This window comes from Chanodichthys erythropterus, chromosome 12 (genome assembly GCF_024489055.1).
Source record: "Chanodichthys erythropterus isolate Z2021 chromosome 12, ASM2448905v1, whole genome shotgun sequence".
In the NCBI taxonomy this organism is placed as follows: Eukaryota; Metazoa; Chordata; class Actinopteri; order Cypriniformes; family Xenocyprididae; genus Chanodichthys; species Chanodichthys erythropterus.
Genome location: NC_090232.1, coordinates 44,338,963 through 44,411,051, shown reverse-complemented (window position 1 = coordinate 44,411,051; position 72,089 = coordinate 44,338,963). Strand labels below are relative to the sequence as shown.

General features: G+C 38.9%; 1 protein-coding gene across 1 annotated transcript; it reads right to left on the bottom strand.

The window, feature by feature from the left end:
• Positions 1-38,993: 38,993 nt before the first annotated feature.
• On the bottom strand, positions 38,994-62,778 carry LOC137032851 (CD209 antigen-like protein C). The gene is made up of 6 exons (XM_067404825.1): positions 62,688-62,778; positions 44,348-44,619; positions 42,992-43,324; positions 42,776-42,876; positions 42,602-42,705; positions 38,994-39,519 (listed from the first exon to the last, which is right to left on the bottom strand). The coding sequence occupies exons 2-6, from the start codon at positions 44,454-44,456 to the stop codon at positions 39,381-39,383; spliced, it is 786 nt and encodes a 261-aa protein (XP_067260926.1). The 5' UTR covers positions 44,457-44,619; positions 62,688-62,778; the 3' UTR covers positions 38,994-39,380.
• Between the last annotated feature and the right edge of the window lie 9,311 nt (positions 62,779-72,089).

Sequence of the window (72,089 nt, the reverse complement as noted above, 5' to 3'; positions counted from 1 at the left end):
ATTAACATATGAATCTGAACAATGGTGACAATCAACAAAATGTTTTTGTGACTTTAGAAACTTGTTTTGTGATATTCTGAGGTGATCTGAATTTAATTATTTTTTGTCACCGTTGTTGAGATTCATACACTGATTCTTGATATCTGTGTGAGTCTGCATGACCTTGACAAAACATTTTCTGCATAATGATTTGATAAAATTGTTTATAGTATCACAGCACTGTAATAAAGTTGGTGTATGAAATTAAAACAAATGTTAAAAAATTTAGTCAGCGACCAGAGTGAATCTGACCACTTTATGAAGGCTAAATCAGCATCTGATCAGAGTTTTACTTGATTATTGCTATAACAAGCGTTTACCAGAAACACACAGTTAAAGCAGTCAGAGAAACACTAATGTTAAAGAGTCAAGGGTCAAGAGCTCAACTAAAGCAAACACTGACCACCAGAATGGCGACTTAAACATCTAAACCTCTGTTAATTATAAAAATGTATTAAGATATCTTTAATATTTCTTGAGTTGCGTGCATGTAAACTTGAGGCACAAAACAGGAGAAATACTTTTTACCATTTTTGAACTGTTGTCGCTGGCATATAATGAAACAAAGATTGCTAAAGTCAACAGAATATGCTAATAAACCTATGAATCTCTGTGTAAAAATAAAATAATGATTCTGCCATCTTTCTAAAGTTATTTTTACACCCCTGTAAATTAGCTCCAAATCTCAGATGAAAAATGTCATTTTTACCCCCCTCTACAAAATAGTGGATTACTTAGTAAATATACAAGTGTGACATTTAATATTTTGGCTTTCATCACTATTTATGTTTGTCTTTCAACAGAAAAAATATTAACAAAATCAAACATTTGAGCCGGGGACCTCTGGTTGATTTGACACGGAACGACCCTTCTGTATATTTGGTTTACATGATCTGACTACACTTAAAATCAATCTAAGTGTTAGTACAATTTCTTAGTGTTAGTATAATATAAATTGTTAGTGCATTTATATTAAGTGTACTTAAGTAATATATTTTAAGTAATATTAATGTTAATATTAAAATTAATATTAATTAAGTAATATATTTTTAATAAAATCAATTTAATTTAATTTTAAGATTACTATATAAAACTCTAGATTGAACAAATTTTTAAAGCACACTTTTAAGAAATGCACTAATAAATCTTTAACAACACCATCTGCAACTGCATCTTTGATTTAGAGTAATTTTCCACTTACTGCGCTTTTCATCTTTTCCTTCATCCTGCCTGTGATTCAGTGTTCGAGGTTCAAAAGCGTCTAATTCCATATTTGGCTCTTATGTTGGACAGTACGTCTTCACGGATGAGCTGTGAACTTCAGAATGAGTGTTTTTACAATTAGTGCTAAACTTAAACAGGAAGTGATTTAATTTCACACCTGCCTTCAACAAGAATAAAAACTTGCAACCTAAAAACTCTCAGCAGACTCATACTATTACGTTTGTTTATTGAACATTCAAACATGCTATCAACTTCAAAAGCCAACAAGAGGAATCTGTGACCATCAAATGGACTCAAACACCCTTAAACAGCCCAAACTAGACCTTTGTGTTGATGATGCAGGAAACAGCAGCACCTGAAATCAGTACGAACAAATGCTGATTTTCTTTTATTAGGGATAATTTAATTATTGCACTTTGGTCTACATTAATATCCTGCAGATCGGCTCCTGTGCTGCAGCTGATCCTGTAATGGGTCGAGACAGAAGCCACCTGTGGGAATTAGGTGGGCAGATGGCGACTGGTTTTTCCCTCTCAGGATCTCTTGAGCTCAACCTCCACCTGCTGCAGAAATCATGCAGGAATAACATCAGTACAACAGGCCTTGAGAGCTGCTGAAATCCACCGCAGTGGACGAGGATGACAATGACACACTGAAAATAGTCTGAGTGTTTCCGATTATTCACTTATTAGCTGGTGGTGATGTTGCATATTTTTGTTTCTAAAAGCCATAATTGGGAACAATGTTTTCTTCTTAACATATTTAATACACTTTTATTGTCAGAAGTGTTGAATCTAAGGCTTTAATTGTCTCTGTAAATGTGCTGGAGCTGTTCTGGTTTCATGTGCTCCTGAAGCAGATCTGAGTATGTATGGAGCTCCACCTGTAGAGGACGCTGTTGAGTTACATCCTGAAAATCATGTAAAGCCAAGAGGTCAAAGTCATCCAGCCTGAAGCATCTTCTGTGTGTGTGGTGCTGGAATGACATTGATGGTTTCACCGCATGTGCTCATTGATAGTGGATGACCTCAGTTCTCATCATGATTTCTGTCCGGTCAAGAAAGTTCTGCGGCTCATATGATGTCATATGTCACGTGACAGCTGTGACTGACGTGTGCTGATGAGCTCTGGTTGCAGACAGGTGCAGCAGCACTAATACACGCGGCTCCATTCAGACGGGACGGGTGAAGGCTGCAGTGGTTCAAATCTGGACAGACAGAGGAGGACACATGTTCATCACATGTGGAATAATCCTACAGGACACACTGACAGACAGGGATAAATTGGGCCGGGGCTGAGCTCCAGCACCTAGGTTTGGTAACTCATCTTTCCTCGTACATTTTCAACATAGGCTATTGATGAAATGAGGAGATCCAGATGATTAAATAGATTTTTATTGCTTAATAAAATATGATCAAATAATAATTGATAAACATATTGATTTTAAATGATGAAAATGCAAATTTAATAAAAAAAAGGATCATAACAGAATAACACAAACATTTAGAAACCAACTTCAATATCTCTGAAATTATAGTTATACTCTGAAAGTATTATCTAAGAAAAAATGTTAGTAAAATTCAATCAAAAGTTTTGTAAGATCTTAAAATCTAGGCAAATATTCTTGCCTAAAGAAAAATAAAGTTTGTTGAGATCTTGTTGAATCAGAATACCAAAGAGCAAAACTGAATATGCAGAAAAATGGACCTTCTTATATACTATGGAAACTAGACACAGTTGACACAAGTTCCTCTTTTTCATGTCATATTATGCTAGACATCACGTGATGGAAATTAAAGTTCTAGTTCCTCAATTCTCAGAAATACAGCGTACCCGTGAAATTAAAGTTGCTGTGACACTCAAAATATCATGTACTTTAACACCCTGTCTCGGCTGGATTTTTCTACATATGAATGGTGTAAAAGCCTCAGAATTGATGCGTCACCATAACGACAAGTGCTTTCGTTGCAATAACGTATCTCATATTCTCACACCTCTGGCTAGAGATGTCACAAAGACCCAGTGCTGTGAAACTCATACGCCCCTTAGACATAACTTTGCTCTACTCAACACTTCCCTGGCCAATAAAGCTACACTTCTGAATGACATGATTATCAAAAGAAAGAAGAAAGTTGTAGTTTGTGTTCTTATTTCTCTTTCTTTCAGTGTTTGTTCACAGCAGGTGTTTGAATGATTGAAAGAATGTTTCAGGAACATCATACTAACCTTTAAATAACATTCTACTAACATTAAGGAAACTGAACATTTTCATGTTCTTGGAATGTTACAAATCAACGTTCCTACAATGTTGAATTTTAAATCAAAATTAAGTTGAAAGAATGTTTGAGGAACATCATAACTTATAAAAACCTTCCTCTAATGTCAAGAAAACTGGACGTTTTTTACGTTCCCAGAACCAACACTGAATATTTAGAGATATTTTTATAACAAAATTCTGTTAGCTGGGTAGTGATGAAACGTGCTCTGTAGAGCAGTTTGTCCATTTAGGGCTGCTGTAGTAAGGTCTTTATACTCCGCTGAAAACATAGTTATGTATATTATATTGCATTTCTGTCAATATATCCTCCTAAATTTTACACATTGCACCTTTAAAGGGATAGTTCACCCAAAAATGACTACCATAGCATTTTTTTCCTTGCTAAAGAAGCTGAGGGTAAAGGTGATGGACTGGCCAAGCATGTCTCCAGACCTAAACCCCATTGAGCATCTGTGGGTCATCCTCAAACGGAAGGTGGAGGAGCGCAAGGTCTCTAACATCCACCAGCTCTGTGATTTTGTCATGGAGGAGTGGAAGAGGATCCAGTGGAAACCTGTGAAGCTCTGGAGAACTCCATGACCAAGAGAGTTACGGCAGTGCTGGAGAATAATGGTGGCCACACAAAATATTGACACTTTGGGCCCAATTTGGACATTTTCACTTAGGTGTGTACTTACTTTTAGTGCTTTTTACCGTCATCATTCTCGTCATCAGAGCACATTTCCCCAGAATATTCAGCATCTGTGTTTATGTGTTAGATATTAGTTTTATGTGATAGAAGAATCAATAAAGTCTTGCTTGTATTTAAAGAGAAGTATCTTTTGTTATGTGATTACAAATTTATAGGTCTTAGCGGTGGAGAATGACATGAGGTTGAGTAATAAATTACATTATTTTCATTTTTGGGTGAACTAACCCTTTAATGTCTAAAAATTCTGATCTTGTTACTGTTCTAATAGTGTTTTCACTATAGTTAGGGTTAGATGTAAAAAAGTGATTTTGAATCTGATGTTTCTGTTCCTCTCTGATGACTCCAGTCTGCTAAACCTGCTCCCTGCTGCTCCCTGCTGGACTGGAGGAAATCTTAGCCTGAGTAGAGATGCATGATAACAGAATAAGATCATATTATCATAGAGCTGCTTGAGATGGAGCAAGTCATGAACACATCAGAGGTTTGGTGTCCCAGATCACCCTAATTCACATTGTGAGAAACTGAATGTTGTGAGTTTATTATAGCGGAGACAATAATGACAATTTTACATTTTCCTTCTAACAAATTCATATGCACATCAGCTGGCATAAATTATACATTCACAATAAAATTATTCAATAAAATAATAGAAGTAAAAACACAAGACTAGATAAAAGCTAGTTCTACCAGAAAGACTTGGGAATCAAAGAAATGTTTGAATACGATTTATTCAACAGTTCGAATGTAAATATCAAAGATAAATGATAAAGTTCTTTGGCGTAGGCCCCATCCATAGTACAATCCGAAGGATAGCAGACGTTTGCAGATCCTGCCTTAAGATGAAGGCAGGGGCGGAGCCTACCCCCGATGTATGGACAGGGACCGACCTGGTGGTGGTACATCTGCGAACACAATAGTGGGTGGGAACAGAACTTATATACTCAGGTGATGTGTAATGATTGGTTAGATAATGAGCAATGACGTGCATTAGAGTCTTCCGGATAGAACTTCCGCTAAAGCTCCCATTTCTTCTCACAAATCCCTTTCCTCTTCTCAGAGCATGGCAGATCATTCCAGTTGTTCACAGGGTCTTTTGTAGGGTTCAGTTCAACACAGTCCTCATCTACCTCATAGTTATTCGGCTCACCTCTGAACCAAAACCTGAATAAAACGTGTCAGATTTTCAGTTACTCTGAACCTCAAATGTTCAATGAAAGTTTTTATCCATTCAGCAAACGAGGATCTTAACAAGCTATTCGTCATAAAAGAGCAAACAATATTCACAGCACCACAACAGCAGAGTAGTGCAGAAGTTAAAGTGCAGAAGTTAAAGCAAAAGTGAGAAGACTTTATCCAGAGAAGTTTTATTTTTTTATTTTTATCGTGGATGTTGTCATAATTGTGTTTGTGGAAGAGCTGTATCTGATTTATGAAGGTTATCATTATCTAAATTTTAAATGAGAATTAAAAGGACTTAAATCCACAGTGGTTTTCTGAGTGTTTCGTTACTTACCCTCGATTCAGTGTTGAATTATCCACCCATTTCATTCTGCCTTCAGTCTCAATGTCAGACAAACCAATCCACACTCTCTCCTTGATGAATGAAGATATGTCTCTGTGTGTGAATGAAAACAGGAATGTGTGATTCCTCTCATTCATGAACAGACTACACTTAAAAAAATATTTCAGTCTAAACTTAAGTTTTATGTAATTGAATTACATTCAAATTTTCCATCCATTTGGATCACATAGTTTTTACATAAACTAATAAACTTAATGTGATTCATATTTGTAAGTCATATGTAAATGAAATAGTTAAGATTTATGTAATAGTATGCAGAAAAATGCCCAGGTTATATAACACTGTTTAGTGTTCATGCATATGTGCCCTACTGAGTTAAAGAACCATTGAAGCGGTGTCAGAGTTAATGAGATAATTAAGTGATGATTGAACATTAATGATGAACACCTGCTGTTAACAAACAGCATAATTGAAGGAAAGAGAAACAGCTGACTTCATTCACAGCCTTCAATTAAATCAATTGAAGATAAAAGACATTAAATCTTTCACAATCTGATTAAACTACTCCACAATCTCTACAAAACATTACCAGCTTCACTCATTACTAACTAGATTGACTTTATTTCTGTTATACATCTACATAAGTTCCTATGAGAATTAACAGAGGTTTAGAAGTTGATGATTTATTGATATTCATTTTAAGTTACCATCTTTGAGGTTAGTGTTGGCTTTAATTAGGCTCTTGATTTTATTACATCAGTGGTTTTTTGGAATCAGCTGTTTTTTAGAGTGTTTATTAAACATTTCTTATGACATAAATGTCAAGAGAATGTGTGATCAGTTGCTGATGGTGAAATTTGTTATTTGTTGACCTTATTTACTGATATTTTTCAGAGTTTGGTCTCTGTGTTGTATTATAAGCTTCACTATAGCAGAAATGTGATTGTGTTGTGATGAGCAGATACACTCAAAAAAATGATTCTAGCTGCTTGTTCAGTTTATTTAAATAAAATAAGCTGAACCAACACAAATCTTTAGTTTTTTACTTAATTGGCATTCGCACTCAATTGTATTATGTTAAATGAAATTAAATTTGCAAAATGTTAGGTCAACCTAAACCATTTGTGTTGGGACTACATGAATCATTTATGTTGCATTGATTGAACCTGGGCAGTGGATTTCTAGTTCCCAGCATGCTTTGCATAGGGAAAGATTGGGACAGTAAATGTTGAACTTAAGTGCTGTTTAATGTGTTTTTTAGTAAAGGGAAATACCTTTTAAAGTTTGAAGTTCAGTTATATTTGACATTTAAAAGAGTTTATGTTATGTCGATTTTTTGAGGTTACCATTATGCTGAAGTGTAGACCTTGTGGTTAGGCTCTAGGTGGCTATGTAAAACAAATTTATATTGTTCTCAATGCGCATTAACTGTGCTCAAGCCAGTAATGAGAAGTTCTTTATCTGATCATTACTTGCATGCTATAAATGTTACTTAGCATATGAATAAGTGTTATTTTAGTTTAGTTTTTATAGAAATATAAATAAATTACTTGGAGGGCCACCACAAATTTTACACAGTCTACATATGGTCATCAGCTTTTCCCCTCTCAATGGTAATGAAACATGTATGTCTGTGTACAACAGCTACTCAAAACCTAAGCACAAGCGCACATCTTCACCATGATGGTAACAAAAAAAAAAAAAAAAAAAAGCACTGGTTGGATCAACAAGAATGAATTATGTTCAGGAAACATACACAGAATACGTCAAATGAAACTGGTGTGATCTCATTCAATTAGGATGAATTTCACTCATTAGTACAATTAACCTAGCTTAAGTTCAAATAAATCAGTTCAACTGTGTGGAAATAGGTGTCACAATTGAATTAAGTTAGACCAACAAGTTATTTTTTTGAGTGTAACATGAAGAATTTCAAAAACAGTTTGTGCACAAAATTTGGTCTACTGTATTCTGAAACATACAGACATCAAGAATCAACGTATGAATCACAACAATGGTAAACGTTAAAAAAAAAGCTTCTTGCTGCAATGCATGCTGGGTACAAACTTAGTACAAACTTCATCCATGGCACCCAGCATGCATTGCAGCATGAAGCATATTATTTTTTTTAAACTGTCACCATTGTTGTGATTCATACATTTCAGACATTTTTGATGTCTGTATGAGTCTAAATGATGAGGAACAATTCAGATTACTGATATAACGATTGTCACAACACTGCTGGATCTCATGTCTTAGAATCACAGTTCTAATATAATAAATGGCACAAAACTTATGATACATCATGCATTTCATCATAGATTAAACTCTGAATAAGATCAGTACATCAGGTCACTAAATGACAACTCGCATCTTCAACACCTAACATCAGCACCAATCACACATTCTCTTGACATTTATGCCATAACAAAGGTGTTTCATAAACACTCGGTTACAGCAGCTAGAAAACTCTTGATGCAATAAAATCAAGAACCCAATTAAAGCTAACACTGACCTTAAAGATGGTAACGTCAAATGAATCTCAATAAATCATCAACATCTACACCTCTGTTAATTCTCATAAGAACTTCTATGACAGAAATAAAGTCAGTCTAGTTAGTAATGAGTGAAGCTGGTAACATTTTGTAGAGTTTGCAGAGTTGTTTAATCAGATCTTCTGAGATTAAATGTCTTTTACCTTTAGTTGATTTAATTGAAGGCTGTGACTGAAGTCAGCTGTTTCTCTTTCCTTCAATGATTCTGCTTGTTAACAGCAGGTGTTCATCATTAATGTTCAGTCATCACTTAATTATCTCATTAACTCTGACACTGCTTCAATGGTACTTTAACTCAGTAGTGCACAAACACATGAACACTAAACAGTGTTATATAACCTGGGCATTTTTCTGTATACTATTACATAAATCTAACTTACAAATATGAATCACAAAACTTTATTAGTTTGTTTATGTAAAAACTATGTAAATCCAAATGGATGGTAAATTTGAATGTGTACATAAAACTTAAGTTTAGACTGAAATATTTTTTTGTGTACACAAACTCACCTGCTTCTCTTCAGTGTTGATAATGACCAGATCACCACCATGATCCATGCAGTACTTCCTGCTCTCAGACCAGCTCTTCAACTCACAGGATATAAAAAAAAACCCTGGAACACACAGATTTTCATACATAACCACTTTTTAAAATTGTGTACATATACAGTAAAGATAAAGAAAAATATTAATTACTTAGAAAAAACAGTTGTGTACTAACCTCGTTTAGATGCTTCTCTTGTCAGTTCAGTGACTTTGCTTTCTAAATCCATTTTCTTCTGACTCAGAAAGTTGAAGCTGTTCTCTAACTCCAGTTTCTTCTGTGTTAGATCAGTGTAATTGTCCTGTAAGTTGTTGATGGTCTGATTGAACTCTTCAACTGTGTTCTTGTAACTCTTGAACAGAGATTCTCTCTCTGCTGTGATGAAGATGATGATGACCAGCAGAAGAACACAAATGAGCCCGAGACACACTGTCATCAACACCAAACATCTTCCTCCTGACAGAGAAAAAGCACACAGATATCAGTTAATGTCCTATTACAAAAAAATGATTCAAATGAACCTTTTAATCTACCTTTGTCTTTAGATAATGCTGTAATAAGAGCTTTTACACACTGTTAGACCTTGGTGTAGAAAAGTGGCCAAATTCTGACAGTAACAAACCATTTTCCATTAAAACAGTAATATACTGTAGAAAACAATGCATTCCGGGTAATATTTGTCATTTTTGAGAAAATAGCCTACAGGAATATACTGTGAGTTAACATCGCTCAAAGTCGACACTCAGAGGCTGTGTTCTAAATCACACTCTATACCCTCATTCACTATTCCCTACATTAGTTCACTAATATAGTCCACTTGACAGAGTGAATTAAAAGAAGAGAGTGAATTCAGACACTGATGAACACCTGATTAGCAGAATCACTGAAGGACAGAGAAACAAGACCAGAAGAAAGAGACGAGCAGAAACACAAGAACTACAACTGACTTCAGCCACACTGAGTGTCAAACCAGTTTGACATTATTTCTTTCATACATGTACAGAAGTTCTTGTTGAGAATTAACAGATATGGATGTTGATGTTTTATTGAAAATAAAAATGTATTGAAGTTTGTAGTCACCATCTTGGTGACTAGAGTTTGCTTTAGTTGGGCTCTTGACTCTTTTACATTAGCTTTCTCTGGATGCTGTAACTGAGTGTTTATAAAACACATTTGATATGGCAGGAAAAAGACAACATGAAGTTGATCAGGTGTTTTGGCTTTTGTGATGAGTCTGTAATCATCTTAAACTTGTTTAATTCATTGATCTCTGTCAGTGTTTAGTCTTTGATTTAAAGGGTATTTTATATTTATTGACTATTATATCTGTGCATAACAGCATAAGAACCAGCAACATGTCAGTGATCAGTTATTTAGAAGAATATATAAGTTTTATAATGCATAAAATAATTTGAGCTCCTGCAAAACTTGGACAGCAGAGACATCAACAATCAGAATATGAATCTCAGCAATGGTGACATCCAAAAGTTTAATGTTGCAATGCATGCTGGGTGCCAGCATTGTACAAAACTCCCAGCATGCACTGCAGCATGAATACATTATGCAGCTGAATGGCCCTTTTTTTATTGCCACCATAGTTCAGATTGATCTGCTGATTTTTGATATCTGTGTGTGTCTGGGTAATGCTGTAGCTGATTTTTGTTCATGGTGTTTAAAAAAAAACTCTTTTTAGCTGATTGTTGTTGGAACTCTTACTGTAGTTTCACAGTGGCAATAACGTAAAATATTAGTCTGTTGGAAAAAACATGGAATGAATTCAGTTAATAAAGAGACTATATGATGGTTATGTCTTCACCAACACGTAACTCTTAGCATTCAATGATTTTTTTTTTTACTCCACATTTATTTCTGCCATAATAAATGTGACTTGCAAAAATAGTTTAAGCAGCGAGAGAAAAAGCAATTAAAAAAAGTCATGGGTCAAGAGTTCAACTAAAGCAAACGCTGATCTCCTCAATGGTGACATCAAACCAAACATTTTCAGCAAAACACAAACATCTAAACTTCTGTTAATTCTCAATAAGATCTTCTGTAGAAATAAAGTTAATCTGGTCAGTAATAAGTGTAATAATGGGTAATGGCTGGAAGACAGTTGTAGTTTCTGCTCTTTTCAGTGATTCTGCTTGTTAACAGCAGGTTTTCATCATTAAAGCTCAATCATCACTTAAATATTAACTTAATTATCTCATTGCCACACATTGTCAATGTTACTTTTACTCTGTAGTGTGGACACTACATGATGTTCCTGTGGGGTTGAAAGGGTTAAAGGTGTAAGACAAAATGTATTTTAACAGTAACAAACTGCAAGTTAAAAAACAGTTATATACTGGCAACACTGTTGCCAGTAGTTTACTGTAAAATTGAGTTTTGTGGGTCACCACAAAGAGTAGAGTGCTGAAGAGTAGAGTCTGTGCTTAAGCTCAGGAGAAGTTCAAAAGACGTTGATGATATGATGCTTGTTTTATTTAACAGATGGTGACTGTGTAGTTGTTGGTGCAGTGGAAATCTTTTTATTTAAAATGTTTTTAGTGAACTGTAAAAAAATAAGTTCATAGTAATAATATGCTCATATTATTAACATATAATAAAAATTTGTAAATTTAAATGGCAGTCTGTCAATTTGAGGCAGTTGGTTTCTGCAAATGAAATGAGGTAACACAAGTTTTAATTTAGTGCATGGTATCTTTACAGTAACATACTGTAGATTACAGTACATAGCTATACAATCAAAAGTAAATTACTGGCAACAGTGTTGCCAGTATTATACCGTAAAAAAGCCTGACAAGGTCTAACAGTGCAGTATTTTTTTTTTTACGAGACAAACATTGCTGTACTGTAAAAGATCTAAAGTTGAACATACTGAAAAGGTATTTGTGTTAATAGTGTGTGTTAATACATTAAATATAAAGGCAGAAACACTGACAAATTGTTCTTAGAAAAATTATTTGAAATTGTATGGCACTTCCACAGACATTAGTGACATCTTTAACACAATCTGCGACTGCATCTCTGCTTTAAAGTAATTTTCCACTTACTGCGCATTTCATCTTTTCCTTCATCCTGCCTGTGATTCAGTGTTTGAGGTCCAGATGAATCCTCAATATTTCTGCATCCAACATTTTGATAAATAGACTCTAATTCCATATTTGGCTCTTATGTTGGACAGTACATCTTCACGGATGAGCTGTGATCTTCAGAATGAGTGGTGTTTTTACAATTAGTGCTAAACCTAAACAGGAAGTGATTTCATTTCACACCTGCCTTCAACAAGAATAAAGTCTTGCAGTCCAACTTAAAAACTCCCTGCAGACTCATGCTACTATTGCTTATTGTACATTCAAACATTCAGCTTCAAAAGCCAACAAGAGGAATCTGTGACCATCAAATGGACTCAAACACTCTGAAACAACCCAAACTAGACCTTTGTGTTCACTATTAGACCTTGCCAGGCTTTTTTACAGTAAAATACTGGCAACACTGTTGCAATGTTAACTCACAGAATATTCCTGTAGGCTACTTTCTCGAAAATTACAAATATTACCCAGAATGCATTGTTTTCTACAGTATATTACTGTTTTAATGGAAAATAGTTTGTTACTGTCAGAATTTGTTCGTTTATTTTTCCTGCATCATCAGGTTGATGATGCAGGGAACAGTAGCACCTAAAAACAGTACAAAAAAAAAAAAACAATGTTAGTTTGTTTTGTGTTGTGTTTTATTCAGCCCATCCTCTGCTTTTGTTCAGATCAATGTGAAAATTAGACAATTTTTTTACGTAGCAAACACACAATGTTTTCAAATGTAACTTTTCAGTGTAAAAGAAGCTAATATGCGTTCTAATAAATCTGAAACAATAAATATAAAACATTTGAATAAAAAGATATCTAGAATAATTCACATAATTGAAGTGCCCATGATAACACTGCACAACACTGTTGTTACATTGACACAGCGTCTTCAAAGCGCTCATGAAATGGCGAATTAAACTGGTAAGACAAATACAGCAACTGCCATTTCAACATTATCATTTAAAATTCATAATTTAAGGCCTGGGTTGTGGCCACATAGGCCCTATGCAACTGCTTATGTCGCTACTAGGGCCGGCACTGGCTGTAATTCTGCATAATAGTTTAATTTTCCCCAAATCATGCTTTCTAACAGTTATCACAGCTAATGTCTGCTTACGACGATTATCCAAATGGTCAAACAGCAAAAGCAACTTGTTAACAACATACACAGTAACATCCCTGGAGTTAAATCAACACTGTTCAGAGTACATTTGGTCTCTAAATTCTCTAAATAGTGTTAAAGTAACACTAAAGCAGAGTTAAAGTTAATGAGATAATTAAGCAATTCATTAAGTAATGATTGAACATTAATGATTGTCTATGCACTTACAAGGAGGCTTTAATCATCTTTGTGATTTATTGAAGAGCCATAGAACAACACTATGTTTTCGTCAGGAACACCCTTATTCACTTCTATGTGTAACTTATCCATACAGTACTCATTGAGTCCCCCTAGTGGGCTGGATAGTGTAGCGCATAATACAATGAAGTGCATTTCATGTAATACAATGATGAACACCTGCTGTTAACAAGCAGAATCACTGAAGAAAAGAGAAACACAAGAACTACAGCTGACTTCAGCCACAGCCTTAGATGAAATCAACTGAAGATGAAAGACATTAAATCTCTCAAGATCTGATTAATAGATCTGATTCACTTATTACTACCCAGATTGACTTTATTTCTGTCACATGTCTAAATAAGTTCTTATTGAGAATTAACAGAGTGGTGGTGTTTTATTGGTCAAAAAATTATGCCATCCTCATGGTGGTCAGGGTTTGTTTGAGTTATGCTCTTGACCCTTTTATGTCTTCAAAATATTTTGTTTTTATAGTGTTTCACAAAAAACACTTGTACATTGCTGAATCAAAAGATTGAAGGAGCAGATTGGCTTTAAGTTTATTGAAAGCCATTTCAAATGAATATCACAAACAATCTGTCATGGGTAAACTCATGACTTTGACAAGAAAAACTGACATGTGTGAGGATTCTGTCCTTTTTAGGGCCTCGTCTTCCTGTTTTTGGTTCATTTAGATGTCTTTGGTCTGTGTTGCGGACCACTGTTAATGATGAACCGCACTAACTGAGCGATCGCACCAGGGTTCGTTTTAATGGAACCAAACATGACAAGTGTGAATGCACCCTTAATGACAGCTGAGGATCATGTTCGTACAGTTTGACAAGTAACCATCGTAAAGGACTATTATAAATCGCACAGTGTGAACCAGCCTTAAGGCTTGACTGAAGTCAGTTGTAGTTCTTGTTTCTCTTTTCTTCAGTGATTCTGCTTGTTAACAGCAGGTGTTCATCACTAATGCTCAATCATCACTTAATTAATTGCTTAATTATCTCATTAACTTTAACTCTGCTTCAGTGATATTTTAACACTATTTTGGAGACTGTCCTTCAAAAAAAAATGACCCTATAGGTCGTTTATAAGCACCATATTACGACCTATATTTACATTTTGAAGTCATGCGCCCACTAGTGGGCGTAAAAATAATGACAGTGTCGTGTTACATCTGTCGTCATGAAATGACGTATGACTGTCATCAAAATGCGTGTTCATTTAAATGCTATGTGTGGACTTTTTACACCATTTCTCCTATTTCCATTTACCAAAACTATTTTTTATTAATGACTACACCCACCCCCATCCCTAGTGATTTATAGTGCATTTACACTTTATGAGCACGTGTTCCCCGGGATCGAACCCACGATCGCACGATCACATGATTGTATATTTTTATTGCAATGCTCTACCAGTTGAGCTACGTGAAACCCGAAATATGACACAGATAAAAGGGAACAATGCATTAAAATGAAAGTGTCCTGTTGTCAATAGTGGCGCCAATGTAGCAAACGCCCCTATGGGTCTTATTTCATGAATTAAAATGAAAGTGTTTTGTTGTCGATAGGGGCGCCACTTTAGTAAACGCTCCTATGAGTCGTATTTCAGGGAGGTTACAAACGACCTATATAATCGTATTGGATGGAGGAAATGTTGCTATTTAGAGAGGGACCAAATGTACTCTGAACAGAGTTGATTTAACTGGATTTTGCTGTGTAGGCCTACTTATTTTATGCCTTTTATAAAATTATATTTGAGTTAAATACTGCTGTTTATCACTGTGCTTTTAAAGTTATATAAATTGAGTTTTTTCAACTTTATTAGTTTTATCTAGATTAAATGTGCTGACTTTGTGCTGTCTTTTAAAATGTGCTGACTGCTCTTATAAAAGATGGTTATCAAATGTTTCCAGACATCTTGGAGACGTACATGTGCTATCTACCTTAATAATTCGCACTGTATAAAGTTCCCTGTCCAGTGGTCAAGAGAAGTTTGTGTTGGTGAAGATCAATGTGGACAGGTGTGATATGAAACAGCTGCTCTTCCGCTTAATGGTTTTCATCAGCGTCACCCAGGATCTGCTGAGTAATGGGTAGGAGATGAAGGAGGTTGGCGAGTGTAATACAAGTGTCTAAACTTTCAAACCGCTGCATGTTAGAGCCTTTAGCAAGCTCAGTTGGCACAGAAAAACCTAGCTTCTGAATGAAAAAAAACAACATATGTTTGTTTAGACACATTATACCAGTGAACCACAACTCTTCACGGGTGACACATACTTTCTAGCACATCTCTCACACATTAGTTTTCTGTCCACTGTGTCTCACAGACATGCAGCTGTCAGTGAGATTAGATTTTTAGCAGGTGTCTATATATAGTGCAGTTAAACAGATCACAAAGACACGTCAGCACTTCTGATCACACTGTTTAACAACCTATTAAAAACAAAGATGTACATTAAATCAGGACATGATTTAGACCGAGCTGTCTTCTGTCCGTCAGCTGGTCTCAGAGGTGGCGAGAGGGTTTGGACTGTGCTGTGAATGCCTGACAGTTTATGGCATATGTGCACAAGTAGCTGGTTGGGTGAAGAAACTCTTATTAGAAAACCAGTTGAGGTGTTGACATTAACCTCACACATGTGAGGTCCAGAAGAGCACACTGGGAATCAGTAATTATGTCCACTTGAAAATAAACTTCTAGAATGTTGAAAATGTTTAAAACAATGTTATGATGTTAAATGGAAACATTAAGATAATGCATTATTTTTAAGAGATTGATCATGTGATCTTTTGCTTCCATTTAAGCTCGAGATATTCAGCATGTCAAATTATACTGGAGAAGATGATCATCAGGTTTTGTTCATGCATCTCCTATACTAGTCTTAATTAAATTTCTGATACTAGAGCATTGATGTCCAAAAGTGATGTCCGGAGAGGATATTTGTTTTTAATGACCCTACAAGTTTGATTAAACCATCAAAATGAGGTAAATATTTTTATTTAAATTAAAAATTATGAAAATAACTGTATACACTCTCAGAAGAAATGTGTAGAAAAATGACATATTATGTGTAACACTCTGTTGTTTGTCCGATAAATCTACAGAGACAGCCACGGGTGAACGTGATGATCTTTTTATTAACAGAGCTCCTGTCACACATATGACATCACTCATAAAGATAGCTCTGGGGGGGTGCGAGGACGTTCTTAAAGAACCCAACACACGTTTGCGTTGCAGCACATTAGAATGTACAAATCACATCGTATTTCTGAACAGATCTTTTATCACAATGATCTCCATCCCCTTCCTTTAGCTGAAACTACCTATCAAAGGGAAGAAAACATATTTAACAATGAACAGTACTGGCATGACACTGACTAGATAAATGACCAAGAATATGAGTGACTTCCACTATCACATTGTATCCATTACAGTGAATAAATGAACGATAACAGATACAAATAACAAGATTCTCTGTATGCATGAAGAAAACACATCAACAAAGCATGACACCAGCAATATAGAAACAGACATAATAAACACATTTAAACAGGCACTCAAGACAATAACCAGAGTGTCGCTAAATATACCATTACTAGAACTCACTGTTCGTATCTTGGATTAGGCTTGCAGATACGACCTGAACGTGTTTTGTAAGGTGCATTACTGACCTTAGTAGGAGACTGTACAATGTGCTTTGGCAGATCAGTAGGAGTGGATTCTGGTTGTGGAAGGTGTATTTGTGGTGAGTGTGGTGTAGGGGGAGCAAAGTCCTGTGTATGTTTAGTGGTGTTCTGAGAGTCAATGTCCTCTGGGTTGAGCCATGATGGAGGGGGCTCTGCAACAGGAAGGATGTGGCGTCGGTTCCTCCTGTATGTTCTCCCATTGCATTGGATAGTGTATGACTGAGGCTCCTTATTCACCTCCTTTACTGTGCCAAGGTGGTCGTATCCTTTCGGGGTTTGCATTCTGACAACTTGTCCTTCTGCCAATGGTTGCAGTGGACGACTTGAGGCATCATAGTACCGCTTTTGGGTCATCCTCCTATGACGGAGCTGTGCGGTGACTTGCTGTGCATGTCTGTAATAGCCTAGAATTAACAGGAATGGCTGACCGTGTCTGTCTTGACAACAGGCGTTGTGCAGGAGAACCCAATGTTGGGTCTCGGGGAATGTTTCTCAGATTTAGGAGATTGAGAAATACATCCGTTCCATCCCTATGGGATTTCTCCATCAGCTGTTTGGCACTGCGGACCGCTCTTTCTGCCAGGCCATTTGACTGTGGGAACTCTGGACTACTGGTGACATGGATAAAGTCCCACTGTTTGGCAAAGTCTCTGAACCGCTGACTTGTGTACTGTCCTGCATTATCAGAAATGAGTGTGTGAGGTGTGCCATGCACAGAGAAGTGTCTCTTCAATTTCTTTATTACAGCTGGCGATGTTATGTCACGGAGGAGGTCTATCTCATACCAACCACAAGCACCAGGTAGTTTTGGCCACGCCACTCAAACATATCTGTTGCCACAGTAGACCAAGGCAAGTCTGGAAATGGGTATGGCTTTAATGGTTCTTTCGGTTGATGTGGCTTTGTGCTGTTGCAGACTGAGCATGTTAGGAGTTCTGCTGTGATATCAGCCGTCATCGTTGGCCAGAAAATTATACCTCTAACCTCTGTGCTTGGTAGCATCCAGACCAGGATGACCTCTGTGGACTATACAGATGTATTCTCTCTGTAATGAGCGAGGAATGACTGTTTTGTGGCCTTTCATCACTATTCCATCTTCCACAGCAAGCTCATCTCTGTAAGGAAAGTATGGACGCAGAGCAGGGCACAAGCTATGTTCTTTAGTTGGCCAACCACGTTGAATCACAGTGCTGAGATCTTGTAGCACCTCATCCTCTGCTATATGCTTTCTGAGTTCCTCCAGTCGGGCAGTCGAGATGTAATTGACAGACATGACCTCAAATGTGTCGTTATCAATGTCTGGAGGGACTTCTGTGTTAGGAGCTTGAGATAGGGTGTCGGCGAGATACATGTGCTTACCCTTCTTGTACACCAGAGTTATGTCATAGCACTGCAACCTGAGCAGCATTCTTTGTAGTCTTGCAGGGGCTGTGTGGATGGGTTTCTTTAGAATGGTCAGCAGGGGCTGGTGGTCCGTTTCAACCAGTGTGGGTTTTCCGTACACATAGTCTCTGAACTTAGTACAGGCGAACACGACAGCTAGCAGCTCCTTTTCTATCTGAGCATACCGCGTCTCTGTGTCTGTGAGTGTGCGAGATGCATACGCAACTGGTCTGCCCTCCTGCATGCAAGCAGCACCGAGCCCGAAACATGAGGCATCACAGGTTAGTGTCACCGGCTTCTTTACATCATAGTATGCTAAGACTCGCAGAGGTGGGTAATCCAGGGGTCAAAGAGTAAAAGTCCTGCCATATTTTTATTCCATCCACTGAAGCATTAATGAGATAATTAAGTGATTAATTGAGTGATGATTGACCATTATTGAAGACACCTGATGATAACAAGCAGAATCACCAAAGGAGAAAATCACAATTTTTAAGTTACCATCATCGAGGTCAGGGTTTGTTTTAGTTTAGCTCTTGACCCTTGAATTTTAAAATTAGATTTTGTTTGGACAGTTTTAACTGCATTAAAACCAACCAGAAAAGCAAAATTAAAAGATGATCTGGGCAGCATTTCCCAAAAGCATCGTAAGCTTAAGTTGATCGTAGCTCCATTGAAACCAATGGAGCTACAATCAACTAAAGCTTGCGATGCTTTTGGGAAATGCAGCCCAGGTGTTGTTTTCACATAATCATTATTTGATCTGAACTCATTTAGAGCCCAATCTCTGAGTTAGATTTACATTATTGATTACAGCACAAGATCAACTTTATCAATGCAATTTTTTTTTTTTTTTTTTAAGAGTTCTGATTAAAAAAAAAAAACAGACATCAAGAATCAGCCTGTGAATCTCAGCAGTGGTAAGGATAATAAAGCATGTTGCAGTGCATTCTGGGAGCCACCAGTCAAAATTCATCCATGGCTCCCATCATGCATTGCTGCATGAATAAATTATGAGCTGAATTGTCTTAGTAATTTTCTTTATTTTCACTATTAAAATTTTGCTGTTTTTTTGTGTCTTTTTAGAAGCTTGTTTTCAAATGTTCAGAGTTGATCAGAATATGTTGCTGATCATCTTTTATCTTTGCTTTTCTGGTTAGTTTTAATGCAGTTAAAATTGCCCAAACCAAATCTAATATTAAAAAGTCAAGAGTCAAGAGCTCAACTAAAGCAAACACTCATCTCCATGATGGTGGCTTAAAAATTGTGATTTTCTCCTTTGGTGATTCTGCTTGTTATCATCAGGTGTCTTCAATAATGCTCAATCATCACTCAATTAATCACTTAATTATCTCATTAATGCTTCAGTGGGTGGAATGAAAATATGGCAGGACTTTTACTCTTTGACCCCTGGATTACCCACCTCTGAAGACTCGTGGGGTGGACAAACATGACTTGAGGGTTTCAAATGCATTTTGGTGTTGCTGATACCTGCACCATGCAGTCTCTTTGTGTGTCAGCTTTCTGAGAGGTGCGGCAATGTCGCTGAAGTTTGGAATAAATTTCCCCAGATAATTTACCATTCCAAGAAAGCGCTGTAGTGCAGGAACATCCTTGGGGGCTGGCATCTCAGAGATTGCCTTTGTCTTGGAAGGATCAGCTTTCAGGCCTTCACTTGTAAAGATGTGTCCCACATAGCTGACTTGATCCAGGCGAAATTTGCATTTAGCAGGGTTTAGCTTGAGTTTGACCTCACATGCTCTGTTCAACACTCTTTGCAAATTAATGTCGTGTTCAGCAGTATTGCGACCTCCGACAATGATGTCGTCAACAATAATCCCACAGGGATATCCTGAAAATAACTGCTCCATTGAGCGCTGGAACACTTCGCTTGTAGAGTTTATGCCAAAAGGCATACGAAGAAATCTATAGCGCCCAAAGGGGGTGCTGAAAGTGGTCATCATGGAGGACTTGCGGTCTTAGCGAATCTGCCAGAAAGAGTTCTTCGCGTCTAGCACTGAAAATACAGTTGCTCCCGACATCTGGGATGCCACTTCCTCTACGCTGCGCATTGGGTGATGTGGTCTTTTCAAGGCAGTGTTGAGATCTTTTGGGTTGATACACAGCCTGATTTCTTGTCTGTCTTTTTTATGCGTAACCACCATGGAGGAGACCCAATCTGTTGGCTCTGAGATCGTTGTTATGATGCCAAGTCTCTCCATGCGGTCCAGCTCCGCTTTGACATGGCTTTGCATTGCCAGAGGAATGCGATGAGCAGGACGAACTACAGGCTGTATGCTGGGGTCCACCGTCATAGAATATGTTATCGGGAGTTCACCAAGCTCGTCTGTGAACAAGTCTTTGTATCCAGTGAGAATGTCTTCAGTGCTGCCCTCCATACTGACATGATGCACGTCTGGGCTGATTGTAACGATACCCATGTCGAGGCATGCACGAAATCCTAGCAGCGGTTGGACATTTTGATTCACTAAGAAGAATGGAAGTGAATGATTTTGCCCATTTAGGCCACACTGCAATGTGACTAAGCCTTTTGTCTCGATTTTACTTCCGCCGTAAGCTACAAGGTTAGGCGTCTTTGATTGTTTTGCTGGCCGTTCGTTGTTGGCAATTTGTTTAAAAGTCGTTTGTGACATTACGTTACATTTTGCCCCGGTGTCAACTTTCAACTTTTGTTAATGTGTAAAGTGACGAATCCCTCCTCCAACCCTGGCACGTGAGGGTTAACAGTGTTGACAGACTTGTCAAATTCGATGCCATCAACATAAAAAGTGTCATCATGGTCAAGGGGTTTGTCTATGTCGAGTTCATGTACTGCTTTCCTGTGACTGAATTTCTTCTGACTAAACTGACTGCGTGCTCTGCAACATTTCTTGTAATGATTCATTTTCTTGCAGTTATGACACTGTTGTCCAAAAGCTGGGCATTTCTCTTTCTTTGCTGCATGATTGCTTCCACAGTTTTTACAATTGGTTATGGTTGGTGAATCGTCTTGTTCTTTTCTTTGTAAAAGAAAAGAACAAGACGAGTGTGTGTGTTGGCGCCTCTTGCTGGTAACTGGATGTATTGCATCCACATTAGTGGCAGTCTGAGGTATAGCCAACGTTTTGTGATTTTCCTCTGTCATTTCATGTATGCGACAAATTGAGATGGCTTTAGTCAGAGTTAGATTGCTGTCTCTCATCAGTACTTTCCTTAAGCTTTCACTGTTGATGCCACATACTATCCTATCGCAGATTAACTCGTCAGTCAGTTCTCCAAATTGACAACTTTTAGCTTTAATTCTGAGATCACTGAATGCCTCAATAGTCTCACCTTGTTTTTGGTTTCTAGAGTGAAACTTGTGCCTTTCCATTGTCTAAATCTACAGAGACAGCCACGGGTGAACGTGATGATCTTTTTATTAACAGAGCTCCTGTCACACATATGACATCACTCATAAAGATAGCTCTGGGGGGGTGCGAGGACGTTCTTAAAGAACCCAACACACGTTTGCGTTGCAGCACGTTAGAATGTACAAATCACATCGTATTTCTGAACAGATCTTTTATCACAATGATCTACACACTCGTTTACACATTTTGTGTCAATATTGCATAAAAATGTGTTTGAAGAATTTAATTGCTTTACACATATTATGTGTAGTTTTAAAATTAACACAATCTGTGCAGCCAAGAACACCTGTAATGTGTTAAAATTAATATTTACACAAGACCATTCAAGACCAGAGATGTGATTGAGAAAAGACCTTGCAAGACCAAAAACAATTACATTCAGTCAAGATCCTTTCTTTTAGACACACACAGACATCAAGAATCAGCCTGTGAATCTCAACAACGGTGACAAGCAACATATTCTGATAAACAGATCAACTCTGAACATTAGAAAAGAAGCTACTAAAAGTCACATAAAAACAGAAACATTTTTTATTGATGCAGCAATGCATGATGGGAGCCATGGATGAATTTTGATTGGTGGCACCCAGAATGCACTGCAACATGCTTTATTATTCTGCCCACTGTTGAGATTCACAGGCTGATTCTTGATGTCTGTGTGTGCGCTTGAATTATATTTATTATTATTTTATTAAATCAGAACAACTTTTGAAAAATCCTTTAGATTATTTTGATAAAGCTTCTGTAATCAAGTATGTAAATCTAACTCAGAGATTGGGCTCTAAATGACTTCAGTGATTCAGGTCAAATAATGATTATGTGAAAATATAACCAACACAATCTGATCATCTTTTCTGTTCATTTGTCTGGCTGTTATAAAAAATATAAAAAAATATCATGTTAAAAAGTCAAGAGACAAGAGCCCAACTAAAGCAAACACTAATACCCATGATGGTGACTCAAAACTGTGGTTTTCTTTGGTGATTCTGCTTGTTAACAGCAGATCACCTTCACAGTAAAATCCCCAGTGTTAAATTAACACCCAAAGTGTACATATGAGTCCATCTTACCGGGTGTTAAAAAGTAAGACTGAAGCAGTGTTAAAGTTAATGAGATAATTGATTGATGATTGAGTGATGATTGACAATTAGTGGAGACACCTGATGATAATAAGCAAAATCACTGAAGAAACAACAAGAGAAAAAGAGAGAGACACAACAACTACAACTGACTTCCAGCCATTAAACATTATTACACTTATTATTAACCAGTTTGATTTGATTTCTGTCACACATCAACAAAAGTTCTTACTGAGAATGAACAGATGTTTAGATGTTAATGTTTGAATGAAAGTTTAGTTTGAAGTCACCATGATGGTGAAAAGCATTTCCTTTAGTTGGGCTCTTGACTCTATTTATTAACATTAATATATTTCTAGTTGCTCCAACTTTGTGTTTGTAGAGCACATTTGTTATGGTCAGAGAAACTCTGATCTGAGCTGTGTTTTCTAAAAATGCTGTGAGCCAAAGATTTAGAGTTGTGACGTTCGCGAACGAACCGATTCTTTTGAACGGCTCATAAACATGAACGATGGGAGCCGAGTCGCGGCTGGAGGGGAGCCGTTCTTTCTGTCGTTCTTTTTTCCTATGCGTGTTTCACACAGATGCACACAAATGAGCTCCTCCGCGAGACAGAACAGTTATAGGGGGAGGGGCGCACCCAGCGCAGGCCAACCCTTTATAGCGTGATGATATTAGTTATTAGTTGTGCACGCATCCTTCACGTGAGTACTCCAGTGGAAAAAAACCCTGCGTTCCTCTGTCCTCTGCTTTGTATTTATTTACATTGCATTTTGTGTTCATTTAAAACATTTTTAAAACATTAAAAATGTTCTTTTGTGATACTGTTCTTGTATTGAAATTTTTCACTAAAAGCTGTTTTGCACAGACATTCATTGCAGCCCACTTTGTTATTGTTCATTGACTTGAAGGGGCTGATGTCCTATTTGCAAAGTTTACAGTAGTAATAGTATGTAGACATTTCATTTTTATTTATTCTAATTTTATCTACTTTAAATATTTTTTGTTTTCTATCAAAATGTTCTTGTGTGATAACAATGTTCTTGTGTGGAAGTGTTTGTAGTAAAAGCTGTTTTGCACAGAAATTCATTGCAGCCGGCTTTGTTTTTGATGTTTATTTGTGAGTATTATATGAATAACATAAGTCAACGTAGCTTTACACACACACACACACATACACACACACACACACACACACACACACACACACACACACACTTTGTACTAAAGGTAAATCCAAAATAGTGATGTCACTGTCTAAGCAGAGGGATTTGTGCAACCCTATGGAATATAGTCCACACATGACAAATGAGGTAATAATCAATATTTCAGAATAATTCAAACTCAGATATTGGTGTGTGATATCCGAGTTTTAATTATTTGACTACAAATCTCACCTCATAATTCCTCCCAGTGATTATTTCCAGGATAAACTGAGATGCCCCCAAGCTGGCTTCTTAAAACTGACTAAATATTTAAAAAGAGCCAAAAGAGCCGTTCTTTTGAACGGCTCTTTGAAAGGAACGGATCGCGAAGATCCGGATCCCCTCAAAGAGCCATAAATCCCATCACTACAAAGATTATCAATTTAGGTTTACGATGCTTTGGGAAGCACAGTCATAATGGTTGTTTTCTCATTGTGAAACGGCCAGATTCATTGGTGACATCCAGTATTAACTGGTGATATAGATGATATATTATTTCTTTATAGTAAATCTGTTACCGCTTGAGATCCAGCAGAGCTTTTATAATCTGAAGGTTTTTTTTATTTTGAAACACACACAGACATCAAGAATCAGCATATGACCCTCAACAATGGTGACAATCAAACAAAGTGCTTCATGTTGCAGTGCATGATGGGAGCCACCAATCAAAACTCAGCCATGGCTCCCATCATGCATTGCTGCATGAACAAATTATGCAGCTGAACTGTCCTGTAATTTTTGTAGATTGTTCATGTTTGCTTTATTTTTCTGTTGTTTTGTTGTGACAGTAGCTTGTTTTGTGATGTTCAGAGTTGATCTGTTTGTCAGTATTTTGTATTTATTTATCGTCACCGTTCTTGAGAATCAGATGCTGATTCTTGATGTCTGTGTGTGTTTAAACACTAAAGCTTCAGTGCATAATGTATTATTCCTAAAAAGAAAAAAAGTTATCCTGCTGTTGGATCTCAAGCTGTAAAATCACAGGACTACAATCATTAATACTAAAGCTACACATCAAGCACACAGTCAGAGATTTAGACTCTAAGCAACAATAGTCCATCACATGATGATTATATCATCATTAAATTATATTGTGACCAGATTCTGTTTTCTCTGACCATAACAAATGTGCTTTACAAACACAAAGTTGGAGAAGCCAGAGATAAAATAATAAAAGTTAAAGAGTCAAGAGCCCAACTAAAGCAAACGCTGACCTCTTTCATGGTGACTTGAAATGAAACATTCATAAAATATTAATTAACACCTTTTTTCTCTCTTTCCTTTAGTGATTCTGCTTATTATCATCAGGTGTCTCCACTAATTGTCAATCATCACTCAATCATTAATCAATTATCTCATTAACTTTAACACTGCTTCAGTGTTACTTTTTAACACCCGGCAAAGATGGACTCATATGAACACTTTGGGTGTTAATTTAACACTGGGGATTTTGCTGGACACATTTACTGTGTTAAAATCATTAACAATGAATGTGTCAAAATTAACACAACGAGTGTTGTCCCTAAACTCACACACTGATGTGTAAGAATTTAGCCAATTTGAGTCATTTTTTAACAAATAGTTTTTGACACATTCTGAATGTCTGTGTTTGAGACAGTGAATGTGTCAAAATGAACACAAGTGTTGTCCCAAAACACAAGCATTGATGTCTAAGACTTTTTTGACTGGACTTGACAAAGAGACTATTGCAAATTTGATCTTTGTGTTCAGAAGTAGCACAGGTGTTTTATTTTATTTTGTTGTTGTTTTCCTCTTTCCTTCAATGATTCTGCTTGTTAACAGCAGGTGTTCATCACTAGTGCTGGATTAATGACTTAAAATTATTTCATTAACTTCCCTCTTGAATGGTCTTGTTCTCTGTCTTGGAGGGTCTGGTCTTGACTACAACTCTGGTTAACCTTCCTGACACATTCACTGTGTTAAAATCATTGACTCAATGAATGTGTCAGAATTAACACAACAAGCATCATACCTAAACTGATCAATTGATGTGTAAGAATTTAAATTTGAGAATAGGCTTGTTTGAGATGCGCCTATCCTCGCCTGAAGTTCAGCCGAGAGTAGGCGGCTGCAGTGAGGGGAGGAGTGAAAAAAGTGCAGGCAAGACGGACAATTCTCCGTTCTCGTAGTGCATCAGACACCTGCGAGATCAAAGGCGGATATCGCGGGATTCACACTCGTGCGCTGTGTTGCTGATAAACTGGATGTAATTTACGTTCTGTTGCTTTTATATGAAAATAAACATAATGAACAATACACCCAAAGTACTTGTTATTTATTTCCATTCGAAGGATGTGTGTATCAATCATTTTTATTTTAATTACAGACATGTTTTTATATATTTTTATAAATATGATAACAATCACATAACCCATAGAGAGATCGCACTGTCAGAGACTTTTGGAATATTCACACATAATTTATACGCGTAAAATCATGGTGTTAGTGTTTTAAAATCAAACATTTTAAAAGAGATCAATACATCACGGTTGTTTAAACCAATAAGCTTTAAGCTGTGTCGTCAGCAAGTCGTTTCCCATCGTGCTTTTGGTCAGCGCAGTCGGTGGAGAGCAACTGCGCTCGACTGCAGAATCCGACACGTCCGCCTCGCCCTCGCGAGAGGTTTTTGACACACGTCAGCATGACATCAGAGCAAGGCGGACCACCCTCGGACACATTTCTAACCGGCATGCATCTCGCGGTGATCACCGGTGATCGGTTCTGCGCAGAATTTGCTCATCTCAAACGAGCCTAATTTGAGACTTTTTCACCTGCATAACTCTTGCGCGTTGTTTCTTGTGTGATATCCATTGGCTCCTCTTCTTGTTTTAAAATGGAAAGATTTCCAATATTATGACGAAGGGATACAGCCCGGGCTTGTTATCATCAGGTGTCTTCAATAATGGTCAATCATCACTCAATTAAACACTTAATTATCTCATTAACTCTGACACTGCTTCAATGGTACTTTAACTCAGTAGTGCGCAAACACATGAACACTAAGCAGTGTTATATAACCTGGGCATACTTTTAGATAAATCTTACCTATTTCATTTACATATGACTCACAAATAAGAATCACATTAAGTTTATTAGTTTATGTAAAACTATGTAATCCAAATGGATGGAAAATTTGAATGTAATTCAACCACATAAAACTTAAGTTTAGACTGAAATATTTTTTTGAGTGTAAAGGGGTGAAAGTGAACTTGCACAATGTGTAATGCGTGTCAACACTGCATTGTGCATGTGGCCAAGAGACTTTTGAATATGACTGGGAACGTAGTTGGATTCAAGCGTTTACATGGTAAATTTTTGCTATTGGATCGGATTAGAAAAGAAACAAACCACCCCTTCCAATCTGATCTAAATGTCATTCAGATCAAGCTCAATTGGATCAATTAAGGTGTTTACATGAACGTTTTGTTTGTTTTTTATCACAGTGTTGCTGTAATCAAGTATGTAAATCTAACTCAGAGATTGGGCTCTAAATGAGTTCAGTGATTCAGATCAAATAATGATTATGTGAAAACATAACCAACACCACCTGATTATCTTTTTTCTTTGCTTGACTAGCTCTTACAACAACCCAAACAAAATCTAATATTAAAAAGTAAAATAACATAAAAACTGTTCTCAATGATGGTGACTTATAAATTGTTATTTTCTGCTTGTTATCATCAGGTGTCTTCAATAATGGTCAATCATCACTCAATGAATCACTTAATTATCTCATTAACTTTAACACCGCTTCAGTGGGTGGAATAAAAAATAGGGCATATATCAACAAATCATCAACATCTAAACCTCTGGTAATTCTCAATAACAACTTTTGTAGATGTATATCAGAAATAAAGTCAGTCTGGTTAGTAATAAGTGAAGCTGGTAATGCTGTTTGTGGAGATGTTTAATCAGATCTTCAGAGATTTAATGTCTTTTATCTTCAGTTGATTTCATCTAAGGCTGTGGCTGAAGTTGTAATTCTTGTTGTTTCTCTGTCCTGCAGTGATTCTGCTTGTTATCACCTAATTATCTCATTAACTCCAGCATGTTTCTGTGTTACATTTAACAGCCTGTAGTGTTCACACTGAGTAGTGTTCATTTCATCTGGGCTAACCCATGTGGGGCCTCCATGGAAACCGTGGACAAAAATGTCTGGGCCCCAGTTAGACAGCCCAGGTGACACCCATCTGGCCCCCACCATGCTGTGCTTGCTAGGACGTGCTGTACGAGATGGGGCCGACAGTTTGGTTGTTTACCTCCGCCCTTCTGAAGCCTCGCCACTGCTCTGAGTGTCGACAAAAATGTCAAATTTTACCCAGAATGCATTGTTTTCTACGGTATATTACGGTATATTGCTGTTAAATCAGTTTTTTTTACAGTGTAGATAGATTCACAAATAACCTGCCCGATCTGTCTCAGCTGCTCACTTAACTTGAGAAAAATGACTAGCAATATGGACACCATTTTCACTAAAACATTAGATACTGTTGCACCCATCAGATAAAAAAAGTTTACACCATAAAACAGATCAAACTAAACAATGTTAGTTTGTGTAGTGTTCTGTAGGAGCCCGTTTTCTCCATGTGAGTTTTCCACCTAATGCCTTCAACTCTGTGATTGGTGGTCCAGCTGGGAAATTACAGAGGGCCAAGCCATAGTTAGTCAATGAGAGACTAATTTCAAATGACAGGAAAATTGACATATTATATTAGCACATTTGTTGTAATTCTGCATAATAGTTCAATTTTCCCCAAATCACAAGATTGTTATGATCTGTTACATTAGTTTAATAGTCTGCTGTGCCAGTCTTGCCTGTGTTATGATGCTGTTTTTCTTTTATTAGGGATAATTTAATTATTGCACTTTGGTCTACATTAATATCCTGCAGATCGGCTCCTGTGCTGCAGCTGATCCTGTAATGGGTCGAGACAGAAGCCACCTGTGGGAATTAGGCGGGCAGATGGCGACTGGTTTTTCCCTCTCAGGATCTCTTGACCTCAACCTCCACCTGCTGCAGAAATCATGCAGGATTAACATCAGTACAGCAGGCCTTGAGAGCTGCTGAAATCCACCGCAGTGGACGATGGAAACGTTATCAATGTGACACTGAAAATAGTCTGAGTGTTTCTGATTATTCATTTATTAGCTGGTGGTGATGTTGTATGGAGTCAAATTAATGCCTTAAAGTTTTGCACAAAAATAAAGTTTTGCAAAACAAAAAAAAAGAATTGAGCAATAAAAAAATGTTTTGCAAACAAAAATAAAGAATTGCAAAGGAAAAATAAAGTATTGAGCATAAAAAAAATAAGTTTTGCAAACAAAAATAATACATTGCAAAATAAAATAACGTAGTGCAAAAATAAAAATATAATCAATTACAAAAATCAATGGCAGCTGTAATCCTATTTTATCTTTGCCACATATTTTTCATGCTCAAACCTACTAAATCATTTGCAATGCTCATTTTATTCTGTGTTTCAATCAAGCGTACGCTCACGATACCGGTTTTCTTTTGCGCTGTACTTTTCTGTGCGGATCTCTTTATGGGACTGGTTTGACGTGGGGGTGGAGTCAAGAAACGGGAGCACGCCCCCGCGAAACACGTCATCGGCAGGAGACGCAGATCGCAACAGAACAGATCAAGCATAGAGACAGAGCGCATTTATTAAACAATCCAACTGTCTTCAGGCTGCCTTATTGTCTTTTCTGACTCATTACAAAAAACAGAACAATGCATAAAAGGTGCTGTGTGTCAAGGTGCACAGCTAACAAGCTAAAAAACCCAGAAATAAGTTTTTATAAGCTGTCGACCCCAAAAAACGAATGTTTAAGGACACAAAAGTGGATACAGGCAGTGAGACAGAGCGCAACGGGTCATATTACTATAAGAAATGCATTGGAGGGGGTCGTAATCGGCGACAACATATGCTAAACAAACCAACAAAAACAAACCATTCATTATTTTTAACCATGTCAAATAATTACTTCACCTGTCGCCGATTACGTTCCCCTCCAATGCATTTCGCGGGGGCGTGCCCCCGTTTCTTGACTCCACCCCCACGTCAAACCAGTGCCATAAAGAGATCCACACAGAAAAGTGCAGCGCAAAAGAAAACCCAGAATAAACACAGAATAAAATGAGCGTTGCAAATGATTTAGTAGGTTTGAGCATGAAAAATATGTGGCAAAGATAAAATAGGATTACAGCTGCCATTGATTTTTGTAATTGATTATATTTTTTATTTTTGCACTACTTTATTTTATTTTGCAATGTATTATTTTTGTTTGCAAAACTTATTTTTTCCGATCAATGCTTTATTTTTTCCTTTGCAATTCTTTATTTTTGTTTGCAAAACATTTTTTAATTGCTCAATTCTTTTTTTTGTTTTGCAAAACTTTATTTTTGTGCAAAACTTTAAGGCATTTATTTGACTCCATAATGTTGCATTTTTTTGTTTCTAAAAGCCATAATTGGGAACAATGTTTTCTTCTTAACATATTTAATACACTGTTATTGTCAGAAGTGTTGAATCTAAGGCTTTAATTGTCTCTGTAAATGTGCTGGAGCTGTTCTGGTTTCATGTGCTCCTGAAGCAGATCTGAGTATGTATGGAGCTCCACCTGTAGAGGACGCTGTTGAGTTACATCCTGAAAATCATGTAAAGCCAAGAGGTCAAAGTCATCCAGCCTGAAGCATCTTCTGTGTGTGTGGTGCTGGAATGACATTGATGGTTTCACCGCATGTGCTCATTGATAGAGACACACTTAAATGTTTGAATTAGTTACTGAAATCAATAAAATATCAATATAAATGTCTGTAGCCTGTCTGCATGATCATTTGCAGGATCTTTTCTCTTGCCTTGATTTTTCTTAATCATATTTGCTCAGTGTCTTTGAATCAGCTGTTTTTAATGGATGATGTCAGTTCTCCTCAAGTTCACAGGTGTTCGAGCAGAATAACCACAGGTGGAGTTCATCACATTAACTTTAAACATCATCCGCTGATTCTTCACACACACTTGAAAAGTGCTTTCTTTAAAATAAATGACACTTGCTTTGATATGTTATCTAATGCAGTGATATGCAGACATGTTGGAGTACACCTTTATTACTTATTCAAATGCATAACCTTAAGTATGAACACGAGTAGTCATGATTTCGGTCAAGAAAGTTCTGCGGCTCATATGATGTCATATGTCACGTGACAGCTGTGACTAATGTGTGCAGCTTCCAATATCTCTGAAATATTGAAGTCAAAATCTAAATATTATCTAAGAAAAAATGTTAGTAAAACTCTTAATCAAACGTTTGGTAAGATCTTAACAATATCTAAGGAAATATTCTTGCCTAAGGAAAAATAAAGTTTGTTGAGATCTTGTTGAATCAGAAAAATTGAGTCACGACTGAGAGAGTTTCAGATCGAGACTGTACATGCAGAAAAATTGACCTTCTTATACAGGTGCTGGTCATATAATTAGAATATCATCAAAAAGTTGATTCATTTCACTAATTCCATTCAAAAAGTGAAACTTGTATATTATATTCATTCATTACACACATACTGATATATTTCAAATGTTTATTTTTTTTTTAATTTTGATGATTATAACTGACAACTAAGGAAAATCCCAAATTCAGTATCTCAGAAAATTAGAATATTGTGAAAAGGTTCAATATTGAAGACATCTGGTGCCACACTCTAATCAGCTAATTAACTCAAAACACCTGCAAAGGCCTTTAAATGGTCTCTCAGTCTAGTTCTGTAGGCTACACAATCATGGGGAAGACTACTGACTTGACAGTTGTCCAAAAGACGACCATTGACACCTTGCACAAGGAGGGCAAGACACAAAAGGTTATTGCAAAAGAGGCTGGCTGTTCACAGAGCTCTGTGTCCGAGCACAATAATAGAGAGGTGAAAGGAAGGAAAAGATGTGGTAGAAAAAAAGTGTACAAGCAATAGGGATAACCGCACCCTGGAGAGGATTGTGAAACAAAACCCATTCAAAAATGTGGGGGAGATTCACAAAGAGTGGACTGCAGCTGGAGTCAGTGCTTCAAGAACCACTACGCACAGAAAAAATGACTGTGATTTTAACAGTAAAAGACTGTAAAATGCTGCGATGAAAAACTGTCAATTGGTTTACAGAAAGTTTCCGTACTATATATACTATATATATACTGCTTGTGATGAACTTTGATTCATCATGTGACTCTTATCACCGCTGTGTTTGGTGACTGTCAGTGTATTATAAAGGTACAAAACAGATATTAGTACTTCATTAGGTTGTTAAATTAACATCATATCAGTTAATGAAATATGTTATTTTACCGTAAATCTAATAGATTTTTTTTTTTTTTTACATTGCTACTGTATTTTTTACGGTAAAGTTCTGGCAACCACGGCTGCCGTTTTTTTACTGTAAATTTTACTGGGATTTTTTTTTACAGTGTATGCAAGACATGAGTTTCAGCTGTCGCATTCCTTGTGTCAAGCCACTCTTGAACAACAGACAGCGTCAGAAGCGTCTCGTCTGGGCTAAAGACAAAAAGGACTGGACTGCTGCTGTGTGGTCTAAAGTTATATTCTCTGATGAAAGTAAATTTTGCATTTCCTTTGAAAATCAGGGTCCCAGAGTCTGGAGGAAGAGAGGAGAGGCACACAATCCACGTTGCTTGAGGTCCAGTGTAAAGTTTCCACAGTCAGTGATGGTTTGGGGTGCCATGTCATCTGCTGGTGTTGGTCCACTGTGTTTTCTGAGGTCCAAGGTCAACGCAGCCGTATACCAGGACGTTTTAGAGCTTTCATGCTTCCTGCTGCTTACCAACTTTATGGAGATGCAGATTTCATTTTCCAACAGGACTTGGCACCTGCACACATTGCCAAAGCTACCAGTACCTGGTTTAAGGACCATGGTATCCCTGTTATTAACTGGCCAGCAAACTCGCCTGACCTTAACCTCATAGAAAATCTATGGGGTATTGTGAAGAGGAAGATGCGATATGCCAGACCAACAATGCAGAAGAGCTGAAGGCCACTATCAGAGCAACCTGGGCTCTCATAACACCTGAGCAGTGCCACAGACTGATCGACTCCATGCCACGCCTCATTGCTGCAGTAATTCAGGCAAAAGGAGCCCCAACTAAGTATTGAGTGCTGTACATGCTCATACTTTTCATGTTCATACTTTTCAGTTGGCCAAGATTTCTAAAAATCCTTTCTTTGTATTGGTCTTAAGTAATATTCTAATTTTCTGAGATACTGAATTTGGGATTTTCCTTAGTTGTCAGTTATAATCATAAAAATTAAAAGAAATAAAAATTTGAAATATATCAGTATGTGTGTAATGAATGAATATAATATACAAGTTTCACTTTTTGAATGGAATTAGTGAAATAAATCAACTTTTTGATGATATTCTAATTATATGACCAGCACCTTTATACTATGGAAACTGGACACATACACAAGTTCCTCTTTTTCATGTCATATTATGCTAGGCATCATGTGATGGAAATTGGAGTTCTAGTTCCTCAATTTTTAGAAATACAGCGTACCCGTGAAATTAAAGTTGCTGTGACACTCAAAATATCATGTAGGCCTACTTTAACACCCTATCTCAGTTCAGAATGGATTTTTCTACATATGAATGGTGTAAAAGCCTCGGAATTGATGCGTCACCATAACGACAAGCGCTTTCGTTGCAATAACGTATCTCATATTCTCACACCTCTGGCTAGAGATGTGAAATACACCAAGTGCTGTGAAACTCATACGCCCCTTAGACATAACTTTGCTCTACTCAACACTTGTTCCCTGGCCAATTAACCTACACTTCTGAATGACATTATTATTGAAAGAAAGAGAAATAAGAACACAAACTACAAACTTTCTTCAGCCACAGCCTTAGATGAACTGAAAATAAAAGACATTAAAGTTTTTAATGTTCCCAGAACCAACACTGAATATTTAGAGAACATTCTTATAACAAAATTCTGTTAGCTGGGTAGTGATGAAACGTGCTCTGTAGAGCAGTTTGTAGTAAGGTCTTTATATACCAGCGAAAACATAGTTATGTATATTATATTGCATTTCTGTCAACATATCCTCCTAAATTTTACACATTGCACCTTTAAAGGGATAGTTCACCCAAAAATGACTACCATAGCATTTTTTTTTTCCTTGGTAAAGAAGCTGAGGGTAAAGGTGATGGACTGGCCAAGCATGTCTCCAGACCTAAACCCCATTGAACGGAAGGTGGAGGAGCGCAAGGTCTCTAACATCCACCGGCTCCGTGATGTCATCATGGAGGAGTGGAAGAGGATCCAGTGGAAACCTGTGAAGCTCTGCTGAACTCCATGACCAAGAGAGTTACGGCAGTGCTGGAGAATAATGGTGGCCACACAAAATATTGACACTTTGGACACAGTTTGGACATTTTCACTTTGGGGTGTACTCACTTTTGTGGCCAGCGGTTTAGACATTAATGGCTGTGTGTTGAGTTATTTTGAGGGGACAGCAAATTTACACCGTTATACAAGCTGTGCACGCACTACTTTACATTGTAGCAAAGTGTCATTTCTTCAGTGTTGTCACATGATAAGATATAATAAAATATTTACAAAAATGTGAAAAAATACTAAAATACTCACTTCTGTGAGATGCTGTATATTGTGGGATTACAAATTTGAGAATCTGTTTAAGATCTGCTGATCCTACATCCTGACATAAGCTCACATGAAATACTAATGTGAAGTTGACGGCATCAGTTGTATGATTCTGTTTAGCAAAGTTTCCAGCAAGAGTTTTCTGCCAGTTCCTGTTCTCTTTATTGTATGTCTATTGAGTCTGATTACTGAGATTCTCACCTTTTGTAGGTATGCTGATTGGATTAGGACTTGCGGCACTCTAGAGTCTGGGACGGGTTCCTATACCTGAATACTTAATTGCATGCTTTGTTTAAGTTCGTCTCCCTGGTGCTTTGTCTCTATCCCTAAGTACTGGCCCCTAAAATGTATATAAACTTCAGTGTACACTGCCTTAGTTAGACTTGATGACTGCAGCTACCAACAGCACGTGTTCTCAATAAAGAATCCTGCTGAAGATACATCCAAGTCTCCTGGTCTTCGCTTCTGAGATTTCCAACAATATCTAAAATGGATGTACAGACGGAATTGCTGGAATAGTATAAAGATCTCTAGATATTTTAATAACAATGGCAAAAGAATAAAATAAAGTATATTTTGATGACTTTTGGAACTTGGAAGGGTTCAATTTGAGCAGATGCTTTTTACCGTCATCACTGTCATCATCAGAGCACATTTCTTGATAAATTTCCTGATAATTTACTCACCCCCATGTTGTTCAAGATGTTCATGTCTTTCTTTCTTCAGTCAAAAAGAAATTAAGGTTTTTGATGAAAACATTCCAGGACTTTTCTCCCTATAGTGGAGAAATGGCCTCCAAACAGTTGAAGGTCAAAATGACAGTGCAGCTTCAAAGAGCTTTAAACGATACCAGACAAGGAATAAGAGTTAACAATTAATCATTTCTGTGGGTCTAGTCTTGGCATCTCTTTGATTATAGTTTTAATCAGGTCTGGAGTAGAATAAAGTGCAATAAGGCTGATACTCAAGAATGAATGAAATAAGAACAACAAAATACAATTTAGTAAAGTAATAATGGTTACTGACCATTTTATTGAAAGTGAAAGCGATAAAACACAAAGGCAGTTTCACAGACAATAACAAAATAATAGGGTGATTCAGGGCAATCTGGGACACTTTAGACTATACTATGATTTTCACTTCAACACTTCAGACTAACAAATGAGATACATGATAACAGAATAAGATCATATTATCATAGAGCTGCTTGAGATGGAGCATGTCATGAACACAGAGGTTTGGTGTCTCAGATCACCCTAATTCACATTGTGAGAAATGGGATGGGTAACACTTTAGATTACAGCCCGGAATGTACTGCGTAATTACAACAAATTTACAGCATAACTTTCAATAATTATAGTGTAACTATACAGTAAGTATGTGTAAGTATAGGGGAACGATATGTAAAGTATTGGGAATAAAGGGGTAACAACCAGGAAAAATAACAAATTATTTATGCTGTAAATATTTTATATCTAAGGGGTAAATATGACATTACGGGCCGTAAATTAAAGTGGAGCTTGTTACCCTCTTATTTCATGTAGTTACAGGGTAAGTATGACATTACGGGCCGTAAATTAAAGTGGAGCTTGTTACCCTCTTATTTCATGTAGTTACAGGGTAAGTATGACATTAGGGGCCGTAAATATACGTGGAGCTTGTTACACTCTTGTTTCATGTAGTTACAGGGTAAGTAATTAATAAAAATAAATAAATAAATAAATAAATAAAAACGCAAACAGTCATATCACTTGGAAAACTTTATTTGAAAAACAACTTATTTCAAAACAGATTTAAAGTTACAACACTTCTTATTTGTTTCTCTTGCTTGGCTTCCTCCTCCTCTTGTTCCTCTTTTTCTTTCTTTCCACTGATGAAACTTAAGAGGGAATCCCATTTGCTATTCTGTATTTAAAAAATACAGTACACCTGGAAATGTGCTCACTGTTTACTCATCTTTTACCCTCATGCCATCTGAGATGTATACGACTTTCCTTCTTAAGATGAACACAAAAAGGATTTTAGGAAAAAAATAAATCATCTGGGAACGCTTTATAATGCAAGCTCACGTGTTCCTAAAAGACGAAGCATCAAACAACACAAACAGCAATAACTACAGTAATCCATATGACCCCAATGGATGAATCGATGTCTTCTGAAGTGAAAGATACGTATTTGTAAGAAAAATACCAAATATTTGAATATTTTTAAAACTTTCGACCAGCTGTCTTCTGCGCGTGCATGCGAGGGTTGAGAGTTCATGCGTGACGTAACTTGAAGCGTGACGTAAGCGTGCCGAGAAACTCACGCAGATGTTGGATGCCGTCATTTTTTTTTTTTTTTTTTTTTTTTTTTTTTTTAGTAATGCTCACAACAAAATACACAGAATAACAGATAATGAGAATGAGAAACAAGACAGAATAACAGAGACGGCAGTTCTCGCGCGAGTTTCACACGAATCTCCAGCGAGAACGTCATGAAAGCTTCACGTTGCTCATTTCAATGTGCTTCATCGAACGCGAAGTCGACTCTCATGCAGGCGCTGGTGACAGTTGGTCAGAAGCGAAAAGATGAATAGCCTAAACCATGAGAAAATTTCGGGGTGTACTGCATTTTCTTATAATACAGAATAGCAACGGGATTCCTTCTTAAGATTCATCAGCTGAGAAACAAGAGCAGGTGGAAGCCAAGCGAGAAACAACAACAACCAAAAAACGGACAAAACTTGTTACTTTCTGTCAGGACTTTAGAGTTTGAAATGAAAAGTTGATTTTAAAAAAAATGAATAATAAGTGTTGTAGACCTGTTTTTAATAAAGTTATTTTTCAAATAAAGGTTTCAGAGTCAGTGATATCAGATTGTTTGCATTTTATTAATTACTTACCCTGTAACTATGAAACAAGAGTGTAACAAGCTCCACTTTAATTTACGGCCCGTAATGTCATACTTACCCTGTAACTACATGAAATAAGAGGGTAACAAGCACCGCTTTAATTTATGGCCCGTAATGTCATACTTACCCTGTAACTACATGAAATAAGGGGGTAACAAGCACCACTTTAATTTACGGCACGTAATGTCATACTTACCCTGTAACTACATGAAATAAGAGGGTAACAAGCTCCACTTTAATTTATGGCCCGTAATGTCATACTTACCCTGTAACTACATGAAATAAGAGGGTAACAAGCTCCGCTTTAATTTATGGCCCGTAATGTCATACTTACCCTGTAACTACATGAAATAAGAGGGTAACAAGCACCGCTTTAATTTATGGCCCGTAATGTCATACTTACCCTGTAACTACATGAAATAAGAGGGTAACAAGCTCCACTTTAATTTATGGCCCGTAATGTCATATTTACCCTGTAACTACATGAAATAAGAGGGTAAAGCTCCACTTTAATTTATGGCCCGTAATGTCATACTTACCCTGTAACTACATGAAATAAGAGGGTAACAAGCACCGCTTTAATTTATGGCCCGTAATGTCATACTTACCCTGTAACTACATGAAATAAGAGGGTAAAGCTCCACTTTAATTTACGGCCCGTAATGTCATATTTACCCTGTAACTACATGAAATAAGAGGGTAACAAGCTCCACTTTAATTTATGGCCCGTAATGTCATATTTACCCTGTAACTACATGAAATAAGAGGGTAACAAGCACCGCTTTAATTTATGGCCCGTAATGTCATACTTACCCTGTAACTACATGAAATAAGAGGGTAACAAGCACCGCTTTAATTTATGGCCCGTAATGTCATATTTACCCTGTAACTACATGAAATAAGAGGGTAACAAGCACCGCTTTAATTTATGGCCCGTAATGTCATATTTACCCTGTAACTACATGAAATAAGAGGGTAAAGCTCCACTTTAATTTATGGCCCGTAATGTCATACTTACCCTGTAACTACATGAAATAAGAGGGTAACAAGCACCGCTTTAATTTATGGCCCGTAATGTCATACTTACCCTGTAACTACATGAAATAAGAGGGTAACAAGCACCGCTTTAATTTATGGCCCGTAATGTCATATTTACCCTGTAACTACATGAAATAAGAGGGTAACAAGCTCCACTTTAATTTATGGCCCGTAATGTCATACTTACCCTGTAACTACATGAAATAAGAGGGTAACAAGCACCGCTTTAATTTATGGCCCGTAATGTCATATTTACCCTGTAACTACATGAAATAAGAGGGTAAAGCTCCACATTAATTAACGGCCCGTAATGTCATACTTACCCCTTAGTTATGTCATAAGTACCCCTTAGATATAAAATATTTACAGCATAAATAATTTGTTATTTTCCTGGTTGTTACCCCTTTATTCCCAATACTTTACATATTGTTCCCCTATACTTACACATACTTACTGTATAGTTACACTATAATTATTGAAAGTTATGCTGTAAATTCGTTGTAATTACGCAGTACTTTCCAGGCTGTAATCTAAAGCGTTACCACGGGATGTTGTGAGTTTATTATAGCAGAGAAAATAATGGCAATTTTACATTTTCCTTCTAACAAATTCATATGCACATCAGCTGGCAGGAATTGTACATTCACAATAAAAACTCAATGAAATAATAGAAGCAAAAATACAAGACTAGATAAAAGCTAGTTCTTCTCACAAATCCCTTTCCTCTTGCGAGAGCATGGCAGATCATTCCAGTTGTTCCCAGGGTCTTGTGTAGGGATCAGTTCAACACAGTCCTCATCTCCCTCATAGTCATCCGGCTGATCTCTGAACCAAAACCTGAATAAAACGTGTCAGATTTTCAGTTACTCTAAACCTTAAATGTTCAATTAAAGTTTATTAATTCAGCAAACAACAAACAAGGAGTTTAACAAGTTATTCATCATAAAAGAGCAAACAATATTCACAGCACCACAACAGCAGAGTAGTGCAGAAGTTAAAGCAAAAGATAGAAGACTTTATCCATACAATGTACTCATGGGAACCCAGATAGCATTAATGATCGAAATAATGCATTGAATCAATATCACTTTTGCACCCTCAATTAATGTTGAATCAATGTTGAAATTTCAACAAAAAATCAATAGAAATGACATTGAATCAGGGTTACAAAGTGATGTTGGTTCAACATCATTCTTGCACTCTCAGAAAATGAAACACAACTACAACTGACTTAAAGCCACACAGCCTGAAATCAACTGAAGATAAAAGAAGACAATAAATCTCTCAAGATCTCAGCAGAAGTTCTTTTTGAGAATTGTCAGGTTCAGATGTTGATGTTTTATTGAAAATGTTTGATCACCATTTTGGTGGTCAGTGTTTCCTTTAGTTGGGCAGTTTGACTCTTAGCTTTTTGTGTGAGTTTTAGTGATGCCCGGTTTGCGAACGAATCGTTCCCTGATTCAATGTCATTTCTATTGATTTTTTACTGGAATTTCAACATTGATTCAACATTAAATGAGGGTGCAAAAGTGATATTGATTCAATGTTGTTACCGTTGACACATTAATATTGATTCAACATTATTTCGATCATTGATGCTGTCTGGGAAGTGTATATATATATTTATACAACAGTTCTGTCTGGTTCTCGAATCTGATTGGTTGATAGCCATGCGATATTTCAGTGATAACAGCACTCCTACTGCCTTTTCACCGTTTGTATCACTCCGCTTGAAGTGACCGGCATGGCGGCCGATCAAATCAACTGTAATTTTTACAAATACTACTTCTTGTACCGCGAACTGTAGTTTTAATAGTTTTTTAGGCGGATTAATGTGGCTTGATTGACAGTTTGAGGATCCAATGGAGTTATGAGGTTTTGTCACACGCTCTTTAAAATCATTTTCATTCGTTAAATATTTGTAAAACCCACATACCAGCGTAAATGGTGACTTTTTTTTTTTTTTATAACTAGTGCTTTATGTTTGACTGAACTGTACAATTGTGCTTATTTGTTGTTCAATAAATATTATTTTATATAAATATGTCCATTAAGTAATATGGATTGAGTGAACATTACATTAATACGCCATTAGATGGCGGCAACACTTTACAGGAGAATGAGTCAGTGAAGCACAAGAGACTTTTAAATTGAAAGGAACTTTTGCAAAAGGAAGTTGTTTTATCGCTGTGGTGTTATGGATGGAAAATTCCCAAAGCTGAAAAAAAGGATAAATACAAAGATCGCTTACCTCAGCGGACATTCAAACGGACTTGTATAAAGGATGTAATATTATGGACATCGACTTGAAGAATGAATGTAATGCAAAATACCAGACACAGGTAATAGCCTACTCTCTCTCTTGCGCTCTCTCTCTCTCTCTCTAATACTGTAGAAAATTCAATGTGTTTCAATGAAGCGACTCAACGTTCCTTCGTTACTAGTTCTAAAGTGACGTTTTAGAATTAGTAACGGAGGTTTGGTCCAACTGTCAAATTGAGATTTGAATCCGTGGCGGAAGGAAGTAGTGCTGCACAAAAGAGGGTTTTAAAGACACTCCGTTGTTGTTCTTACTTATTTACACAGTCGTGCCGTCGAACTGTTGTATAAACGCAATATCACACTCGTAGCTGTGCGATATGGCTGTATATCAGCACGCTGTGATTACCTACGGCACTCGGCCTGCGGCCTCGTGCCTACGGATGAATCACAGCGTGCTGATATACTGCCATATCGCACGACTACGAGTGTGATATTGCTCATATATACACTCACCTAAAGGATTATTAGGAACACCATACTAATACTGTGTTTGACCCCCTTTCGCCTTCAGAACTGCCTTAATTCTACGTGGCATTGATTCAACAAGGTGCTGAAAGCATTCTTTAGAAATGTTGGCCCATATTGATAGGATAGCATCTTGCAGTTGATGGAGATTTTTGGGATGCACATCCAGGGCACGAAGCTCCCGTTCCACCACATCCCAAAGATGCTCTATTGGGTTGAGATCTGGTGACTGTGGGGGCCATTTTAGTACAGTGGACTCATTGTCATATTCAAGAAACCAATATGAAATGATTCGAGCATGATGCAAGGCATGATGGATCCATGTTCTCATTCTGTTTACACCAAATTCGGACTCTACCATCTGAATGTCTCAACAGAAATCGAGACTCATCAGACCAGGCAACATTTTTCCAGTCTTCAACTGTCCAATTTTTGGTGAGCTTGTGCAAATTGTAGCCTCTTTTTCCTATTTGTTGTGGAGATGAGTGGTACCCGGTGGGGTCTTCTGCTGTTGTAGCCCATCCGCCTCAAGGTTGTGCGTGTTGTGGCTTTACAAATGCTTTGCTGCATACCTCGGTTGTAACGAGTGGTTATTTCAGTCAAAGTTGCTCTTCTATCAGCTTGAATCAGTCGGCCCATTCTCCTCTGACCTCTAGCATCAACAAGGCATTTTGGCCCACAGGACTGCCGCATACTGGATGTTTTTCCCTTTTCACACCATTCTTTGTAAACCCTAGAAATGGTTGTGCGTGAAAATCCCTGAGCAGATTGTGAAATACTCAGACCAGCCCGTCTGGCACCAACAACCATGCCACGCTCAAAACTGCTTAAATCACCTTTCTTTCCTATTCTGACATTCAGTTTGGAGTTCAGGAGATTGTCTTGACCAGGACCACACCCCTAAATGCACTGAAGCAACTGCAATGTGATTGGTTGATTAGATAATTGCATTAATGAGAAAGTGAACAGGTGTTCCTAATAATCCTTTTGGTGAGTGTAAATAGTGGATGTTGTCATAATTGTGTTTATGGAAGAGCTGTATCTGATTTTTGAAGGTTGTGATTCTCTAAATTTTAAATGAGAATTAAAATGACTTAAATCCACAGTGGTTTTCTGTGAGTGTTTCACTTACTCTTGATTTAGTGGTTTATTATCCACCCAGATCATTCTGCCTTCAGTCTCAATGTCAGACAAACCAATCCACACTCTGTCCTTGACGAATGAAGATATGAACCTCTGTGTGTGAATGAAAACAGGAATAAGTGTGATTCCTCTCATTCATGAACAGACTCTCACACAAACTCACCTGCTTCTCTTCAGTGTTGATAATGACCAGATCAGCTCCTCGATCCCTGCAGTACTTCCTGCTCTCAGACCAGTTCAACTCACTGGATATGAAAAAAAAACCTGGAAAAGACAGATTTCCATACATGACCACTTTTCAAAACTGTATGCATATACAGTAAAGATGAAGAGAACTAGAAAAAAAGAAATTACTTCGATAAAACAGTTGTGTACTAACCTCGTTTAGATGCTTCTCTGGTCAGTTCATCACTCAAAGATGTGACTTTGCTTTCTAACTCCAGATTCTTCTGACTCAAAGTGTCAGCGCTTCTCTGTAACTGACTTTTCTCAGCAGTGAGATCATTGACTCTGGTCTCCAGCTCCAGTTTCTTCTGTGTTAGATCAGTGTAATTGTCCTGTAAGCTGTTGATGGTCTGATTGAACTCTTCAACTGTGTTCTTGTAACTCTTGAACAGAGATTCTCTCTCTGCTGTGATGAAGATGATGATGACCAGCAGAAGAACACAAATGAGCCCGAGACACACTGTCATCAACACCAAACATCTTCCTCCTGATAAACAGAGAAAACACACAAATATCAGTGAATACCTGTCCTATTATTACAAAAAAGGATTCAAAATGATTCAAATCAACCTTTTAATCTGCCTTTGTCTTTAGATAATGCTGTAATAAGAGCTTTTACAGTATATTCTTTTACAAGAGAAACATTGCTACTGTAAAGAAGAACATACTGAAAGAGTTTTTGTGTACACACCGATTAGGCATAACATTATGACCACCTTCCTAATATTGTGTTGGTCCCCATTTTCTGCCAAAACAGCCCAGACCCGTCAAGGCATGGACTCCTCTAGACCTCTGAAGGTGTGCTGTGGTATCTGCACCAAGATGTTAGCAGCAGATCTTTAAGTCCTGTAAGTTGTGAGGTGGAGCGTACATGGATCGGACTTGTTTGTTCAGCACATCCCACAGAATCTTTGGATTGAGATCTGGGGAATTTGGAGGCCAAGTCAACACCTCAAACTTGTTGTTGTGCTCCTCAAACCAGCACTGTTTTATTGAAAATAATAAAGTTTGAAGTCATCGTTATGGAGGTAAGCCCTTGCTTTAGTTGGGCCCTTGACTTCTTAACGTTAAAGTTTCTCTGGCTGCCTTCTGACACCTTTCTGTCAGAACCAGCATTAACTTCTTGAGCAGTTTGAGCTACAGTAGCTCGTCTGTTGGATCAGACCACACGGCCCAGCCTTCGCTTCCCACGTGCATCAATGAGCCTTGGCCGCCCATGACTATTTTTTCCTGCTTCTAATATATCAACTTTGAGGACAAAATGTTCACTTGCTGCCTAATATATCCCACCCACAGGTGCCGTGATGAAGAGATGATCAGTGTTAATCACTTCACCTGCAGTGGTGATGTTATGCCTGATCGGTGTAAGTGTTAATTACTTTAAATATAAAGGCATAAATATTGACAAATTGTTCTTAGAAAAAATATTTGATTGTATCTCACTTCCTCAGACATTAGTGACATCTTTAACAACAGCATCTGCAACAGCATCAAGTAATTTTCTACTTACTGCGCTTTTCATCTTTTCCTTCATCCTGCCTGTGATTCAGTGTTTGAGGTCCAGATGTGTCCTCAGTATTTCTGCATTCAAAATTCTGATAAATAGGGTCTAATTCCATTTTTGGCTCGTATGTTGGACAGCACGTCTTCACGGATGAGCTGTGATCACACTGAGTGGTGTTTTTACAATTAGTACTAAAACTAAACAGGAAGTGATTTTATTTCACACCTGCCTTAAACAAGAATAAAAACTAGTGTAGATGATGCAGGAAACAGCAGCACCTAAAAACAGTACAAATAAAACAATATTAGTTTGTGTTGTGTTTGTAGCTAAGGTGATTGAGCCACATAATAATAAAAAAAACACAATACACAACAGTGCTTTAATTCAATGTATGTTGATTTCATTCATTTCAGAATTCATTTATTTATATATATATATATATATATATATATATATGTATATATGTAAAAAAATCATTTTCTTTCTCTTTCTTTTTTATTACCCCTTTCTAAAAATGGGGGGAAAAAATGTTTTTTTGTATGTGTTCTTAATCTATTTTTAGTTTTCCAAATTGTTATGTTATGTATGTGAAAAAAGTGGTACTGGCCCTTTAAGCCTGCTGTTTCTCGAACGTGCTCTCCACAACAGAAGCATGTCTAATAAGTTAGGAATATGTGGAAATGTTGGCAATGATAATCACCTTGCGATGGGTGGAAAAGACAGGACAGGACAGTTTTGATATGCTCAGTTTCTACATCAGCTTTAGCAAATAAGGTCATTGTGATATGGGAGACATACAGACATGCAGCTGTCAGTGAGATTAGACTTTCAGTAGGTGTCTATATATAGTGCAGTTAAACAGATCGCAATGACACGTCAGCACTTCTGATCACACTGTTTAACAGCCTATTGAAAACAAAGATGTACATTACATCAGGACATGATTTAGACCTCAGAGCTATCTGCTGTCCATCAGCAGGTCCAGACTGAACCTCAGAGGTGGCGAGAGGATTTGGACTGTGCTGTGAATGCCTGACAGTTTATGGCATATGTGTAAGTAGCTGGTTGGGTGAAGAAACTCTTATTAGAAAACCAGTTGAGGTGTTGACATTAACCTCACACATGTGAGGTCCAGAAGAGCACACTGGGAATCAGTAATTATGTCCACTTGAAAATAAAATTCTAGAATGTTGAAAATGTTGAAAATGTTTTGATGTTAAATGGAAACATTAAGATAATTAATTATTTTTAAGAGATTGATCATGTGATCTTTTGCTTCCATTGACCAATCGGGTTGCAAATGTATCCCTATGCCTTTAGGTTCGGTATCATTTGATTGCCAGTCTGAACACTAATCGGACCAGGACTAAATGTTTTTTTTTTGTTTTGTTTTTTTTGGTCCGGACCAAATGAACCAAAAGAACTGAACTGTGAAAGCACCCTAAGACAATTAGGTTTAAGGTACTACTAAAGTTAGCATCCTCTCAACTTTGACGGCAAACATACTACTGTTCTCCACTAATGAAGCATCTAGTCAACAAACTAATTACTTTATAATGATATGAAAGCATGTACTGTAGTGTATACTGTAACATGCCGTTTTGTTGTCTATGTCTTAAATCCATTTTTGATGTGTCCCGTTCTGCGTAGTGCGCAGCCTCACGTCACATGTCAAAACAAACTCTATGAGGCCTCAGTAGCCGCGTTTCCACTGCCGGGCCAAAGGCGGGTGTGCTAGTGTGTGCCAGGGCTGGTCACGTTTCCACTGTCACTTCCAGGGCTTGATCGTGCCTCTTCGGGGCTTCCTCGGCCTTAACTGGACCTTTCACCTTTCACAAGGCCCCGATTTTTTGGCCAGCCGAAATCCTTGGTCCAAAGCAGGCCAGCTGGGGCTTGAGGCGTTTGTTCTGTGATGACGATATCAAGCTAGTGTCCTGCCTGAATAAACTTCATTCTTCCCACTGAAATGGGTTGGGTTGTGTGACGTTTGATCAAGGGAGGTGTGTTTAAGGGCGGGTTTTAGATCAGTGCTGCAGGGCTACCGGACCGATAGTGGAAAACGCAACTTAATTTTGGCCTCGGTGCCTAAGGTCTGTGGCCATAGGCCCAGCCCGGCACGCTGTTAGCCCTGGCTCGCACTGGCCCAACATTGGAAAAGCAGCCACTCTCGTAATGTTTAATGACAGCGCACTCTTCTCAGCCACTCCAGCAACGGATGCAACCCGGAAAATGAAATTAACTGTATCTGGTCTGTATCTCTTACCATTGGAGAAAGAGTAACGGCTAAATTAATCATGTGCGGTACCTCTCAACCTATCGTGTAATTGCCTCTGGTCTTCTTCCCTGCGTACCGCCCATACCACCACAGCCAGAGAGTTAGCATTAGCCATTACGCTTTTTTGGCTAAAGGTTGCAGGCTTGCTTTCCAGTGGCTTTGCTGCGGTTGTGCAAGCACTTGTTTGCACATGCTTGCTTGCAGTCTGTGTTCTTCCGACTTTATTTTGTAGTAAGTAACGAAAATGCTTTAGGAAATGTAGTGGAGTAAAAGTTGACAGAAATATAAAAACTCAAGTAAAGTAACAGATTTTCCCAAAAATACTCAAGTGCTGTAACAACGTAGTATTACTTTGTTACATTACACCACTGTGAATAACTGACTAAAAAAATAACTAAGTGCAGATTAGGCAACCAATTATTAAGATTAATAGCAAAGCAAACATCTCTGGACAAACCATGAAGTTTCAAGTAAAGGGTCACGGCTCATTCAAAGTGTCTATGACATAACCAGTGCTGATGCGTTTCAAACATCACAGAGAAGCAAAATATGTACATGTGAGCAAATATGTTTCATATCAAATCTGTGCTCAAAAAGATCTTCTATAAATAATAATATTAATGTTTTTCCCTCTGAGGATCTCTTGACCTCAACCTCCACCTGCTGCAGAAATCATGCAGGAATAACATCAGTACAACAGGCCTTGAGAGCTGCTGAAATCCACCGCAGTGGACAAGGATGACAATAACACACTGAAAATAGTCTGAGTGTTTCTGATTATTCACTTATTAGCTGGTGGTGATGTTGCATATTTTTGTTTCTAAAAGCCATAATCGGGAACAATGTTTTCTTCTTAACATATTTAATACACTGTTATTGTCAGAAGTGTTGAATCTAAGGCTTTGTCTCTGTAAATGTGCTGGAGCTGTTCTGGTTTCATGTGCTCCTCAAGCAGATCTGAGTATGTATGGAGCTCCACCTGTAGAGGACGCTGTTGAGTTACATCCTCAAAATCATGTAAAGCCAAGAGGTCAAAGTCATCCAACCTGAAGCATCTTCTGTGTGTGTGGTGCTGGAATGACATTGATGGTTTCACCGCATGTGCTCATTAGTTACTGAAATCAATAAAATATCAATATAAATGTCTGTAGCCTGTCTGCATGATATTTTGCAGGATCTTTTTATTGTGTTTGAATCAGCTGTTTTATTAGTGGATGACCTCAGTTCTCAAGTTCAAACAGGTGTTTGAGCAGAATAACCACAGGTGGAGTTCATCACATGCAGACATGTTGGAGTCCACCTTTATTACTTGGTGAAAGTGTTTTTCAAATGCATAGCCCTAAGTATGAACACTAGTAGTAGTCATGATTTCTGTCCGGTCAAGAAAGTTCTGCGGCTCATATGATGCTGCTCATATGTCACGTGACAGCTGTGATTGACATGTGCTGATGAGCTCTGGTTGCCATTTCTATCTCATACACCGGGTGCCCCTCCAAGTCAAGTCGTCATTTTGTGCTGGCACTTTTCTACATTAACCCTAAAAGGACAAACTGCTCTACAAGAGTGCGTTTCATCACTCTGTTGTTCTTCTAAATCGTTGTTTTTTTAGAGGCAGATTGCATTGTCACAACGTTGAATAAGCATGAAGAAGAAGTAGTAGTAGCAGTAGTAGTCATCTGGTTTATTAGAAGCAGAAGAAACATTTTGTTAGAAGTAAGAAGAAACCTCATTGCTTGACTGGCTAACATACTCTCTGCTGTCTCAGACGACAACATCTTTGACTTGTGTCGGGCAGACGGCCACCGTAGCTTCTCTATTTTGTTTCGAAAGGGAGGGTTGAGCTGCCGTTGGTTGCAGTTCGCAACCTCACCACTAGATGTCGCTAAAATTTACAGGCTGCACCTTTAAATAATGGACAAAACAGCGCAAGCACATAAACACAGCGCACAAGTGAATTACAGCACAGTGACAAAGCTCGCACGTAAAATATAAACCTGCAGAAATAACAAATCCCAAAGTTCAGCACAAAAATGAAAGTGCACACAAATCAGCATGTTGCTTCCTTCAAAAATCGATCTGAGGAAGGTATCTCATGAGACAGGAAGTGAAGCTAACATTGGATTCGGACGTGCCTTGATGCCTTACTTCCTTGAAATGTGTCCTCAGAAGGCAGCATTTTCCAGTTTTCGGACGCAGCCAGAGTCTCTCAGAAGTAAAGATGGGCAGAGCTGTGAAAGAGTGCGTAAAAAGATTGTGGAATACTTTAAAAACAATGTTCCTCAATGTCAAATTGCAAAGGCTTTGCAAATCTCATCTTCATTGCATAACATCATCAAAAGATTCAGAGAAACTGGAGAAATCTCTGTGCGTAAGGGACAAGGCTGAAGAGCTGTATTGGATGCCCGTGGTCTTCGGGCCTCAGACGACACTGCATCACTCATCGGCATGATTGTGTCAATGACATTAATAAATGGGCCCAGGAATACTTCCAGAAACCACTGTCGGTAAACACAATCCGCCGTGCCATCTGCAGATGCCAAATAAAGCTATATCATGCAAAAAGGATGCCATATGTGAACATGGTCCAGAAGCGCCGTCGTGTCCTGTGGGCCAAGGCTCATATAAAAGTGGAAAAGTGGTCAGACGAGTCCAAATTTGACATTCTTGTTGGAAATCACAGACGCCGTGTCCTCCGGGCTAAAGAGGAGGGAGACCTTCCAGCGTGTTATCAGCATTCAGTTCAAAAAAGCCAGCATCTCTCTATGGGGGTGCATAAGTGCATACGGTATGGGCAGCTTGCATGTTTTGGAAGGCACTATGAATGCTGAAAGGTATATAAAGGTTTTAGAGCCACATGTGCTTTCCTCCAGATGACATCTATTTCAGGGAAGGCTTTGTGTATTACAGCAGGGCAATGCAAAACAACAAACTGCAGCTATTACAACAGCATGGCTGAATTGGCCTGCCTGCAGATCTTTCACCTAAAAATATGTCAAAGATGACCACAAACTCTTCAGCAGCTGGAAACTGTAGCCTGTAGGAGGCATCAAATTTGAAATTAGCTCATTTTGTGCATAAAATTGTATAATTTCTCAGTTTAAACATTTGTTATGTTATCTATGTTCTATTTTGTGACAGGCCCTTTATGTTACATTGCATGAGTGCCTACTACTGCCGGAACCCTTGCAGTGGGCTGAACTGAAACATTCTAAGCCCTTGATCACTTGGAATCTGCTATGGAGCTGACTTATTATTTTCATTTTTTCCCTTACCAAATCATTATTAGGCCTACATATTCAAGTCTTTAGCGACCCCTATCTATATCTAATATGGATGGCTCTCTGCCGGAATAGTATAAAGCAGTCTTGATATTTTAATAGCATTGGCAGAGGAATAAAATAAAGCATATTTTGTTGACTTTTGGAACTTGGAAGAGTTCAATTTGAGACAAAAAAAAAAAAAAATGACCGTGTTCAAAAGTTTACATACCCTTGAGTCCCTCAGTTGTCCTCAGTGTGAAAAGATGGATCTCAAAATCATATAGACTCATGAACAACCATCACAAAACAAAAAAAAAAAAGTTGTGGATCATCCAGATAACCACACAGTATTACGAATCAAGGGTATGTAAACTTTTGATTCTTCTGACTCAAAGTGTCAGCGCTTCTCTGTAACTGACTTTTCTCAGCAGTGAGATCACTGACTCTGGTCTAACTCCAGTTTCTTCTGTGTTAGATCAGTGTAATTGTCCTGTAAGCTGTTGATGGTCTGATTGATCTTTTCAATTGTGTTCTTGTAACTCTTGAACAGAGATTCTCTCTCTGCTGTGTTGAAGATGATGATGACCAGCAGAAGAACACAAATGAGCCCGAGACACACTGTCATCAACACCAAACATCTTCCTCCTGACAGAGAAAACACACAAATATCAGTGAATACCTGTCCTATTATTACAAAAAAGGATTCAAAAGGATTCAAATCAACCTTTTAATCTGCCTTTGTCTTAAGATAATGCTGTAATAAGAGCTTTTACAGTATATTCTTTTACAAGAGAAACATTGCTATACTGTAAAATGAACATACTGAAAGAATTTTTGTGTACACACCGATCAGACATAACATTATGACCACCTTCCTAATATTGTGTGGACATAATTACTTCCTAATATTTCTGCCAAAACAGCCCTGACCCATCGAGGCATGGACTCCTCTAGACCCCTGAAGGTGTGCTGTGGTATCTGCACCAAGATGTTAACAGCAGATCCTTTAAGTCCTGTAAGTTGTGAGGTGGAGCCTACATGGATCGGACTTGTTTGTTCAGCACATCCCACAGATGCTCGATTAGATTGAGATCTGGAGATTTTGGAAGACAAGTCAACACCTCATTCTTGTTGTTGTGCTCCTCAAACCATTCCTGAACCATTTTTGCTTTGTGGCAGGACGCATTATCCTGCTGAAAGAGGCCTCAGCCACCAGGGAACACCATTTCCATAAAAAGGTGTACATGGTCTGCGATAATGCTTAGGTAGGTGGTACTGTCAAAGTAACATCCACATGGATGGCAGGACCCAAGGTTTCCCAGCAGAACATTTCCCAAAGCCAGAGGTGTAAAGTCCAGGGGTCAGAAAGTAAAAGTCCTGCCATATTTTTTATTCCACCCACTGAAGCAGTGTTAAAGTTAATGAGATAATGAAGTGATTAATTGAGTGATGATTGACCATCTGATGATCACAAGCAGAATCACCAAAGGAGAAAATCACTATTTTTAAGCCACCATCGTGGAGATGAGTGTTTGCTTTAGTTGAGCTCTTGACCCTTGACTTTTTTAACATTAGCTTTTGTACAGCGTTCATATAAGGACTTCCTCACACCTCGGTCATTCAACGAAAAGGAGTCATGCCTCAGACTGAAGGGCTTCAGACAAAATGGCCTCAGACTAAAAGGCATCAAACTCAAAGGCATCAGATGAAACTTACTTAGAAAGAAGCGAATTGCCCCGCCTCAATGTGATATCGCGTGCACTCAGTTTTCTGTTAAATGTTACGGTCACTAATCTGTATAAAACATATCCCACTGAGATTATTTTGTAAATTTGTATTATTCACTAGTTTTATTTGCATGTAGGCTATAAAAAGTTAGCAAAATAACAAATTGCAACTAGCTTGCATTGAAAACTATTGTGAACACATACGAAAATTAACCATGGTTAAAAGTGTGTTAACTATGATTTTTTTTTTTTTTTTTTTGTCGGATTGATAGGCTATTTTTATAACAATAATTTTACTACAAATACCTTAAACTATAGTATAGCAAAACCATGGTTAATTTGTGGCTACCATGGTTAACTACAATAACCATTTTTTTTTTTTGTAGTAAACAAATAAAATGGTTCATTTTATTGAAATGGTCCAAGAGAGGTAAAAAAAATATTTTGAGCTATTTGAATGCATTGTTTTAAGTACAGCTGCTTTGTGTACAGAGGTTACCAAGGAAACGACTTTATTTCTGCTGTTCCAGCGCCACCTACTGTCAGAGAGTCAATTAGGCAAGGCAAGGCAATTTTATTTATTTAGCACATTTCATACATAATGGTAATTCAAAGTGCTTTACATAAAAAGGAAATAAATACATAAAAATAAAAATGGAATGCATAAAAAATAACAATAAAAACAGAATACCACTATCTGGTTGGAAGAGTCACATTTACATTTTCATTCAGCCCATTGCTGTTTTTCTGCAGACCAATGTGAAAATCAGCATGTTCTTTTCTGTTCTTTTCTTATTCGCCAAGGGATTACATAAATAGCCTACATGAATACCATCAACAGATATATTCTACATAATTAACATGCACACATACCCCTTACATTAATTTGGGAATAGTAACAGTAAAGAAAAAGACAACTGAAGGATGACATATGATGGGATAAAAGCCAATAGAAAGTTAGGCTATACAAAAAAAAGAAAAGAAAAAAAAAAAAGATGCCTTTTAGTCTGAAGCCTTTTGGTCTGAGGCTGTTTAGTTCGATGCCTAATTGTACAAGACCTGACACCTGACATCGTTTTTCCTGAGACCTGAAGCCTTTCAGTCTGAGGCGCGATGCTGTTTTGTCCAATGACTGAAGCCTTTTAGTCTGAGGCATGACTCCTTTTCGTTGTATGACCGAGGTGTGAGGAAGTCCTAATATGAACACCGTACTTTTGTTTAGGCTGTTGTAACTGTTATAACAGCAGGACAAGCAAAGGAAAAAAAAAAATTGGTCAGGTGGTGTTGGTTATGTTTTCACATAATCATTTTTCGACTTGAATCACTGAACTCATTTAGAGCCCAATCTCTGAGTTAGATTTACCTTATTGATTACAGCAGCACTGTGATTCTACAGCACAATATCAGCTTTAACAATATAATCCAAAGGATTTCTCAAACATTGTTCTGATATATAAACCAAAAAAAAAGTCTTTTAGGCACACACAGAATGTTTATTGCTCTTTTAAAAGATGTTTTTCAAATGTTTGTACACAGATGTTTTCCAGACTGGTGTGGACAGGTGTGATATGAAAACAGCTGCTCTTATGGTTAATGGCCTTCATTAGCATCACCCAGGATCTGCTGAGTAACGGGTAGAAGATGAAGGAGGTTGGCAAGTGTAACATGAGTATCTAAACTTTCAAACCGCTGCATGATTAGATCCTTTAGCAAGCTCAGCTGGCACAAATGAACCATGCAGCTTCTGAGTGAAAAAAAAACCCAAATGTTTGTTTAGACACACTATACCAGTGAACCACAACTCTTCACGGGTGACACATACTTTCTAGCACATCTCTCACACATTAGTTTTCTGTCCACTGTGTCTCACAGACATGCAGCTGTCAGTGAGATTAGATTTTTAGCAGGTGTCTACATATAGTGCAGTTAAACAGATCACAAAGACACGTCAGCACTTCTGATCACACTGTTTAACAACCTATTAAAAACAAAGATGTATATTACATCAGGACATGATTCTGACCAAGCTGTCTTCTGTCCGTCAGCTGGTCTCAGAGGTGGCGAGAGGATTTGGACTGTGCTGTGAATGCCTGACAGTTTATGGCATATGTGTAAGTAGCTGGTTGGGTGAAGAAACTCTTATTAGAAAACCAGTTGAGGTGTTGACATTAACCTCACACATATGAGGTCCAGAAGAGCACACTGGGAATCAGTAATTATGTCCACTTGAAAATAAACTTCTAGAATGTTGAAAATGTTGAAAATGTTTTGATGTTAAATGGAAACATTAAGATAATGCATTATTTTTAAGAGATTGATCATGTGATCTTTTGCTTCCATTGACCAATTGGGTTGCAAATGTATCCCTATGCCTTTACGTTTGGTATCATTTGGTTGCCAGTCTGAACACTAATAAACCAGGACTAAATGTTTTTTTGTTGCTGTTGTTGTTGTTGTTATTTTTTGGTCTGGACCAAATGAACCAAAAGAACTGTACTGTGAAAGCACCCTAAGACAATTAGGTTTAAGGTACTACTAAAGTTAGCATCCTGTCTATGTCTATGTCTTAAATCCATTTTTGATGTGTCTCGTTCTGCGTAGTGCGCAGCCTCACGTCATGTGTCAAAACAAACTCTATGAGGCCTCAGTAGCCGCGTTTCCACTGCCGGGCCAAAGGCGGGTGTGCTAGTGTATGCCAGGGCTGGTCGCGTTTCCACTGTCACTTCCAGGGGTTGATCGTGCCTCTTCGGGGCTTCCTCGGGGCCAAAGGCCTGGGTTTTTCGGTCCTCCAAAATCCTTGGTCCAAAGCAGGCCAGCTGGGGCTTGAGGCGTTTGTTCTGTGATGACGATATTAAGCTAGTGTCCTGCCTGAATAAACTTCATTCTTCCCACTGAAATGGGTTGGGTTGTGTGACGTTTGATCAAGGGAGGTGTGTTTAAGGGCGGGTTTTAGATCAGTGCTGCAGGGCTACCGGACCGACAGTGGAAAACGCAACTTAATTTTAGCCTCAGTGCCTAAGGTCTGTGGCCATAGGCCCAGCCCGGCACGCTGTTAGCCCTGGCTCGCACTGGCCCAACATTGGAAAAGCGGCTAGTGATGTTTATTTCGCCTCTAGAGGCCACTCTCGTAATATTTAATGACAGCACACTCTTCTCAGCCACTCCAGCAACGGACGCAACCGGGAAAATGAAATTAACTGTATCTGGTCTGTATCTCTTACCATTGGAGAAAGAGTAACGGCTAAATTAATCATGTGCGGTACCTCTCAACCTATCGTGTAATTGCCTCTGGTCTTCTTGCGTACCGCCCATACCACCACAGCCAGAGAGTTAGCATTAGCCATTACGCTTTTTTGGCTAAAGGTTGCAGGCTTGCTTTCCAGTGGCTTTGCTGCGATTGTGCAAGCACTTGTTTGCGCATGCTTGCTTGCAGTCTGTGTTCTTCTGACTTTATTTTGTAGTAAGTAATTGTAGTAGGGCAGTCTAGGTACCGCCCTATTAAATGTGGTTGTCACCTGAATGACAGGTGCAACAGCTTATTGGCTGTTGTTCTGGGTATATTTAAAGCGTAGTCTGTCACATGGGGGCGCATCGTGCAATCATCGTTGTGTGTGGCAGTGATGGAGTACTCGAGTCCTGGACTCGGACTCGAGTCCGACTCGAGTCACTATTCTTTGGACTCGAGTCCGACTCGAGACTCCATTTTCTGGACTCGTGACTCGACTTGGACTCGCGGACTGATGACTCGTACTTGGACTCGGACTAGAGGATATATAAAATCGGACTTGAGCATTATTTAAGTTTATATATAAAATTATATAAGGTTTCGTGCCCAAGACCGGCCGGGATCTATTTTTTTCCCCTCAGAGACACTGCTACCGCTCGCTCTCTTGACCACACACTCACTGACGTCACTCACTTTACGCTCGTGCATGATTCGCGGGCTAAATGTTCAAATTTGGAAAATTGAGGAAAAGACTGGGACAACTTCAAACTTTAACAGACACCTGTCACGGATGCACCCAGAAAGTAAGTAAAATGCTTTCCATTGGCTAACGTTAGCTTTTAAAAAAACTATTATTGACTAATGCATATATGATAATAAACAGAAGAAGCTAGGGTTGGGCGATGTTTACACAATTTTTTTGTCTGTTGATAACTTACTAGTCACTGTGTCAGATCGGATTACATGATTTTTTTTGTCTGTTGCGATAGTCACTGTCAGATGGATGACGCAATTTTGACTCCTAAAATCCTGTGGTGTAGTGGTCAAGAAACATGTCAGACTAACGTTACACGTTGCTTTCTGACCAGTCGCGTGCTGTCACACACACACATTCACTTGAACACATACAAACGCACCCACGCTAAATCACTCGGTCACTCACAAGCGCTCTCTCTCTCTCTCACTCACACACTCTCTCTCTCATATCGTATTGATTTTTACATTTTAAGTATTTTTAAATTTAATTTTAAACTTGAGACTCGACTCGGACTCGAACGCCGGGGACTCGAGACTCGACTCTGACTCGAACTCTGGTAATGGTGACTCGACTTGGACTCGACTCTGACTGTTCTTTTGGGACTCGGACTTGGACTCGGACTCGAACACTGGGACTCGAGACTCGACTCGGACTCGACAGTTGGTGACTCGACTACAACACTGGTGTGTGGGTGTGTGCGCGCGCAGCTCTGCGGGAGGTATGTATTTAGTGGTTTGGCTAATGTTGCTGCTAGCGTCTATGCACTAAGTGTGTATATTTGTTATGGCCAGGTTATGGTCAGGATTGGTACGACGTTGCTGTTGGGCACAGGCTGTCTTTCACTCCAGGTATGTAATTTCAATGTATTAACGTTTGTTATATTGTGACTCGTGGTAACGTGCTTTGATCATATTGCAGTTTGCGTATGCTTTGGAACGCCTGCATATTTGCAGTTCGATTACGGATAAAGCTGTGAGTAACTGAACCCGTATATTTAGCGATCTACTTCTGGGTATGTATATCTAGTCCCTTGAGCATTATTGGGGTGGTGTCTTTGGCTAATTTTATTTATTTTGGTCTATTTTAGTGGGGTAACTGCTCGTGAGCATTTCGTCACGGTGGACTGCAGGGCAATTGCACCTACGTCAACGAGAAGACTGCACTGTTTGTTCTGCAGCTATTTTTATGACTGCGTGACCGTTGTATTCGATCCTTTATCATTTGATTTTGTTTTGTTTTTGTTCCTTACGCTTATGCTGGTGGTTATGGTGAAGGATGGCTAGCTTTAGCCGTCGCTAAAAGTGAGATGTACCGTTAACGGTGCACTTTCAGCCTCACTGGTGTTTATATTGCCACCAGCAGCTTGTTGGTTTTGTTTGTTTCTTTGTTTGTTTTGATTTGTACTCTTCCTAGGGACGGCGTAGCAAAATCGGGGATATCTTGTACCTGGAAGATTTATGTGTTTTGTCTGTTTGATTTGTGCTTGTACTGAAGCCTTTCTAGTTTTGTTGTTGTCCTATTTAATTGTTTTTTTGTGTTTTTCATGTGATTTATTTTGATGATCGATTGTTTGCTGTTTCTTTCAATTGTATTGTTTGTTCTTTTTGGTTTTGTTTGTTTGTTTTCTTTACCCGCTTACTGCTTCATGGCATGTCCAGGTTCATGAGCCTTTGGTGCTAACCTAGTGAATGTTTATAACTTCCTGTCTGATCCCGGTGGCCAGTAAACTGTCCATTGGTCTTCTTCATGGTTTGAACTTACTCCAATGCAAGTTGCGGGATTGAATGTGGGTTGGATTAATTGTGCTGTTATTTACCTTCTTTCTTTTTTTGTTATTTCAGAAGCTGACGGCCCCCAGTGAGGGAAGCTAGCTGTTTTGGCCCTGCGGTGGTGGTGTTTCTCTCACAGAGTGTTTTGCCATTTGACAACTGCATTTCCCTCACTTAGTGTGTGGTGCGAGTGTGAGTGTTTGTGTGGAGCATATTTGGGTGCGTGGTGTGTCTTAGGATACTCACTGTCTAGCTAGCTCCCTACTGGTAAGCCTCAGCCTGAAAGTTTTTTTTTTTTGTTGTTTCCTTTTCTTGTTTGGTCAACAGTTCTTTACATTTTAATAATTATTGGAAATAAAAACATTTTGTATTTATATCAGCGTCTCTTGTGTTGAGTGGTAACGAACCTGTGTGTCCTATTCTGGGTATAAATTTCCCCGTTCATAGATATGGGGTGGCATAGTCTACTTGCTTATTTGAGTTGTGCACTAGTGTCACTTCTTGCCATTTACGGCCTCGCCACACTTTGGCGTAGTCGGCAGGGTTGCCACATTTGACAGAGACGTGGGTGTACATACAGTTGTTTGTTGTTTTGTGTTTTTGTTTTTTTCTTTATTCTTTTGTCTTTTGAGTATTGCAGGATTGACTTCTTGGTGAGGAGTGGCAGCAGAACAGCAGTGCATGTCTTGTATTAAATCCAGCCCTTATTGTGGGCCTATTTTTCATCTTTCATTGGTAAGTGCTTCTGTAGTTAAAGTATGGAAGAGGAGTTACAAGAATTAAGGGAGATGATTGCTCAGTTAAGAGCAGACAATGAGAGGTTGCGTCAGGAGCGTCTTCCTGTGCCCCCAGGTCCCAGTGACTCATCTGCTCCTGCTCCTGGGCCTTCCGTTCCATCACAACCCAGTAATGTTGAGTTTGCTAGACCAGAACGATTTGTTTTCGTACCTCGAGACAGGAAGTGTCCCAAATTTAATGGTAGGGTCGGCCTTAGTATTGAGGAGTGGGTTGAGGAGGCCCAGGCCTGTATGCATGCCTGTCACCTTTCTGATACCGATAAGGCGTTTTATTTATTTGACCATTTAGAAGGGGAGGCAAGGGAAGAGATTAAGTACCACCCAGAGGTAGAACGTAAAGACCCAGACAAAATTATTTCAGCTCTGCGGGAATTGTATGGTTGCTCGCAGTCATATGTTTCTTTGCAGGAGGCCTTTTTCTCAAGAAAACAACAGGAGGGTGAGAGCCTGTTAGAATTCTCCCTTGTCCTGATGGGTCTCCTTGAGCAGGTAAAACAACGATCACCTCATGGTATGCCAAATTCACATGTTTTACTACGGGACCAATTCGTTGAACATGTTTTTGATGGTGCCCTCCGTTGCAAATTAAAGCAGTTAATACGTCGTCAACCTACGTTAACTTTGTTGGAGGTGCGTAGCGAAGCCCTTAGATGGGAGCGGGAGGGTATGCCAGGAAGCAAAAGGGCCCGAAGTCATTCTGTTCCATCAGCTCATGGGATTCAATATGGGGTACAAGGGGACCCATTGGTTAGGGTGAGTAGGTCATCTGGGAATTCGGAGTTGGCAGAGTTGAGGGATATGCTTAAAAGCCAGCAAGCACAGTTGACTAAACTTACACAAAGTTTTGCTCGTTTACAGGCTCCTCCGTTGCGGGGTCAATCTTCCTGACAGGGACCAGTTATATGTAGAAGGTGTCAAAAGCCTGGTCATTTTGCCCGAGATTGTGACGAGGAACGTGTCCCTTCTCGCCCTCAGCTTCCCTCACTCCCCATCCCGTCAAGAGCTGGAAATAGACAGCCTGGTCCATTAGCAACTTCGGAAAACTAGCCCCCACCGTGCTTTAGGGCCATAGCACGGGTGGGGAGGTAACTGGCTCAAACGTTTCAAATATGTCGCATTTAATGTCATCATGCCCACACCTTATTGTTTTAATTGGCGGAGTTCGAGTGCCCTGTTTGGTGGATACTGGCTCCATGGTAACGACGATTACTGAGAGTTGTTTTCGGGAACATTTCGAACCATGGGGTCAGGATCGACTTAAATCGTGCCAATGGTTGCAGCTTAGAGCCGCTAATGGTCTTTCAATCCCTTATATTGGTTACATGGAGTTGAGCATTGACTTGTGTGGTCAAGTGATTACAGGATGTGTCGTGCTTGTTGTACGGGATCCTCCTGGTGGCTTGTGTACGCAGGTCCCAGGTGTTCTGGGAATGAATGTCCTTAGTCGATGCTACCGGGGGCTTTTTGGACAACATGGCCCGGCCCTGTTTGATTCACTTTCAACCATAGATGTCCCAAATTTTGTTTTTCAGGCGCTGCAACATTGTCGTCAAGTTGATAATCAGTCTCCTGTGGTATGTTTGGGAAGAGTTAGAGTGCGAGGGCGGAGACCATGTCGCATCCCAGGTGGCATTATGAAGTTTGTGGCAGCAACTTGTTCCGAGCAATATGCGAAGAGTACTGTTCTTTTCGAACCCCCAGAGTCCGGGTTACCAGCTGGCCTGTTGGCTTCTCCGGTACTAGTGCAGGTTACACGAGGTACTGTTTATTTACCTGTGGTAAATGTGGGAACCACTGATGTGTTGCTTTATGCCAACACTGTCCTTGGTACCCTAAATAATGTTTGTGTGGTTAGTTTGCCATCAGGAGTTGGTGAGGTCCGGTCTGTGTCGGCCACAGTGGGTTCCCCAGCTTGTGAAGCAATCCCCTGTGTTAAAGAACAAATTGATGCACTCGACTTGTCTGTTTTATCAGAAGCAGAGCAGGGTCAGGTAAGGGACCTGCTTTACAGGTTTCAGTCTGTGTTTTCCATCCATGAGGGTGACCTAGGATGTACTGGCCTGATTTCGCATGATATTCCCCTGCTAGATACTGTTCCCGTCCGGCAGCGGTACAGGCGTATACCTCCGTCAGAATATGAAGTGGTGAAGTCCCACATCAATCAGCTGTTGGAGGCTAACGTTATAAGGGAGAGCTGTAGCCCATATGCATCCCCAATTGTCCTTGTTAAAAAGAAAGACGGTAGTCTACGGATGTGCGTTGACTACCGTCAGTTGAATGCAAAGACCCGGAAGGACGCCTTCCCTTTGCCGCGCATCGAGGAGTCGTTGGACTCTTTGACGGGGGCCTGCTGGTTTTCCACAATGGACTTGGCCAGTGGGTACAATCAGGTCCCCGTCACTGAGAGAGACAGGCCCAAGACCGCATTTTGCACTCCCTTCGGATTGTTCGAATGGAACCGCATGCCCTTTGGGCTTTGCAATGCCCCGAGCACTTTCCAGCGTCTAATGGAACGGATGTTTGGGGATCAGCAGTGTAGGTCTTTACTCCTGTATCTCGATCACATCATAGTCTTCTCTTCCTCGGTGTCGCAGCAGTTAGAGCGGTTGGAGGTGGTCCTAAGTCGTCTAGAACATGAGGGTTTGAAGGCTAAATTGGGTAAGTGTGAATTCTTCCAACGTGAGGTAAAATATTTGGGACATGTTATCTCAGCTCAGGGAGTATCCACGGACCCCAGTAAAATTGAGGCCGTAGTTAACTGGCAACGCCCCACCAGTGTGCAGGAGTTGCGTCCATTTCTAGGCTTTGCAAGCTACTACCGCCGCTTTGTTGAGGGGTTTGCGAAATTGGCAGCCCCTCTGCATAAGTTGGTAGCTGAATGGGCTGCTTCTAAGCCTAGAACACGAACCGGACAGGGTTTTTCTAGCGCCTGGACTGAGCAGTGCCAGCAGTGTTTTGATGAGCTGAAGAATAGGCTAACTTCTGCCCCAGTACTCGCCTATGCTGACTTCTCCCTGCCTTTTATTTTGGAGGTAGACGCCAGGTAAGGTACGGCCAATTTCATATGCTAGCCGCAGTCTTAGGCCCACTGAGCGCAACATTTCTAACTACAGCTCCATGAAGTTGGAGTTTTTGGCGCTCAAGTGGGCCTTGACTGAGAAATTTAGGGAGTACTTGTTAGGGCAGAGGTGTATTGTGTACATGGACAACAACCCTCTCAGCCATCTGACCACTGCAAAGCTCGGGGCTACAGAGCAGCGCTGGGCTGCCCAGCTTGCAGCGTTTGATTTTAATATCCGGTATCGGCCGGGGAGGAGTAACCGGAACGCTGATGCCCTTTCCAGACAGGACCCTGCTAGTTATAGTGAGGTGAGAGGTTTGTTACCAGGGACGGAGGTTCCAGAGGTCCTGACGCAAGCATCAGGGGCAGATCTAGAGACGCAAGCTACCCAAGCTGTTGTTTCTGTTTTTCCTAGTCTGGTGGGTGATATGAAGGCATGGCAGGAGGCCGATCCGGTGATTGGGGAGATTTTGGTGTTCTGGAGACTGGGAACATTTCCCAGTGTGGAAGAGCGACGCCAGTTGTCCAAAGCTGCTCTAGACCTACTGCATCAGTGGGACCGGTTGCTGGAGAAAGAAGGGGTTCTGCATCGCTGTGTGTTTCGTTCTGCCAGCTGTCCTGCATAGGGAGGTTTTGACTCAGGTGCTCCAGGGGCATGGGCACCAAGGGGTCGAACGGACCACCGAGCTGGTGCGACAGCGTTACTATTGGCCAGGACTGACATCTGATGTAGCCCAGTGGTGTCGGGAGTGCGAAAGGTGTCAGGTCGCCAAGGATACACAGCCGGTAGCCTACAGTTTCATGGGTCATTTGTTGGCCTCTGGGCCAAATGAGATCTTGGCCATTGATTTTACAGTGCTGGAACCGTCTCGTTTGGGGATGGAAAATGTCTTGGTGATGACTGATGTCTTCACAAAATACACTCTGGCGGTCCCCACTCGGGATCAGCGTGCTGAGACGGTGGCTCGCACGTTGGTGGTGGAGTGGTTTTATAAGTTTGGTGTCCCCAGACACATTCATTTTGACCAGGGCCGCAGCTTTGAGTCAAGTCAAGTCAAATTTATTTATATAGCGCTTTTATAAATGGTAATTGTTCAAAGCAGCTTTACATATTAGAAGCACAGAAAAAGGGAAGTGGTTAAAAATAAGCTGTACAACCAAGCGTGGTAATATGTAACATATACAAGATGGTGCTACATTAAGCCAATGTCGGCTGACTCCCAGGGGTGGAAAAAACCCCCTAGGAGAAAAACCCAGCGTGCTAGCACTGGGAAAAAAAAGTCCTAGGAGGGAAAAAAACCCTTGGAAGATATATATAATATATGTAAATGGATATGGAGATCAAAATCTGAATTATAAATTTTTATTATAGAGATTAAAAATAGATTATATATAAATATATGTAAGCGGATACAGGGATTAAAAATCGGAATTATAGATGCAGCCAGAACTGGGTCTGTAGGCCCATTGTCACCTGGGCTACGTTGTAGTCAGGTCCAGACACAGGTTCTCCATCTGATCTGGATACGGCCTGAATCCAGCACCCAGCAAACCTCAGGATAAGCAGAGAGACAGATATTAGCGGAGATGCCATTCTTATTCTGATGTACAGGTATATCTAGTGTTATAGGAAATGTTCTCGGTTCCGGCCGACCTAAATATTGCAGCGTAACAATCCTTTAACAGATTTGAAAAATGTTAATGTATTGATAATGTGTTATGTGTATGCAAGAGCAAAGAGATGTGTTTTTAGTCTAGATTTAAACTGACAGAGTGTGTCTGCTTCCCGAACAATGCTAGGAAGATTGTTCCAGAGTTTAGGTGCTAAATAGGAAAAGGATCTGCCGCCTTCAGTTGATTTTGATATTCTGGGTATTATCAACTGGCCTGAATTCTGAGATCGCAATAAACGTGAAGGACTATAATGCATTAAGAGCTCACTTAGGTACTGGGGAGCTAAACCATTTAGAGCTTTATAAGTAAGTAGCAAGATTTTAAAATCTATACGATGTTTAATAGGGAGCCAATGTAATGCTGACAGAACTGGGCTAATATGGTCACACTTTCTGGTTCTAGTAAGAACTCTAGCTGCCGCATTTTGGACCAACTGTAGTTTGTTTAAAAGCCGAGCAGAACAACCACCCAGTAGAGCGTTACAATAATCTAGTCTTGAGGTCATGAATGCATGAACCAACTGTTCCGCATTTGTCATTGAGAGCATATGCCGTAATTTAGATATATTTTTTAGATGGAAGAAGGCGGTTTTACAGATACTAGAAACATGACTTTCAAATGAAAGATTGGTATCAAAGAGCACACCCAGGTTCCTTACTGAGGACGAAGATTTAATGGAGCACCCATCAAGTGTTAATAACACTAACAGAGAAATACAGCCACGATCGGATGATAAGAGTAGATCGTTTGTAACTCTAACGAGAGCAGTCTCAGTACTATGGTTTGGTCTAAATCCTGACTGGAAATCCTTACAGATTCCATTTCTTTCTAAAAAGGAACACAGTTGTGTTGAAACTGCCTTTTCTAGTATCTTTGACAGAAAAGGTAGATTTGAGATTGGCCTGTAGTTTACTAAATCTCTCGGATCTAGTTGAGGTTTTTTAATAAGAGGTTTAATAATAGCCTGCTTAAAGGTTTTTGGCACGTATCCTAGTGTTAAGGATACATTAATTATATCAAGAAGTGGACCTACGACCTCTGGAAGCATTTCTTTCAGTAGTTTAGTCGGCATTGGGTCTAACATACATGATGTTAATTTTGATGATTTGATACGTTTAGATAATTCTTCCTCTCCTATAGCGGCGAATGATTCTAGTTTTACCTCAGGGACACTACAGTGCACTGTCTGAAGCGAAACTGTAGACGGTTGCATGTTTATAATTTTATCTCTAATATTATCAATCTTGCAAGTAAAGAAGTTCATAAAGTCATTACTGCTGTGCTCTATGGAAACGTCAGCAGTTGAATCTCTGTTTCTAGTTACTTTAGCCACTGTGTCAAATAAATACCTAGGATTATGTTTGTTTTCTATTAAGAGATTTGAAAAATAAGTAGATCTAGCATTTCTTATAGCCGTTCTGTACTCAATAATTTTTTCTTTCCACGAAAGGCGAAAAACTTCTAGTTTTGTTTTCTTCCAACTACGTTCGGCTTTTCTAACAGCTCGTTTTAGAGCCCGAGTGTGCTCATCATACCACGGCGTTGGATTAGTTTCCTTAATCTTCTTTAGACGTAAAGGAGCGACTGCATCTAATGTGCTGGAAAAGAGAAAGCCAATAGTTTCTGTTGCAGCATCAAGTTCTTCTAAGTTGTCAGGTATACTAAGGCGATAAAACTGCTCGGGGAGATTATTTATAAAGCAATCTTTAGTGGTAGACGTGATGGTTCTACAATATTTATGGCTGGGTGGTGGTTTGGCAGCCTTGGCTAATTGTATTATACACGAGACTAGATAATGATCTGATATATCATCGCTCTGCTGTAGAATTTCAACAGCATCAATATCAATTCCATGCGACAGTATTAGATCTAGGGTATGATTACGACAATGAGTGGGTCCTGACACGTGTTGTCTAACTCCAATAGAGTTTAAAATGTCTGCAAATGCCAATCCAAATGCGTCTTTATTATTATCTACATGGATATTAAAATCACCAACAACAAGGACTTTATCAAAGAATTTGCTGATTTCCTATCGGAGTAAGTACTGGCTGCGGATAAAGTCAGTATGGTGCCCTGGTGGCCTGTATACAGTAGCCAGCACAAATGTCAACTTACATAATGTTACATAAAGCACCATCACTTCAAAGGAATTATATTTGAAATTCTTTTGAGTGATTCTGAATATATTACTATAAATTACAGCAACACCTCCCCCTTTGCCTTTCTGTCGAGGATTGTGTCGATAATCATAACCTTGAGGACTAGACTCATTTAAAGTAATGTAATCGTCTGGTTTTAGCCAGGTTTCTGTCAAACACAGCAAGTGTAGTTTATTGTCTGTGATAATTTCATTTACAATAAGTGCTTTTGAAGAAATAGATCTAATATTCAGTAACCCAAGCTTTATCATTTGTTTATCTGATTTATCTGTGATTTTCATTTTTTGAACATCAATTAAATTTTTACTCTTAAAAGGTTTCGGAAGTTTTTTGTATTTACTAGTTCGAGGTACAGACACAGTCTCTATGTGATAATATCTAGGTGAAAGAGTTTCTATGTGCTGTGAATTATTTGAGTTCTGTGACGTGAGGCGGCTAGCAGACGGTCGGTTTAGCCAGTTTGTCTGCGTCCTGTTCTGGGCCCTGGTTTGTTTCAGATCTAAGACTATTTGCCAAATTTCTAGATAGAAGAGCAGCACCATCCCGGGAGGGATGAATACCATCTCTTTTCAACAGATCAGGTCTGCCCCAAAAGCTTTTCCAACTGTCTATGAAACCTATAATATTCTGCGCACACCACTTAGACAGCCAGCCATTGAGTGATGATAACCTGCTAACTATCTCATCACTCCGACGAACAGGAAGAGGGCCAGAACAAATTACTTTTGCTGACATTGAATTTGCGAGTTCACACACCTCTTTAATGTTAATTTTAGTGATCTCCGACTGGCGAAGTCGAACATCATTTGTGCCGACGTGGATAATGATTTTAGAATATTTACGTTTAGCATTAGCCAGCACTTTTAAATTTGCTTTGATGTCAGGTGCTCTGGCCCCTGGCAAACATGTGACTATGGTGGCTGGTGTCTCTATTTTCACGTTCCGTGTAATAGAATCGCCAATTACTAGGGCACTTTCAACAGGATTCTCAGTGGGTGCGTCACTGAGTGGGGAGAACCTGTTTGATGTTCTAATCGGAACGGAAGAGTGGTGTTTGTTCTTGCCATTATGCCGCCTCACAGTCACCCTGTTAGCCTGCTGCATGGCTTCTACAACCGGAACCGAATGTGCAGTGTTTCTGTTTACTAGGCTAGTCGCATCCAAAGCAGTATCTAAGGCCCTTTCAGTCTCACTTTCCTCAATTAAAGTTTGGATGCGTGTCTCAAATGCAGGGATATTGTCAGGCTGACAGAGAGAATCTCAGAATTAATCACATGTGTAAGCCTCACTGCTGACAGAAAGAGCTAAGCTGTACATGTTGCATTTACTACACATGATAATCGTCGGACATGACTGACCGTGTGTTTGATGAACGCCGTCCGAAAAACTGCAACGCACACGGGACTCGCTGGCTGGATGTCTCGGTCGCTTGCCGGTGCCTGGGGCGAGGGTGATGTGCGGGACGCTTTACCTCGCGGTGGATCGATGAATGCCGGGCAACAACGTCTCCACAGCTTCCCGATCAGGCGAGGACAGATCAGAATAACATACATCGGATAAATCCGCCATTCAATCGGCAAGGAAGGTTTGGTTTAAAGGAAAAAAGAAAGTAGACGGTAGCTAGCAGGCTAGCGGGCTATGGCTAACACTAGGTGATTACGCTGGTGGATTGCTAGTAATAAATCGTTCCGTTTAGTAATACTATGCAATAGGTTAAGTAATCTAGTGAAAATAAGAAAGTTATATTATGTGAATAGGAATAAAGAGAAGGATTTAGGATAAACTCCACGAAGCTCCGAGCGTATGCTTTGGAACGCCTGCATATTTGCAGTTCGATTACGGATAAAGCTGTGAGTAACTGAACCCGTATATTTAGCGATCTACTTCTGGGTATGTATATCTAGTCCCTTGAGCATTATTGGGGTGGTGTCTTTGGCTAATTTTATTTATTTTGGTCTATTTTAGTGGGGTAACTGCTCGTGAGCATTTCGTCACGGTGGACTGCAGGGCAATTGCTCCTATGTCAACAAGAAGACTGCACTGTTTGTTCTGCAGCTATTTTTATGACTGCGTGACCATTGTATTCGATCCTGTATCGTTTGATTTTGTTTTGTTTTTGTTCCTTACGCTTATGCTGGTGGTTAAGGTGAAGGATGGCTAGCTTTAGCCATCGCTAAAAGTGGGATGTACCGTTAACGGTGCACTTTCAGCCTCACTGGTGTTTATATTGCCACCAGCAGCTTGTTGGTTTTTTTCGTTTCTTTGTTTGTTTGGATTTGTACTCATCCCCGATTTTGCTACGCTGTCCCTAGGAAATCTCGTACCTGGAAGATTTATGTGTTTTGTCTGTTTGATTTGTGCTTGTACTGAAGCCTTTCTAGTTTTGTTGTTGTCCTATTTAATTGGTTTTTTGTTTTTCATGTGATTTATTTTGATGATCGACTGTTTGCTGTTTCTTTCAATTGTATTGTTTGTTCTTTTTGGTTTTGTTTGTTTGTTTTTCTTTACCCGCTTACTGCTTCATGGCATGTCCAGGTTCATGAGCCTTTGGTGCTAACCTAGTGAATGTTTATAACTTCCTGTCTGATCCCGGTGGCCAGTAAACTGTCCATTGGTCTTCTTCATGGTTTGAACTTACTCCAATGCAAGTTGCGGGATTGAATGTGGGTTGGATTAATTGTGCTGTTATTTACCTTCTTTCTTTTTTTGTTATTTCAGAAGCCGAAGGCCCCCAGTGAGGGAAGCTAGCTGTTTTGGCCCTGCGGTGGTGGTGTTTCTCTCACAGAGTGTTTTGCCATTTGACAACTGCATTTCCCTCACTTAGTGTGTGGTGCGAGTGTGAGTGTTTGTGTGGAGCATATTTGGGTGCGTGGTGTGTCTTAGGATACTCACTGTCTAGCTAGCTCCCTACTGGTAAGCCTCAGCCTGAAAGTTTTTTGTTTTGTTTTGTTTCCTTTTCTTGTTTGGTCAACAGTTCTTTACATTTTAATAATTATTGGAAATAAAAACATTTTGTATTTATATCCACGTCTCTTGTGTTGAGTGGTAACGAACCTGTGTGTCCTATTCTGGGTATAAATTTCCCCGTTCATAGATACGGGGTGGCGTAGTCTACTTGCTTATTTGAGTTGTGCACTAGTGTCACTTCTTGCCATTTACGGCCTCGCCACATAATGTAAATGCTTTAGGAAATGTAGTGGAGTAAAAGTTGACAGAAATATAAAAACTCAAGTAAAGTAACAGATTTTTCCAAAAATACTCAAGTATTCTAAAAAAGTAGTATTACTTCGTTACATTACACCACTTTGAATAACTGACTAAAAAATAACTAAGTGCAGATAACAATTATTAAAATAACCAATTATTAAGATTAATAGCAAAGCAAACAACTCACGACAAACCATGAAGTTTCAAGTAAAGGGTCACGACTCATTCAAAGTGTCTATGACATAACCAGCGCTGATGCGTTTCAAACATCTCAGAGAAGCAAAATATATACATGTGAGCAAATATGCTTAATATCAAATCTGTGCTCAAAAAGATCTTCTATGAATAATAATATTAATGTTTTTCATTAGATCAGTGAACAAAGCCACAACAGGATGACAATTATATTCTTATCATCAAACAGCTGACAACAGCTAAACACATTATCTCTTGCCTTTTCTTGCCATAACAAACAGCAAGAGTAGCCAGAGAAACACTATCACTAAAACAGTCAAGAGTCAAACTGCCTAACTGACCTAAGCACTGAACTTCTACACCTCTGGGTATTCTCAATAACAACTTTTGTAGATGTATATCAAAAAATAAAGTCAATCTGGTTAGTAATAAGTGAAGCTGGTAATGCTGTTTGTGGAGATGTTTAATCAGATCATGAAAGATTTAATGTCTTTTATCTTCAGTAGATTTCATCGAAGGTTGTGGCTGGAGTTGTAGTTCTTGTTGTTCCTCTGTCCTTCAGGGATTCTGCTTGTTATCACCTAATTATCTCATTAACTCCGGCATGTTTTTTGTTACATTTAACAGCCTGTAGTGTGCACACTGAGCAGCGTCACTTCATCTGGGCTAACCCATGTGGGGCCTCCATGGAAACCGTGGACAAAAATGTCTGGGCCCCTGTTAGACAGCCCAGGTGACACCCATCTGGGCCCCACCATGCTGTGCTGGCTGGGTAATTGTCTCTGTAAATGTGCTGGAGCTGTTCTGGTTTCATGTGCTCCTGAAGCAGATCTGAGTATGTATGGAGCTCCACCTGTAGAGGACGCTGTTGAGTTACATCCTGAAAATCATGTAAAGCCAAGAGGTCAAAGTCATCCAACCTGAAGCATCTTCTGTGTGTGTGGTGCTGGAATGACATTGATGGTTTCACCGCATCTGCTCATTGATAGAAACACATTTAATGTCTGAATTAATTACTGAAATCAATAAAATATAAATATTGCTGTCTATATCTGCATGGTCATTTGCAGGATCTTTTCTCTTTACTTGATTTTTCTTAATCAGATTTGCTCAGTGTCTTTGAATGAGCTGTTTTATTAGTGGATGACCAGTTCCCATCATGATTTCTGTCCGGTTAAGAAAGTTCTGCAGCTCATATGATGTCATATGTCACATGACAGCTCAGCTGTGACTGACATGTGCTGATGAGCTCTGGTTGCCGACAGGTGCAGCAGCCAGGGGCACCATTGGCACGGGGGACAGTGGGGTCAGGACCCCCGCAGTTTTGAAAAGATAGAAGTCGACCCCCGCACATTTGATAAGGGCTTCTTCAATTAGTCACACTATATAATCTTTTAGCTTACGATATTTTCTTTCAAATGAGACCATTTTCACGTTTCTTTGAGCTTCCGTTCGTAAATAATCAGCTGTTTTGTTGTGGATGTGAACAGGAAATGCGCTCTCGAACGGAGAAACACGCGATCTCCAAACCATCGATCAAAGCGTGCTAACGTTTTAGGTCAGCTCGATGGTATATAAATCAGGCCCCAACGTTAGCGTTTGTCAATCAAGCCAAACCATCCATTCAGAAACCGAGAAATTTGACACTTTAAGGTAAGGAGGCTGATCTCTCAAGCCTCGTTTACACTGCATGCGTCTGCGGCTCGTTACGGCCTTGGCAAGGTTTTGTTCCATCCTCTGAGCGTGTCAACTCACACCAGAAGCATTTCAGAAGCGAAGCGGCTAGATTCGCGAGAGGACTAGATTTGCCTGTACGACGTTGTTTTCGTTGATTTTTTTCATGTATTTAATGGCTAAATTGTTATATTTTGTCCGGTTTTATTGTGTTTATTGCTATGCCATACTTTATTTTGCTGTAGCCATACAGATGAAGTTAATACACTTAAAAGTCCAGTTATGGACAACAAAAACAAAGATATTTCAAGTTTTTCAACTTCGAATCTGAGCACGGAAAGACCATGGGAAAGACGCGTTCGGCGCATGCATATGTGCACCGCCCGTTGTCATAATATGATAATGAAAATTAAATAATGAAAATGCTAATTTAATAAAGAAAAAGGATCATAACAGAATAACACAAACATTTAGAAATCAACTTCCAATATCTCTGAAATATTAAAGTCAAAATCTAAGTATTATCTAAGAAAAAATGTTAGTAAAACTCTTGGTAAGTTTGGTAAGATCTTAACAATATCTAAGCAAATATTCTTGCCTAAGGAAAAATAAAGTTTGTTGAGATCTCATTGAATCAGAAAACCAAAGAGCAAAATTGAGTCACGACTAAAAGTTTCAGATCGAGACTGAACATGCAGAAAAATGGCCCTTTTTATATTCTATGGAAACTGGACACATACACAAGTTCCTCTTTTTCATGTCATATTATGCTAGGCATCATGTGATGGAAATTAAAGTTCTAGTTCCTCAATTTTCAGAAATACAGCGTACCTGTGAAATTAAAGTTGCTGTGACACTCAAAATATCATGTAGGCCTACCATTCTGAACTGAGATATGGTGTTAAAGTAGCCTACTTTAACACCCTATCTCAGTTCAGAATGGATTTTTCTACATATGAATGGTGTAAAAGCCTCGGAATTGATGCGTCACCATAACGACAAGCGCTTTCGTTGCAATAACGTATCTCTTATTCTCACACCTCTGGCTAAAGATGTCACATACACCCAGTGCTGTGAAACTCATACGCCCCTTAGACATAACTTTGCTCTACTCAACACTTGTTCCCTGGCCAATAAAGCTACACTTCTGAATGACATGATTATTGAAAGAAAGTTGGACATACTACTGCTCACTGAAACCTGGCAATTACCTAATGACTTTATGGAGCCTAACTTGCTCCCAGCTAACAGAATTTTGTTATAAGAACATTCTTAAATATTCAGCGTTGGTTCTGGGAACATTAAAAACATCCAGTTTTCTTGACGTTACAGGAAAGTTTTTATAAGTTATGATGTTCCTCAAACGTTCTTTCAACTTAATTTTGATCTAAAATTCAACATTGATGGAACGTTGATTTGTAACATTCCAAGAACATGAAAATGTTCAGTTTCCTTAATGTTAGTAGAATGTTATTTAAAGGTTAGTATAATGTTCCTGAAACATTCTTTCAATCATTCAAACACCTGCTGTGAACAAACACTGAAAGAAAGAGAAATAAGAACACAAACTACAAACTTTCTTCAGCCACAGCCTTAGATGAACTGAAGATAAAAGACATTAGAGTTTTTAATGTTCCCAGAACCAACACTGAATATTTAGAGAACATTCTTATAACAAAATTCTGTTAGCTGGGTAGTGATGAAACGTGCTCTGTAGAGCAGTTTGTCCATTTAGGGCTGCTGTAGTAAGGTCTTTATACACCACTGAAAACATAGTTATGTATATTATATTGCATTTCTGTCAATATATCCTCCTAAATTTTACACATTGCACCTTTAAAGGGATAGTTCACCCAAAAATGACTACCATAGCATTTTTTTTCCTTGCTAAAGAAGCTGAGGGTAAAGGTGATGGACTGGTCAAGCATGTCTCCAGACCTAAACCCCATTGAGCATCTGTGGGT

What these genes read in the sequence shown, in the direction of transcription:
- LOC137032851 (XM_067404825.1), bottom strand. Translation starts at nt 44,456, where the DNA reads ATGGAATTAGACCCTATTTATCAGAATTTTGAATGCAGAAATACTGAG. An exon ending in CAGAGAAGCATCTAAACGAG is followed by an intron (nt 42,877 to 42,991) that starts GTTAGTACACAA and finishes TGTCTTTTCCAG; the next exon opens with GTTTTTTTTTCATATCCAGT. An exon ending in TCAACACTGAAGAGAAGCAG is followed by an intron (nt 42,706 to 42,775) that starts GTGAGTTTGTGT and finishes ATTCACACACAG; the next exon opens with AGGTTCATATCTTCATTCGT.